Below are 68,902 nucleotides of genomic sequence, written 5' to 3' on the forward strand. Positions count from 1 at the left end.
TGCAACAGAGACTGCCTTGTTGCCTCAACTTATTTGGAGAAGAGTTTCACACGTAGAACTTCTATGGGCGACGGATGGATTTCATGAAAGCAACTTACTTGGCACTGGGGGTTTTGGCTCAGTATACAAAGGTACAATTTCAGATGGGATAGATGTTGCTGTAATGGTTTTCAATTTACAGATTGAAGGGGCTTTCGAGAGTTTTGATAGTGAATGTGATGTGCTGAGCAATATTGTCACCGAAATCTTATCAAAATCATCAGTTGTTGCAGTCAACCTGATTTCAAAGCCTTGGTACTACAATACATGCCTAATGGAAGCCTTGAGAAGTGGTTGTACTCTCAAAATCAAAACTCTCCATTGAATGTCCTTTAAAGGTTGAATATAATGACAGATGCATCCGCATTGGAATACCTTCATCATGGTCATGGTCCAAATCATGTTTTCCATTGTGATGTGAAGCCAATCAATATATTACTTGATGATGATATGGTTGCACATGTTGCTGATTTTGGCATTGCAGACTCTTAGGTGAAGGAGATTCGATGACCCAATTATGAACAAGGTGACCTTATGATTTCCTTTTAATCATATATAACTAAGTTCACATATATAATATTGCAGAGTTTGGAATGGAAGGGATCATTTCAACCAAAGTAGATGTGTATAGTTTCGGTATTGTACCAATGGAGACATTCACAAGAAGGAAGCCAACTGATGAAATGTTTGTTGGGAGATTTCGACTCTAGAAAGTTTAGTTCGTATTTGAAATTAAAATACTTGAGTGCTTGAAGGCTGTAGATATTATTAACTAATTATCATAAAACTAGTGAAAATTTGATAAGAGCTTCAAAAACCAGACTTATCGAAGAAGTTAAACTGTTAATAGTAGAAAAGAAAGTTTTACAATCATCTTGTTCGCATAAATAGAATCTTAGAATCTCTTTATACAAGTGTATCTGGATTAATCATCCTCTTTTATTCCGGTCTCGGATGAATCGTCCTCAATCATTCCTGCCTGGAACACAAACAAATTACTCAGCCATAATTCCAAGTCATACAACAGAAAACTATAAACTATGCATAAATGTGCCTTTGTCTTCTATTAACATGCTAGAGCAATTCAAGCGGATATGGACTATAGATTCACAAACATGCCCAAGACTCTGAATTTTAAGCATCCCTTTGGAAACTACTTAAACAAGTTGAACAGATAAAACATGAGTTATCCAAATATTTCAACATACCGATCCCAACAATTGCTACACCATCAAAATGTTTTCCTTTCTATTATTTTTTATTTTTGAAAATATTTCTTAATACACATTCAAGTAGACAATAAACTACAATTACAAAGATCTCGAGTCTCAACCTCTCAACTATGAGCCTCAGAACCCGCATAGTTTTTGGTTTTTCGCTTCTCAATTGATACACTATTTGGTCCACAAATAAGATCTAAAGACAAAAGCAAATATCAATTATGCAGTTATAAGGTATGTAACTGGGACTTTTTTATATTGGCTAAGCATCATCAACACCAATTGTTTAAGATACATACCCCCATGAAATGAAAATCCTACGATAGTTGGCGAAAACTTGAACGATAAAAAATCAATAGGCATCAACATAATGACCGTATTCATAAATACAAGGAAGCACACAGGTGAAATGCAACGTAGTAAAGAATTACTTGTAGAGTTTTCCAAAAGTGTCCCTCAGGCGTGCAACATCAGCACCAATAATTTCAGCTACCTTCTTCCCATCTTGAAAGAATTGGAATGTTGGCTGCAGCAAAATGCACACATGAGCAAAGTATCTAATTTTTAAAAGCTTCAGACCACGAACCAAATGGAACTTGTTTTAACACTATCCAAGATGAAACATAAAGAATGCACTAAGAAGCCACAGTAGTTATTATAACCCATTCAAAGTGCATGCTAAAACGAACAGCCCACGGATGCCAATAAAAGAAGCTATAGATGACCAACATTCTAAAAACCAAAGGTCATACACATGAGCAGTTAGATCCGTAAAGCTAAATAGGGGACAATTACATTCAAACAAAAGAGAAGGAGCAAATCGTTTACCACGGAGGAAATATTCAGCTTGCCCAGAGTGTTTGCAAGGCCTTCCTATAGTTAGAATAAACAATGTCAGGTTTAACAATAAAAACAATTGACAAGATACTAGGTTTCATTATCTTGCATAATTGACAACAATTGAGTTCTTTTGACCTTAAGATGGGATTCAAACAGGCTACAAAAGAACTAACTGGTTCCCAGCAAAATTATCTCAGTTAGCAGAAAACTAAATTCTAATGCGAACCTCGTCAATGTCAATCTTATATGTTGTCACATGTGGGTATTGCTCACTCAACTCTCCAATGACTGGAGATATGAACCTGCCTGCACAAGAAGAGCAATACCAAAGTACCAAACATAAGTTAAAAATGCATTAACAAGGTACTGTTTGCTGTAAATGACTTCATTAATGAAAGCAAAAGTCTTCAGAAACTTACAAGGCCCGCACCAGACTGCAGTGAAGTAGAAGAGTCCTGGCAAAGCTTTATCTATCTCATTGAAATTCAATAACTAAGTAAAAATTTATGAAAATGATGAGTTTTCTTAAAACTAAGCAACTACAGAGAAAACCCAAGTAAATATACCTTGAACTATGTTAACTGCGCTATCATATTCATTCTCTGACCTAATGGGGACAATTTTTGAGGGCCCTGAAATTCAATAATCAACTCAAGTTAATGAGCTATTACAAAACCCAAAAAATGAAAACTTTGTGAAAAGAAAACAATGGAAACACCAAAAACAAAAAAAATAAACAGAAATAGGAGTGCCTGAGGGTGAGGAGAGGGGTCGGTGTTGCAGAAAATGAGGGTTCGAGAAGTGATGAACGGACTTGGAGAAGGGTTTGGAATTGGAAGGGGTTGTGTGTGAAGAAGATGGGGTGGTCGAGATTGAAGCTAGAGTTTGGAAAGAATTAGAAGGAAGCTTGTGGTGATGATTGAGAAGAGCTGCGCAGAGCTTGCTGCGATTGCCAAGCAATTGTCGCGCTAGAACCCCAGAATTCCTCGCCATTTTTGTGTCTCGCTTCGTTACTTTGCGTGGGGGTTTAAGACAGAATCAAAACTGGTCTTCAAAGAGCACAAAAGATCAATAAGAGGTAGATGGGCTATGAGCCATCACAATTGGAGGCCCACAGCTAACAATGATTATTGTTCTGCGGACGATTGGGCTGGGATCTCCAGACCCAGGCAGGCTTGCTTTTGGGTCCATGGTCCAGATATATTTTGAGTCGAAATCTAAATCTTGAAACTTAATCGAAACTTGGACAATTATATATTCTAAATAATCAACCATGTCAATAAATGAGAATAAAGTTAAATAAAATTTGAGCAAAAAAGTAAGATTTCCTCTACACTTTCATTTTTCAAGAAATACCGGACATTATGTAGGGAGATTTTCTCGACACTGCATCTTTAAAAACTTGCACACTTTTTGTGTAAGTGCAATAGCTTTTTTTTTTTTTTTTGAAAAAAATAAAATTGTTGTAACCAAATTCAGCAACCACACTTGCATTCACAATGTGATATATGCCTAGTGAAGAAGTTAAGAAATAAGAGGACCAAATGAAATGTAAAATATTTCCCTTCCATGTTTAGTAAATCATAAATGAATTTTGAGTTAGTGTTGGGTCAATATCAATCCATCCATAACACAAGAAGCATTATCTAAACATATATAGTTATAGTATCTTATAGAATTCTTTAAAAATTGTGGCAAACCCTAACTTAGATTTGTTAATGGACCAATTAGTCTAAATCACAAGTCACAAGTTCATAACTAATTTTGGTCGTAGACGTTGCACCAACTTCTTGCTCTAGATCACCTGCCATTCACCAAGAACACCATACTTCAAATTAAAATTAAAACCCTTTTGATTGGGACATCCCATGGAGGGAGGGAGATGGCATAGACTTAAAGCAATTGGGTTGGGTTGGGTTGGGGTGGGGTGGATGGATTTTGATGGATTTAGTAGTTTATAAAGACTAGGTAGGAGATCACCTAATTATACTGGCTGAAATTACTATAATACCCTTGTCCATGGAGTACATGTGTTTGTTGGTATTCCAAACTTGCCACGTTGGATGGGCATGGGAGACTGAGGTGCCACCTCAGCCAGATTTGCCATTGGTTGACGTGGGTCGACAAGGATATGCGCTTTGGTGGAAGGATGAGGAGACCCATTGTTGTTTGCATTTGCATGAGCCATGAGCCATGAGCTGTCTTATCCTAGTGGTTAATTTCGTGCCTTAGTGGAATCTTGCTCACACTTTTGTTTCTCCATTCTGGTAAGTGGAAGCATGTCATCTTTCCAACAAACACTTTATCCCTCACAAAATGCTTTGAATGGCATGTCCTCCAAAATAAAACACTTACATTAGACGTGAGATGCGACGTAAGTTAGGTCAATTAGCTAGATCAATATATTTAGTCTTTTTTATTATAGTTCGAATCTTTCTCCTCGTACATTAGAAGTTCAGAATATTTGATTGTCGAAAAACCTAAAAATAAATAATTCACATAAGGACTTGGTATAATATACACCCCATCCTACATTTGTCGTGATAATTATGATTTTTGTTGTTGTTGGGGTTTTCACAACAATATAAAGAAAATTTCTCATCGGCAATTATGGCTTTTTTTTTTTGGGTCTGACATCAGCAATTAGGTGCGATGAGAAAGTCATCTGCGTAAGCACTAGCGTACCGTGGACATCAAGACTGGTCAAAGCATCAGACGGCTGCCGTAGCCGGTGCAAGGTACGCAAAACAAACGCCTCGCTCTTTCGTTATACGCAACACAGCCTCCCAAGAAATTCAGTCGTAGACTTGTAGTTCCAAAACTACCCTTCTACTAGTCCAACACTTCTTTTTCTTTTCCCTTTTGAAATTGAGAGGTCAGGCGAGCTTTACATTGGGACCAACTGGGCATTAAATTACACGTTTCTGATAACTCTTGACAAGGAAAACACGTTTTGTTTTTTATGACAAAATCAATTTTCATTTCCACATTTCTCACTCATTCTCAAGGAAAAAAAAAATCATATAAAAGAAGAAGAAGAAGAATAATAATTGATCTAAAAAAACAAAAACAAAATGAGATAAAAAAGCACATGGCACATGGCCAGCTGACCAAACTAATATTGTGGTACCCGATATTCTATTTTAATATATGAGTTTGATTTTCTTTTCTTAGTGATTTTTATTATTTTATTTTTAAGGTAAGAATGGCGATGGTATATTATTGAAATAGAATGAGTAATTAGTATAAAAATCAAACTATATTGTCGGGGATTAGTGATTCTATTTAAACCTTAAGAGATCTGTAAATCCCTATATTTAGCCTCGTGTGGAAAGATATTCAAAGCCAAACTTACTCAAAAAACTATTTGGTCCCCCACGACATTTTGATGTTGAAACTTGAAAGCAAGATATATGGCCAAATTAGAAATAGAAAGTTTGACAATGTGAGCTTTTAATTTAATATCTTATGTAAATATGCACACTTTAGAGGACAAAAATGATTTAACACATCTAATCTACCTTCAAATTGATAATGCACACAAATTAGTTCAAACACATTGTTTCATTGAAACAAATCAAATTTATAATATTCTTATTAGATTTATATAACACTTTTAGGAGTGCACGATGACTTTTGTAGAGTGCCAATAATAGGTCTCAAACAAAATTACGTTAGACTACCTAATCACCTGAGTTTATATGGAGCATAATTTTGTTATTAATGTAGCTTATTTGGGGGCATACTTGTCATGATCCAATGTGTTTGGAATTATGACTTCCCATCTGCTTATGCTTATGCTCTTGCTCTTGGGTTTGATAGTTTAGGCGTAGGGTGCACAGGATATATCCAAGTATTATAGGAAAGATAGATTGGATTGCAAAATAATATAAAATTGTCGTGAAAGTAATGAAAGTAAACTTTTTTTTTTCTTGAGAAGTTTAATATTTTTATCCATAAGTTAAATGATTACTGTTCTTTTTGGCTGATAAAGGTTGAATAATTACTAATAAAAGGGTTGAGAAAGCATAATTCATTATCACTAAAAAGGATATTTCATTATTAGCAAACAAAAGATATATAATGTTTGACTATTAAAAAACCAGAAGATATACAATCATGAAATTCCTTCAACTATATAATGTTTTGACTATCAATTTCAACCTTTAAGATACATACACAAGTAATATTAAAAGAAGGGAATTTAAACATAAGATCTCGGATGCAAGAATAATTACTCTTAATTACTTAATTTATAAATAATTTGTATTTAATATATTATCTTATCATATTAATAATTCATAATCTGATAACATAACAATGGTCTAACAACAACACAAGGTTACATGCACAACACATGCACGTAATCAACATTTAGCACCGAATTTAGGAGAGAATTTAGTTGCAATGGTCGTATAAATTGTCACGCGAACAGAAAGATAGAAACGACGGTTCTATAAAACCAGACGGAAAACTTTTTCTATGGGCTTCCGACACGTTTTCTAGTTTTTAGACTGCTTCATTGGTCTCCACCATTGCAATTTACACACGCCAAATTGCCGCGAAGCCATCTCCTTCGTGCTCGTGCAGTACAAAACCACCAAGGAGAAGTACAACTCCAGTAGGTCCAGTACCTAGCCCCATTAGTCATTACCAAAAATCTCCGTGGGCAAAATTGTAAAAACGCGACCCTTCTATCCCACCGGCTCCCAAAACTCTAGTTAAAAAATTGCTGTCTCACCATCTCCCTCGGAAAAGTCTCCTCCTCCCTTCTCTATCTACAAAAGCTCTCGTTTTCTCTCTCTAGAGAGGAAAGCAATTCGCTCCATTTTTGTATAAATTACTCTGCTTTTTTATCGGCTCGGTACCTTCCAATGGCGCCGAGTCCCAGGGGCCTCCAGCTGACACAAGTCTCCCCCCGAGCACGGAAGCTGCCGGAGATGGTTGCCGGCGGCGACTTCGGCGATTTGGAGGACGTGAGGCTCTTGGATTCTTATGATAATTCAGAGGGAGTTGAACAGGGAACGCAGAGGGTTCAAGTCAGAGTCTCTGGCATGACCTGTGCTGCTTGCTCTAATTCTGTTGAAGGTGCTCTCAAAAGCGTCAATGGGGTTCTCACGGCCTCCGTGGCCCTGCTTCAGAACAGGGCCGATGTTGTTTTTGATCCGAGATTGGTCAAGGTTGGTCAATTTTAGCTTTTGGGGTTTTGGTTGAGTTTGTTTATGTGGTGGGGTTGTGGTTTTGGTTTTTGATGTTTATCCCTGAATTGGACAATAAGTTTATGTTGGTTTTTGAAAATTTTGAGCTTTGTTAGTTGTTTCGGGTGTTTTGAAGTATGGTCTAGTCCTAGTTGCTTTTACTTTTAGTTGCTTTTATTTTTTGGGCGAACGAACTTAGGATTATTATGGCAAGCAATTTGGTTTCTGTTGTATTTGAGTGTTCATTTTAAGGTGGATTGGATCATGGGTCAGTGTTTGAGCTTTCATTAGTTTTGGTGTTTTAAAACTGCAAGTTACAAATAGTTGCTAAGTATTACTATGGCATACGTTTAATCCTAGGATCGTGTTTTGGTTGATCATGTTTGTTTTTAATTTATACTGTATATTGACCGCATTATGACAAGGATTAATCATTTGGTAATTCAGGTTTTGTGTGGTTTTATAAATTTGACAGTTTAATCATGTCTAAATTCTGCATTACAGTTTTGCTTTATATACTTGGAGAGCTGCAATCATGATAGGAATTAGGCTAAAGTGACAGATTAGTCCTCCCCACCTCTCTTTAATGATGGGGTAGTTGATTTGGATCTCTCTCTCTCTCTCTCTCTCTAATTTTCTTTTGGTTCGACCCAAAATGATACATCTGAGCATGTGCATTATGACCATAAATTGAGATAATCTAGGTGGTATTTTTTTTTCTTCCTCTTAGGCTACTTGGATCTAACATATTCCCAATTTGGGAAGCAGCCATACACAACTGGATCAGATAGCTTGAAGTAGGTGTGGGTAGTAATAGTTTTAGAAAATAAGAATAATGTAAGGGTGTTATTAATCCAGATAATGTAAGAAACCTGCATTTCAAACCGCTAGTATTGAAAGTAGTGAAGCTGCTGTATCATGCCATCAGTACTGTATAATGTGCGAACTTTCTCTTGGAAAATCTTCTTGATCTTATGTAACTTTTACTTAAATAATTCAGGTGCCTTTCATATTTCTACTTTTACTAATACATGCTTTGGCATGAATATTGGGTGTCTGGGGCACCAAAGGACAGATTTTGGCTTTTCTGATTTGATGAAAACACTTCTCTGCTCTAAGAAGTTGGAAATTATCCTTTGCTTGACATTTTCCTGCATGGTATCTGTACTTTTTGTTTGAATTGGTTATTTTCGACCATGTTCTCATCCATGAACTACACAGAAAAGGTCAAACTGCAGTTCTAAGGTTTCTGTTGCTTTGCCTGGAAATTTCTTGAGTAAAGTTATGTTCAACTTTCTTAATCCTTCATCTTCCTTCTGTGTTCTTCAATTGATTGCTTGAGGGTATAACCTTGAATGTAGAGTGGTAACATTGAGAAATAGGGTGCTTTTGTAGTTTCTGAGATAATTTTAGCTCTGTTAATTCAGGATGAAGACATCAAGAATGCAATTGAAGATGCCGGGTTTGAGGCAGAGGTTATACCTGAGCAGAGTACAAATGGAATAAAGCAACATGGAACTCTGTTGGGTCAGTTCTCAATAGGTGGTATGACATGTGCAGCCTGTGTGAACTCTGTGGAAGGTATTCTGAAAGGACTTCCTGGGGTCAAAAGAGCCGTAGTAGCCTTGGCTACTTCATTAGGGGAAGTGGAGTATGATCCTACTGTAATTAGCAAAGATGATATAGTCAATGCCATTGAAGATGCTGGTTTTGAAGCATCACTTGTACAGAGTAGTCAGCAGGATAAAATAATACTGGGAGTTGCTGGTGTATTCAGTGAGACAGATGCCCAGACTTTAGAATCCATAATTAGCAACTTGAAAGGGGTGAGACATTTTCGTTTCGACAGGATTTCAAGAGAACTCGAAATCCTATTTGATCCTGAAGTTGTCACTTCTAGATCCGTGGTTGATGGAATTGAGGGGGCAAGCAATGAGAAATTTAAACTACAAGTGGCCAACCCTTATATAAGAATGACTTCTAAAGATGTCGAAGAAGCCGCAAATATGTTTCGGCTTTTCATTTCCAGTCTGTTTCTCAGTGTGAGTACTTTTTCTTCTCAGCGTGAGTACTTTTTCTTCTCAGCATGCACATGGTTTTTTTCCATTAAAAACAAAAAATAATAATAAAGCACATGGATATGCAATATGTCATACCCTTAACCTTGGTTCTTGTTGTTTCTCTTCCCTTCATTTTTCTTTCTTATCTTTATTTCATATTTCGTGATAGCAGTACAAGATTGAACAAACATGATAATTGAACAGACAATTCCTGTTATAAGAGACAATGCAGCAATGCCCATAATGAGTTTATTAATTATAAAGTTCAAATTTTCAATAAAATACATATTGTTTCGTTTATAATTCGTTCAGAATGCATCTAGACACCCATAATTTGGAGCTTTTTAACAACCGAGTCGTAATATTTTCATATATATATATATATATATATTTTTTTTTTTCTCATGATTGTGTTTGTATATGTTACTTTTGAAATTTATTACTGACATCAGTGAATTGTCTCCAGATTCCTGTCTTTTTCATTCGAGTTGTTTGTCCTCACATTCCACTTCTGTATTCATTATTGCTCTGGAGATGCGGGCCCTTTGAAATGGGTGATTGGTTGAAGTGGGCATTGGTGAGTGTTGTTCAATTTGTTGTCGGGAAGCGCTTCTACATTGCAGCTGCCAGAGCTCTACGAAATGGTTCGACTAATATGGATGTTTTGGTTGCATTGGGTACTTCAGCCTCTTATTTCTATTCCGTATGTGCACTTCTATACGGTGCAGTTACTGGGTTCTGGTCTCCAACATACTTTGAAACAAGTGCCATGCTAATAACATTTGTACTGTTGGGTAAGTATCTGGAGTGTCTTGCAAAAGGAAAAACATCAGATGCCATCAAAAAGTTGATAGAACTTGCTCCAGCTACGGCATTGTTGCTTGTCAAAGATAAAGGTACTTTGTTCCGTTCTGTTAATTTTTTTCGTTTTTCTAAACCTTGTGAATCAAGATTTCCTTTTTGCATATTTTAATATTTTAATATCTTATATAGTAATCTTTTTTCTTTGTCCAAAATTAAAGTTGATGGTGGAATTGAAATATAAACTTTAGATAACTGGCTGATCTTGGTTATATTGTTTTATTAGATGGGAGATGTATTGGAGAAAGGGAAATTGACGCCTTGCTAATTCAGCCTGGAGATGTGTTAAAAGTTCTTCCTGGTACAAAAGTTCCTGCTGATGGTATGGTTTTGTGGGGTTCAAGTTATGTCAATGAGAGTATGGTGACTGGTGAAGCTATACCTGTTTCAAAGGAAGTCAATTCATTAGTTATCGGAGGAACGATAAATTTGCATGGTGCTCTTAATGTACAAGTTACAAAAGTTGGATCTGATACAGTTTTAAATCAGATAATAAATTTGGTCGAGACTGCTCAGATGTCCAAAGCACCTATTCAGAAATTTGCCGATTTTGTAAGTGCCAGAAATGTAGTTTTTCAATAAGTTTGTCTCTGTTCTGTTTCTATGCTATATATGAATATCATGAGTTCTGAGCATTATTCAACTCAGCAGACAGTATTATAGTATCTTAACCCTAAACCCGAAAATGTTGTCACTGCTTTCGTTCCTCAAATTTCGTAATTGTCTACCTAACTTATTGCTTTTGTTGTGGCATACTAGAATTCAAGTTATATTTTAATGGGTCTAATGAGTACACAATTTAAAACTTTTTCTTTCTGTAAGAACCTTTAGAAGTATATATGGGCTTTATATTGGAATAAGAAAAACTTGATTTTGTATCTAGTTTAGGCTGCCTATATTTGCTTGTTTATAATTGTTGGTTGCACTTAGTGGTATTTTATATCTGGGTTTTTGTTTGACTGTATTTAAGCAGATAATTTTAACTGGATAACAGGTTGTTTGGTGCATGCTGTTATGTTAACAAACTTGACTCAGAAGAAAGGAATACTGATCATCAATAAGTCAGTAGCTGTGTTTCTGTGAACATTGTCAAGCTCTCTTGTTATCCTTTGCCCTTCAGTTATGCTTATGTTATGGCAAACAACTCCAGCTTAAAGATGCTCTTAAAATTGGTAGATAAAAAGACAAATAGTATATTTTAACTTCAACTACTTAAAAAAGTTTTATACGGTCAGCTTCATGCTGTTGAGGTTAAAAATTCTGAAGGAAGAGCTAGGCAATTTCAGTGACGTTGACAAATTTCGAAGTCCCCCTATATATTTAGCCCCTCCTTATTTCCCCTCAAGCTAATTCAGTAGCAGTTCCTAAATTTATGAACTGCTAACTTCTGTAAAATTTAAAATTAAGTTCATCGAATATCTTACATTTCTTCATGACTGCAGGTTGCTAGCATTTTTGTCCCTACTGTAGTTGCAATGGCATTGTTGACATTATTGGGTTGGTAAGTTCATAGTATTTATTATCATTTTTTCTCATAATTATTGAATTTGTAAGTTGCTAGAATGCTTATGCTTGCTGTTGATTGCGTTATCTTTCATTGATTTGCTGTAGGTACATTGCTGGAGCCTTTGGAGCTTACCCAGAAAAGTGGCTCCCTGAAAATGGAAATCACTTTGTTTTTGCCCTTATGTTTTCCATATCAGTTGTGGTAATTGCATGTCCTTGTGCGCTGGGCTTGGCAACACCAACTGCTGTCATGGTTGCGACAGGGGTTGGGGCTAATAATGGTGTGCTGATAAAAGGAGGAGATGCTTTGGAAAGAGCTCAGAAGGTAAAGTATGTAATATTTGACAAAACGGGTACCCTAACCCAAGGAAAAGCTACAGTTACTACTGTAAAAGTTTTCACAGGAATGGATCGTGGAGAGTTTCTTAAATTGGTAGCTTCTGCAGAGGTAATTCTACTTACCGACTGGCTTCCACATTTTTCTTCCAGTCTTGTTTCTATGTTGCCTTGTCCTTGGATTTGAACTTTGGTGCTGAAAAAATGACATCTGTTTTTGTATTCCATTAATTTTTTGTTATGCTTGATTAATTATTAAGCTACAGAAACATTTGCATGTCTGCTACATAATTTTAAAATTTCCATGCTGCCCTTTGCATTTTCTCAGGCTAGCAGTGAACACCCACTGGCAAAAGCAATAGTACAATATGCACGCCATTTTCACTTCTTTGATGATCCCTCTGTAACTAACGATGCACCGAACAATAACAAAGAGACTACAATCTCTGGATGGCTTTTTGACGTCTCAGAGTTCTCTGCTTTGCCAGGAAGAGGTATCCAGTGCTTTATAGATGGAAAACTTATTCTGGTGAGTTCCAAATTTCCATATGGCTTCCATCCTGATATGCTTCACCTGTCTAAGTTTGCTTATTGGAGGTATTGTATCCTCAACAGGTTGGCAATAGGAAGTTGATGACTGAAAGTGGAATCGAGATTCCTACGCATGTAGAGAACTTTGTAGTAGAGCTGGAGGAAAGTGCAAAAACAGGCATACTTGTTGCATATGAAGGCAATTTAATTGGTGTGTTGGGGGTTGCGGACCCACTGAAAAGAGAAGCTGCCATAGTAATAGAGGGACTCTGTAAGATGGGTGTCATACCAATCATGGTTACCGGGGATAATTGGAGGACAGCACAGGCTGTTGCTAAGGAGGTTCGTATATTTCTGTTTATGAATTAGTCAACCTCAATGCTGGTAATCTTGACAGAGAAATGACATGCAACATTGACTTTCATTTTGAGTTAGTTTTTTATTCATTTGGTTTTGGCCTGAATAACATTTGACCTATATAAAATTTGGGGTCTTCATATAAATTGAAAATTGGAGAATACATTTTGACAGCATGTATGAATATCTTTTAATTTTTTTTTTAATAATGATTTGGTAACTTCAAGTCGTATATATGGTTTCTGGTCTCTTCTGCTACCTTTAGTGGCACCTTATGGTTCATCCACATATGATAATAGTATAATACGTTTTAGTTGCATACAAAATTGACATTCATTTGAAAAAATATTTTGCTGCGCAGGTTGGCATTCCAGATGTGAGGGCAGAGGTAATGCCCGCTGGAAAAGCTGATGTCATCCGATCATTCCAAAAGGATGGAAGTACAGTTGCAATGGTTGGTGATGGAATCAATGACTCTCCTGCTCTAGCTGCTGCTGATATTGGCATGGCAATTGGGGCGGGGACGGATATTGCAATTGAAGCAGCCGACTACGTGTTGATGAGAAATAACCTGGAAGATGTAATCACAGCCATTGATCTTTCAAGAAAGACCTTTTCTCGGATTCGATTGAATTATGTGTTTGCCATGGCGTACAATGTGATCGCAATACCTATTGCCGCAGGGGTTTTCTTTCCATCACTGGGGATATTGTTGCCGCCATGGGCAGCTGGGGCATGCATGGCTATGTCATCTGTTAGTGTTGTATGCTCTTCTTTGCTCCTTAGGAGATACAGAAAGCCCAGACTTACGGCCATACTGGAAATAGTTGTAGAGTAGAAAGAGAAAAAAGAAAAGGAAAATTCTAGTTTTCATCTGTGTAGGAAGGAAACTAAAGTAGGATAAGAGTTCGAATGGAACCTTATCCCAATTTTGTTAATTCTGTTTTCTCCTTGTTTTGCATTTTTTCCTGTCTTTGATGAGGTGAAATTTATCTCCTCATTCCTTGTAAATGTCACTTGTATAATAAATTTTCTCGTCCTTTCGTTTCTCTTTGTTTTGACTTTTATATTAAACGAAAAAGGATTAAATGGGATTGAGAATCATATTATGCACAAGGGAGAACTGGCTTCAGAAATTATTGGTTACACCATGACCTTGTTGGCAACAGATATATAGCTGAGAGAGAGAAAGGAAGCCAGAACACTGAAAAAATTGCACATGTTGGCTCAATTATTTGATGCATACAGGAGCTCAAATTTCCAAAGTTCTATTGTCTTTATGTCAGTTGGTAGGTATTTATATATCCTTTTTCCATTGATCACCAAGGAAAGTGGCAGGAATGTTTGAACTTTGACCCCCAAGATGGTTAAGGGTTTACACTTTGCACAGAAACTTTGGTTTTTAAGGCTTTAAAAGGGAGAAGGGGGGAGGTGGGGGAGAGAGGAGAGGAGGGAAGAGGGGAGCGGTGGGTGTGGTTGTTTATGTAGTCGGAGCAGAAATGCTTTTGCAAACATTCAGATCAGTCTTAGCTAAGAAAAAAAGCAGAAATGCTTTTGCAAACATTCAAATCAGTCTTAGCTGCTTCTTCTAGCAGGTTAATCTACAAAATTGCCAGCTCAGTGGTGACGCAAAGACCTGGTCAAAACCAAGAAAAAAAAAGATGTGGCTGGTCAAAAGATATCCTTGATCAGCAACGTATGGCTTTGAAAGTATACATAAAGATTATAATTATTTTCTTTAGGTTAATTATTGCTTGAATTCAAATTGTCCATCTTTGAGACTTTGACCCATTTTAATCAACCTTGTCATTATCACCCCCTTGTACATGTACATCTCAGTGAGCAGGTGATCATACTTGTATTTCTTTCACATACATCCAGTTTTGCAACATCAGAAAAAAGACAAAGCATACAAAAAAACATTTTAAATGAAACAAAGACTGGTACAGTTTCTATCCAGTTTATGTTACAAAATATATACATATAAAACCTTTTCTTCCAACTTATCCCATCCTTTTTATATATAGTGGCTCATATCACTGCAGCATATACACCGGAACAGTGTTTTTGATTCACTTGCTTAGCTTTAATTTATGTTCCTCAAAGACAGATAGCTTCATGAGTTTTCTACCACTAAGCCAAGGCCAAGACCTGCAATTGCTAGTTAGCTGTAACAGTTTAGCTTAATGGATTAATTACCTCTTCACCCAACAAAAAACCAAAAGAAAAATGCAGAAGAAATGGCCATTGGGTTAGCAGATTGTGAAAAAAACTTAAGGGCAAACACAAATGGTGGCCTCTTTTAACATCTTCTTAACAAGTGACAATGATGTATTTGTTTTCAACAAAAGAAAAGACATAAGACATGTTCAAAGGATCTGGTGTGTAATCTTGTTGGTCAAACACCACATGTCACAAAAAAAAAAATCTTGCTCTTCAAGCCAATCCTAGTGGAACAAGGGCCCACTTAGCGTTCCAGATAATGTATAATTTCCCTAAGTAACTGATTATATTAATCTGTGGATAAATATTTTTCTATCTTACCAAGAAAAAGAAAAAGTAATGCCCTATATGAGTGATATTAATTGGATTCCAGAAGCTAATTCATTTTGTGAAGGAAAACTTCAAATGCTTCATCAGCAAGAAAGAAAAATCAAAAGTGCGTTCACATTGGATTTACCCTTTTGGGAGCATCACCTTCCTGGCTGTTTCAGACAATAAACAATGTGGGGGAGCTCATGAGAGGGACTTTGTTGGTGAAATATACTTAAAGGTTGCAGCAAATAACCTCGTATAATTTATAGGTGACGTTTGCTTGTAGATCATTGTTTCTCAACTTTGAGAGTGATTGTATGTTACCATGTTCAATTAATTAATTAATTGCTTGCAAGGGCATAATCTCACTATTTTTTATTTTATTTTTTATCAATAGAAAATTTTATTAACCTTTAAAATGAAGGCACAAACAGCCAGTACAACGTTACGTAACATGAGGGTATAAAGAGTGGCTTTGTTAAAACCTTGCCATTAAAAACCCCCAAAAAGAAAAAAATCTGGTCAAGAAAATTAATTCAGCACATATATAAGTAGAAAATTACTGCTGACAAGATCAACGAGTTGTATTTATAAACATATCAATATGATGACTTGCAAGCTATGTGGAAATATTAGAGGTGGTCATGGATCCGTTGTTAATTCAAGTCTTAATGGTGAACTTCATCAGTCTCTTTCTTTCAATGAACACATACACACATGCATGCGATTCCCCACAGAATACTTTGAGCATATTAATATAATATCTCCTTATCTGAAGCTTTAATTAATTAGAACAAGGATTTGTTGTGTGGTGTGGAAAGCAGCTAGAGTATCAAACTAAGCAAGAAAATACTTCAATTAAATAAATTAGTCTTTTTTAACCAGGGTTGGTTTCTTTTTAACAATTTTCTGACCAAGGAAGCATAGACCATCTCAAATGGCTCCACAAAAACAATTAATGGCAGTCCCAAAGTGATGTGGATATGGTGACCTCATTGATACTAACAGATGTAATTTCCAGGAAGCCTCTGCATGCTTTGGCCAAAAGCATCCCCCTCTCTCTCTCTCTCTCTCAAACGAAAGGTCAATAGAAGACTTGTCTTCATTTTTGACCAAAAGTTACTATAAATACAATAGAGATATAAGCTTGCTTATAATTCCCTCACAAAAAAAGTGACATATCACCCACCACTGAAAAAAGCCATGTGAGTAGCAGTATTAGAAACTCTGTTACTATTTCTCTAAAAACTTACTTTCTTAATTATCGGAGGATTTTTGGTCTGTATTGTTCATTGTTTTGCTGGGTTTCGACGACATCTAATCACTCCAAGTAAGTAAAAATCTATGCAATTCCCGTTGTGAGCCGTTTGACTACTCTCGATCCAATTTCAGGAATCAACAAAGTAGAACTATGCCTGGTTCTACTGAGTGGGGGCAATACTACCAACAAGCCTTCATGGATAATGGGCAGGCAACACCCACTAATGGAGGATTTTCAGATGCAACTATTGTCACAACAAGTACCACTTTAGTGACAGAGAGCAACGGCAGCCCCAGCAGTTCACATACAGGAGGAGGAGGTCAGCTAACTCCAACAAGAAGTGTATCCAAACCAATCAGAAGGAGGTCTAGAGTTTCAAAGAAGACACCGATCACTCTCCTCAATGCCAACGCCAACAACTTTCGAGCTTTGGTGCAACAATTCACAGGATGTGCTACTTCTAGCTCACCCATTTCCTTTGGGAACCAAAGGGGTCCTATCAACTTGAGTTTTGGATCCAACAATAACGTGACTAGTTCTGTTATGGCACCTTTTGGTAATCACAACTACAGCTACCAATATCAACAACAATTGCAGCGGGTGGTGCAGCCGCCACCGCAAGTGCAACAACACCAACAACGACGACAGCCGCTGCTGCAATTGCAAGAAAATCAACAAGTTCATCAAGTGCAACCGATTGACAATAATATTAGTGGTAGTCATGAATTGTTTCAATATTCATTGGGTGGTGGTGGTTATAATCCTATACCAAATCTGGAGACTCTGGATGAATTTTCCATGGATCAAGAAGATATAGCTTTGCATGACTTTTCTATTGATCTCTAGTAAGTTTAGGAATATTATGATGCTCATGTTACTGCATATTGACTAGGAAAAAGAAGAAAAAAAAAAAAAAGGTATCTAGATTTTTCTTTAATTGTAATTTCATTAACCCGTATGCTGTAATATTAGAACAATAAATACTCGTGTGTGATAATTTTTTCACCGTAAATTATTATTCGGTAAAAGAATCTCATATAGCATCTTGTATACAAGTATTTATATGCTTTTTTTTCTTCTCTCTTAGTATGTTACATTCAATATTTACCATGAAATTATCAATACTAGTCCTGAAATCATGAGATAATAATATTATTAGTGCATAATTAGAAAAGGTGAGTTTTGATAGCTAGCCTTGGAAGTTTCACAGTTGAAGTTTCATAATAATAGTGTGCTAGTCATGAGTATTATTGACCAGTCTAGAGAGAGTAGAGAGTGAGAGAGCCATTTAATTTGCATCAGAAATGTTATCCCTCTTGGGGTTTATCTTTAAGTCGACTCTCACTTGGTTGACCGATGACTGAGTATCTCATCACCTTGCTTTTTGACTTGGTAGTCGGTGCGTACATATTCGTCACTAATATTCTGCTCCACCTTCTAAAAACATAATTAAGTAGCTGCTTAATAAGTTAATAATGTAACTTAGACTCGAAGTATATACGGTTGGCACGAGATAAAATACTATATCACTAAAGTTATAAGTCCTCGCAGTTTTAATAAGATGCTTTATCTCAGAAATTATTGTTATCAGAGATTTAGAGAATTCAAATAATCATGTAACTATATAATGCTATATTTCAAAAATTGCTAATAACCTTCTCATTATTGGCATCTTGAATTTCAAGTTCGTGTTGTACTCATATGAATGAATTGAATTTGTCTTTGTTTCTTCTTTTTGTTGGTTCAAACTTCGAATTTATACGTTTTCGTTATATGCAAGCACCAAGCAACCAACAATACCAATGACAACACAATAGTAAAACTATAAGAAAAGAAACAACCTCACAAGGCAACACAAGAGGCAACAACATGAGTGAATAATACTTCTTCTTACATGGGTGGCAAGAGAGTGCATGGGCTCAAACATATACTCTTATATAAATGAGCCAGCCCAACATTTCTCCGACTAGTGAGCTAGCTCAAGTGTTTGATTCAAATCCAATGTTTAAATCACATGCCAATATATTATAAGTTGTCTTTTCCATTTCAAATTTTGGAGGATTGTAGTGAGAAAGATGTTCCTTTTTTTTTTTGGGGGGGTCAACGAAAGAAAATTAAATCAGATATTGGGATTGAGAATCTGTTGGCTGATTTATCATTTATGTGGTTTAGGTTTTTTTATTCAAGTCCAACTTATAAAGTTGACTTTTCCATTGCAAAATCGTCCTGACGTAATTTAGGGCAAATGAATTTCACATTTGATTGAGAATTAGAGAAGAGATGACTGCCTCATTTTTTTGACCAGCCAAAGACTGCAGACTAAAATCATGATATTAATTATATGTGAAATATCTAACACGTGAGCTAGCCCGACATTTCTCAATATATATATATATATATATATATATATATATATATGAGCAGTGATGAGATGAGCAGAACGAACCCACATACCAAATTAGTATCTATAGCTAGACCTAGACCTAAAACGACCAACCTATAAACTTTCATCACCTCCCCAATTGAGGATGGAACCATGAATTTTTTTAAAGATTGATTCATATTTTTTATATAATGAGATATCTATTATAAGCTTATTTTTCTTAAAAAAATATATATATAAAAATAAACATCAAAATAAACACATATTGTCAAACATCCAACAAATATTACATTACAAAAAAAACAATAAACGAGCTGACCTAGTAGGTTCTTCCGGAATTGAAGTATCATTACCACTTTTTTTAAAGAATGAATCAATTGTGAAATTGGTACTTAAGAGAAAAGGGTGAATTTAAACTATAACCAAAGTGTCGAAGGATCGAATGAAATCAGTGTTCCTAAATAATGTATGACTAGTCAGTAACTAGTCACAGACCTGAGATTACAGTTCACAAACCATACACATACAACAAACGATTATCAAACCCCTGCATTGTCACACTGTTAATGTGGACAACACATTCAAACAAAACTTACCGAATCAATTGTATGGAATGTTAGTACATAACATACGAAAGACTTTCCCATATTTAAATATCCATAATACTTGTATCAGCCGATCGAGGATCTATCCCCTAATTGATTTCGAAGAGCTTGGGTGTCGTAACCGTCTTTATCATATTTAGTAGTATTACTGTTATTATTCTTTTCATTTCGGCATAAAAAAATTCTGCTTGTGTAAGAATGGGCTAAAAGTTTTTCTAGCATAGGTCGATTGGCTGATAAGATCGATGAGAATGCATATAAGATCGATCCTATGATTCTCCCATTCTATTCGTATATGTATGCTCCTGCCTTAAAGGCTTTGAGTCTTGTATTGTATGTGCAATTTTGTAGCATTTTCTTCTTCATCTTCCAAGGCTTTCACTGGTTTCTTTAAAACGCGACGTTTTTCGCCCACCAGCACCTGATAGAGGTAGATGAAAACCACTGCAAAGCCAGCAACTCAAAGTAAACACCACTTACAAGTAAATAGAACCCAAACCTTACGCTAAGTTGCCGACTTGCAGGACTTGAGTTAGCTCTCTATTTTGTGTTGGAGGCAATTTATATGCGCTTGAGCAGTGATCAAAATAGAACCCAAACCCTGGAAGATGACAATGCTACATTGCAAACAAGCCTCAAAGAAGAATAGTCTTTTCCTTTTTATTGTTGAGGGAGGATGATTCGAACTTGGAATAATATGAACATATAAGAAACCGGTTGAAATATTTTTTCTGATTTTATGTTTAGCTTCAATTTGGTTTGAGTTGAAAAGGTTCATTCTTTGAGTATGACTGGTTTTTTTTTTTTTTCCCGCATTTCTGTTCTCTGGTATTTTTATTTTATCTTGCTTTTTGTGATTGGAGTTGATCCAATTTTATTACTTGTAATTTTACAATAATTAAATTGTAGTAATTGTGAGTAATTTTGCGGCTATCTTGACGCCCTTGGGGGGTTGTGGCCAAAAGCATTTCCTCTCTCTCTCTCTCTCTCTCTCTCTCTCTCTCTCTCAAACTTCAGCTCCAAAACTTGAGATAATCTCAAACAAGTAAGGGTCTAGGGAGATATCAACCTAGCTACCATATAAGGAAATTCGTAAACTCACGACATATTCTAATATGGAAAATCTTCTCTCATAGTATCATTATATATATATTTTTTAAAGTCCTCCGTGAATAATACGATTTTCCAAAATAAATCACAACACCAGAAACTGCCTACCTAACCCTTGCTAAACAGAGTTGGGAACTTGTTCAATATAACATCTTACTTTTTTCTTTGGATAAGTGAACAAGTTTACTTTGTCGCTAATACAAGGTATAAGATGTAAGTTACAAAAATTGCTATATTAAAAGGACAAAATAGTAAAATAAGAGACTCATTGTCCATTTCTCCCTAGCTGACCCCACTACTCATTGTCCATTCCTCCACATTCCACCAAAATTTCATTAGAATTTGTGCTTCGAAACTTTATATCTTCATCATGCATATATATTTTTATATATAAAATCATATATATACATTCACAAAAAAGGAAAAACCACTAAACCACAACATCATTGCTTCTGTGCTTAGTTTAGCGAGTTGTAACCTCGATGAGTTTGGCTAACTAGTTGGGTTTCCTCTTGAAAAAGATGACAACACATATACTTAAGCAAGTAATCATTTGTTCTAAAAGTACCCATAATACCATATAAATCTGTTTATAAGATTATACACTGGTGTCCAATAACCACATCCAGTCTATAATACATTATACGCCCGCCAAATAATGACTAGAGATATCCATTTTAATTGAAAAAATCACATCCATTGGAACCCGCCAAACATGTCTTAAGTATATAATGGGCAAAGATTGGGCTAAAATCTCAAAGGTTAATATAATGGGCCATGTGGGGTGGGGGTTAAAAACCTTGAAGAAACCAAAACATTAAGGTCATTAACGGGGTCCTCCAGTGGTTCAGCTGTCAATGGATTGGATTTTGATCCGAATCAAATGTAATTAATAGGAGATGGATCTAGTGGCATAATCCGATAATCCGATTATGTTCCAAATCTGTTAACCCATTAAGTTAACAAGACAAATATGGATTTGACCTAATCCAATCCAATAATGATCCGATCCGATTGGTATACTATTTATTTTATTTTTACTTTATTATATATATATATACAGTGGTCCAAGAGAATGTGGTCACCCACCGTTGGATGTAACATCCAACGGTTCAAAAAAGTTTCTTGAAAGGAGTGCAAGAGTGAGTGAACCGTTGAATTTGAATCCAACGGTGAGTGACCACAAATCTCTTAGACCCCTGTAGTCCAAGAAATCGGGATTGTTTATATATATATATATATATGCACTTTTTATTGATACTAGTCTCTTTGCACACGCTTCTGCCCTTGCGAGAGGTTTTTTTTAAAAAACTTTAAATTTTATTTTAGAGTTAAAAAAGATAATGGGTAGTTGTGTTCCATAAAAATAGGATTCATGATTTGATTTTTCTTTTAATTTTAATTTTTTAATATAAAAAAGTGTGAATTTACCATATTGTCCTCATTAATTTAATAATTTCAATTCTTAATGTTTGCATTAATCAAGGGCATTTTTTGGTATTTTAAATGTTTCTCCATTCTCTGCCTTTTGCTTTATATATGTAGATAAATAATTTATTTATTTTTTATATTTTAAGCCCAATTATATTCAAATCCATTAAGCCCAATTTTACATCCAACTAACCCAACTTCACATCTAAGGCTAAAGCTAACTAATAACCCTACCTCTTTTTTTGGGCAAATTAATCCTACCTCTCTCCCACTCAAAACTAGGGGTAGGCATGGGTTGGGTTGGTTTTAGTCCCAACCCGATATATACCGGTTTATGATTCTTTGGACTTAAGACTCGCTTATTATTAGGCCAACTCAACCCAACTCAACCCAAACTTTTGTGATTGGGTTGAACGGTTTGGTCGGATTTACTCAAAATTAAATTTACTTTTAAGTTTTTGTTCCAAACCGTATCCCAACCCATACATAGTGGTTTATGATTTGTTGTTGAGTTTGTGAAGCTAAAATAGTAAAGTAGGGTATGCCTACACTAAAATTATGAAGAGCAAAATAGTTTGTGAAGATATATTTTCTATGAGAGACATTTTTAAGTAGTTCTTTCTCTTCAATAGTAAATATTAGTAAACATAATGAGGTAGGAATAAAATGATTTTTTTTACTATAAGCGACAATTTAAACTACTTTAAAATTTTCTAACTTACGGGTGAAGGGGATTGATATATGGTGTAAAAGGGACATACACCCTACAAAGCCTAATCCACATCTGCGAAATAGAATGAAAAATTTAGAGAAACATGAGTGAAAATGAATATGGAAAAAAAAAAAAAGAAGAAAAAAAACAAGAGGAAAGTTCCCTATAAAAATTTGAAAGAAGAGTGGGTCATTTTGACTCAGGCCCAATCCTCGATTTACGAAGACTTGATGGATCCACTAAGAAGCCTGGATCTGTCAATGGCCCACCAGTTCGGGTTGAGACCCATTCAGGAATGTGGGTCGCGGAGTTTTTGCTGCAAACTGAAAACGAAGCCGCGAAGAGATGAGAGGAGAGAACTTGTTTCTGCAGAAAACCAAAAGATTGAGAAGGCATGTGGGCGGCAGGAATCTCTCTCTCTTCCCCATTTTACGCATACCCGAAACCCATTAACAGTCTCCGTAGCTCTGTTTCAAACCGTACGGGCTCCAAGTCTTTGAAGCTCAGAGCTTCCTTCTTCGACTATCCACTGGCAAGCAAAATATTGGTGAAAAGTATGTATGCCTTTGATTCTAAAAGCTCAGAGCTTTCTTCTTCTTTCTATGTTTTTTTAATAAAGGGTTTTTGTATTCCTTTTATTTGTTCTTTCTATGTTTTTTTAAAGGTAATTTGACTGATTTATGGGTCTTGTTCAATTTGTGTAATTTATCAAGTGTTCTGGCTCTTGTTCTGGGTCTGCTGAAATTTTGTGGTTGTGATATAATTTATGAAGTTAATCAGTTCGTCTTTACTGAGCTTTGTTGGTTTATTATCTGGGTGTTCCTGCTAGTGAAAGTTTTGATATAGTTTATGCTGGAGTTTAGCTCTTGATTGTTTAATTTTGATTGATTTAAACATCTTACCTCATCTCAATTGTAACTTTCTGGACTCTTTTTGTTTCGTTCTCCTGTGAGTGTACAAGTACATTAGTTGGTAAACTTATTTTAACTACAAATAACTTGGATAAAGTGTTAACAAGTACCCCAGTTTTGCTTAGATGTTAAAAATTGAATCAGTATAGGGAAGTAGAGGAAGCAATTAATGAAATTTGGTACACGGGAGCAAGAGAAATGCAAGTGGGGGTTCAAAATATATGAAAATAAAAATAGATTTAGAAGAAGTTATTGATTACAAGATGAAGCGAAGAAATCAATTTCGCCTAGACCTGTACATGAGAAGTAGTTAAAGGGATCAATCTGATCTGTATCTGAGACCGATGATGACACTAGAGGGTAACAATGAAGGCAATGAAAGATGTATTAAGATATGGAGAAGAGATCCATTAGCTAGGCTGAATGCAATGAAAGATGATAACACCAGCTGGGCTGATAGTTGAATGCAACTGTTGAACTAGCCAGGAAGGGGTTGTTCTACCATGTTTTCACAAAGAGATGGTAGATGTCACAACAGCAAGTTCTCCACCATCGAACGGATCCTTAATTCTAATCATAGAAGTTCGTTTTAGAGCCTGTTCTGTGCCGTATGGTATAGGTTGGTAGCAGCTATAGCAACTGCACCATAATCACCAGTTACGAGTTCTAGGGTGTTTCTTTCTTTTTCTGTTTTGTTTTACAGATGTGCTAAGGTATGAATAATTGTTATTTGTTCATTGCATAGTCACATTCCTGATCCCCTAACTCATTCCTCTTACTAATCATCCCATCTACTCCGCCTCTCTGCAAAAAGTAAACTTTCAGAAACTATCATTGTCTCTAGTTATTCAAGTTCTAACTGTATTATTTGAGCTGCAGATATACCGTATTCCACCAGTGAGAATAGTTTGCAGGAGAAATTTTCGAATTTCGGCCAGATAGCTGAAGGTAAATATCTTGTGATCCAATACATTTGTTCAAAAGGCATTAGTTATGTCTTAGAGTCTGCTCCACAATTTGTTCCAATACATTTCTCCAAGTCATATAACTGTATTTACTTTGTCTGTCTGGCAGTTAAACTAGTCAAGGATGAAACCTCAAGGAGGTCCAAGGGGTATGCGTATATTCAATATACCAGTCAAGATGATGCTATGCTTGCCCTGGAAAATATGGATCACCAGGTTCTACCTTGTCATTTCTCTTCTGCATTTTTTTCTCAGGAAATATCACCGTCGACTCATTTGCTTTTATTTTTATTTTTTATCAGAATCTCGATGGCAGGATTATCTACGTTGAGGTTGCAAGACCTGGGAAAGATGCTTATGGAGAATACCCGAAAACCTCTGGTCCCCCAAAGAAGCTGAACTTGCAGCAGCAAGAGGAAGTTTCGGACTGCTGGTACTGAGATCTTGATTGGAAACAACAGTACACGCTCGATCTGTTAAAATTTGATGAGGAGGCGGGATGCAAAGGTAGATTTCACCCCTGCAACCCAATGGGGCACAAAGCATTAACATTGTGGAGCTATTAGCCCAAGGGCTGTGATTCTGCGAATGTCATAACTGTATAACTGTATATTTGGAACAACTTGGCTGTGGCTGTAAACTCCCATCCAACTTTGTCAAAAATACACCAATTAAGATCCAACATAGGATCTGAAACCAATTAACCGCTGTTAATCATAAGCGCACTCTCGTAAACGGTGGACACTAGTATTTCTTCTAAACTGCTGATTTTGGTTTAACCTAAGTCGAACGTAACTCATAACAGAAGAAAATGTTCTACTGACAGGGCTGGCAGGGCTTCTCTACGTATTTCATTGGATTGAAGAAGAATTTGAGTTTGCTTGCCGTTGATTTTCCTGTCAAATTTGGCTAGTTTGACTAACCCAAAGAATCAATTCAACGTTTGTCTGGTTATAAAATACATTTTCCCTAAGGTAGTAGGTGAAACACACAGGTGCCATTGATTTTTTGTAGCAAATATATGTAGAAGAATTTTAAATACTAATTATTAATTAAAAAGATGACAGAAAAATGAAAATTAAATTTGAAAAGTAAAAATAACTGTTCTTTTGGCTGTTGGGACATAAAACTAATAACCGTTTTTAATGAAATTAAAACAACAACGTTAACGAAGGAATAATCGAACTCTTGAAGAGAAATCTCTGAGTAGGAGGGTATTGTACTCAGAAGGGTATTGTACGTTGACGTACAAGACTGCAACACAAGTGGTCCTTGACAGAGAGGGAGCGAGAGGCTTTGATGCTCTGTGTTTTCTCTGAAACCCAAAACCAAACAATTTGCAATTGAGGGTGTGTGAATGATGGAGGATCAGAAGCAGAATAGTGAGGAGCGACCAGTGAGAGTATATGCAGATGGCATATATGATCTCTTTCACTTTGGGCATGCTGGTTCTCTCGAGCAAGCCAAGAAGCTGTACCGCATTCTTTCTTTCTTCTTTTTCTTTTTTTCAGTCAAATTCCTTGTTTATTTCTTGAAAGTCAAGCAATTTTCTTTCAAGACTTGAAATTGTTTATGGGTTTTGGTCATTGTAATTAGATGCGTAGTCTCTTGAAGATTGGTTTCGTGATGTTATTGAGTTCATGATGATCTTGCTTTCCTTCTTCGTGTATCCATGTATGTCTGTCTTGGAATTGGAATTTGAGTTCAAAAAGTTTATTCTTTGTTCTTGTTTCTGCTTTTAGTAGTAAACTTGATATGTGAACCCTTGCTTATGCTTATTTTGGTTTCTAGGGTAATATATACTTAATGCAGCTTGATTTAGTATTTAAGTATTCCATTTATGTCTCAATTATAGGTTCCCAAACACGTACCTGCTTGTTGGCTGCTGCAATGATGAAACTACCCACAATTATAAGGGCAAAACTGTTATGACCGAGAAGGAGCGCTATGAGTCACTCCGCCATTGCAGGTTGGTTATTGCATGAGCCTAAATTTTCAATCCAGTAGTTTTATTTTTCCTACTCTCTATTAGGTTGCAACTTGCAACAAACACACAGAAGGGACGGATAAAAAGTATTTGTTAATCTTATGCTTATTTCTAGTCTTGTGTGGACTTAGAATTCATTGTTATGAACACTTCTGTTGTTAGGCTTAAGCTTGCGTTGGATCTAATGAAAATTGTTTAATTTGTAGAAATTAGCTTTCCTTTTACAACATCCTGACGTTTCCCCCCTTTTGCTAATTTTTTCACGATCCACGGATAGTGGAATTAATTAGAAAAGCATCATCTTTTAGTCCGTGGGATGGTAAAATTATTGAATACTGTATTTTTGCATTATCACTCCCAGTTGGCTACTCTTACAATTTATTTTATTTTATATAAATATGTGTTCCTAAATCATTGTCTTGTAATATATTTGCTACAGATGGGTGGATGAAGTTATTCCCGATGCACCATGGGTGCTCTCGCAAGAGTTTCTTGACAAGCATCAGATTGACTATGTGGCACATGACTCTCTTCCGTAAAGTTAACCAACCCCAAATAAATTACTTTCATGTACTAGATCAAGTTTTGACATGCTTGAAATTGTTTTATGCTTGTTTTGCTTTCTCTTCACTGCATTATAAGGGGATAAAGGATTATCATGGACGTGGATAGAGAGGGGTATGTGCATTTTGATTTGGAGCAGATCGCGCTATAATGTTTTTGGGGAACTTGTGGTGTCCTAATTGTGTTTAGGTTGTTCATGATAAGACCTTGTCAGACGACTGAATTCATTTGCACATTTGTAATGTTTTTATTTGGTTCACGATTTTGTCTCCATAGAGTATGACTACTGGAGATAAAATCGTTTTCTTCCATGTGGTTTTCAATTCATCTTATTCTTTTCCATGGAAGTTTATCTTTTTATACCTGTTAAAGATAATCGTATATCCTTAATGTGCTAATTGCTTCTTCTTTGTCCTAAAATTGTAGTTATGCTGATGCAAGTGGGTCTGGAAAGGATGTCTATGACTTTGTAAGTGTTAGTGATAGCTGAACGTATATGACTGTTTTCCATTACGGATATTGTTAGGCCTCCTCTACTCCTTTGTGTCTGTCAAGGGTGTTTATTTTCTTTCTTCTTTTGTTCTTTGTAGACCATGAAATAAGTTATAACCACCCTTTTAATGTTGACTGCACTAGATTCTCGGTGGCAATAGAATATTTCTAACTTTTTTGGGCCAAATTTGCTTCTAAGTCTCTTGAGATTGGGTTTTTGTTATCCATTTTAACCTTCTTCTTTCCCACACTGAATCTTACTTTTCATCTTGCTCTGTTTCAACCAATTATTGAAGGGTTGTGTATCTGTGGCTGCTCTAGTGTGAATACTTCCAGCTTATTAACTTTTGTAGTGGTTCTTACTTTGTTGAATTTTTTCCCATCATTATTTGACTATAATGCAGGGCTTGTTTCATTTTTATGTACTTACATAAACTTCCAAACAGGTTAAGTCCGTTGGAAAGTTTAAGGAAACAAAACGGACTGATGGGATTTCTACATCAGATATCATAATGAGGATTGTTAAAGATTACAACCAGTATGTGATGCGTAATTTGGACCGTGGGTACACAAGAAAGGAGCTAGGTGTTAGCTATGTGAGGGTATGTTCTTGTTTATATGAATATCTTATGTTCAAGTGGTCATTTTCTTTTCTAGTGCAAGTAGTGATCTATATCATCCTCATTTCTTACTATTTAGGAAAAGCGACTGAGAGTGAACATGGGACTGAAAAGACTGCGTGAGAGGGTGAAGGAGCACCAAGAAAAAGTAGGAGAGAAGGTATGTATATCATGATGCTTAATCATTTTTGGTCTATGTATCATTGATTATGAGTATCTGAGACTTTAATCCAGGTGTGTTATTCTACTACATAAAATCTGTTCTTTGATATATTGAATAGATGGTTACAATCTCAAAATTGTGCATAAATAGGCGTGCACAATAAACATTTTGTACCCCTTTGGCTACGCATCATAAGATGTAACCTGGATTGTGTTTTGCTTGGGTTGTAGTGAAAAATGTGATAACTTTGCACAATGATGTTGAGATTAATCATGGAAGCAGAAGAAAATAATATTAATGAGCACAGAAGTGTCTACGGATAAGCGAAGGTATTTGAAAAATGGCCCAAGTTGATGTCTGTTATCGTGCCCATTTAATGGCTTATTTATTTATTTTATTTTTATAATTTCAAAGAAAGAAATACGAATAGTTTTTCCCAGGGTAAACATGGTATTTTAGCAGACATGGGCTTAGTCAAGTTAGTTAGTTGGAAGTTCCTTTCATAACCCATATAATTGGTGTTTAATATAATCTTAAACATCAATAGTTTTAAATGTATGCACTTCCTGGTGGAGCTTCACAATGAATAGATTAGTTGCATATATCTGAAAACAATGCATATTTATTATGACTGATGATAGTCCAAAAAGAACTGGAAATGTGTATTGCCTTTGGTCTACTCTTTCCAAGGGTATTATCCCTTCCCTCACGTTCATCTATTCAAAGGTCTCGTTCTGTTTGCAATATATTCTGCAATTAAAGCATATTTTTATCTTTCTAACAGACTATTGGACTTAGTATGTCCAAATGATATATGTGCTTTGGCATTTTGGTGTTTTTTTTTTCCTTCATAAATTTGTTTACAATGCAAAGTGCTTCTCACATATTACTGTTTGCTTGAGAATAGAAAGTGATTTGGACTCCGCTAGAGTGAACTTTCAGTATCAGAAAATATTTTGGCCTCAGTAAGACTGTCACAATATACTTGCTCACATTTAGTTCCCTGACAATGTGACAATCTTGTTGGTTTTGCTAAGCCCATGTTATTTCCTAACAGAAGATGACTAATAAGTAGTTGATTGGTTTTTTCCTCTGTTGTTACTGTGCAGATACAGATAGTAACAAAGACTGCTACAATGCGTCGTAATGAATGGGTGGAGAATGCTGATCGATTGGTTGCTGGATTTCTTGAGAGGTTTGAAGAAGGTTTCCACAAAATGGTTGGCTCTCTCTCAGTTTTGTTATATGACTTACGTTTGTATGCACAAGCTAATTTAAATATATTTAGGGAAGATATATTTCATTTGCCTTTACTTCTGTAAAACTTGTTGTGGTCTTCTAGGGAACAGCCATAAGGGACCAAATTCAAGAGCGAATAAGGAAGCGGCAGTTCGGAGGCCTTTTATATGAAGAAGATGATGATGATGAGTTCTATGACGACTCTGAAGACGAACGCAATGATGAAGACGAAAAATAAATTTATTCTTGTTGATGTCCATTGGTTAGGCTGAAATACTTATTTATGGTATTAATGTAGAAGTAATCTAATATGAATTCCAAAGGCTAAGTTTGTGTAACAGCCTAAAGTAAGGCTTGGATCTTCAAATACAATTATTAGTAATCTCTCCTCTTCAAATACAATTATTAGAAAAATCTCAAATTGTGCAAAAATCCTACAAGTCGTTTTTAGCGTTATCCATGGATGTATGCTAGAGATGTGATGTGGTGGGTGGTTTTTTTCTAAAGGAACTCATTCGAGTTTCCACAAATTATTGCTTTCTTGTTTCCGAATCTCTCACATCACATGAGGGTGATACCACCATCAGGAGATGTTATTGAGCATTTTGGATTATCCTACTTTGCTAGCATGTGTGCGTAGGTTTCCTTGCAAGTGTAACAAAACGAAACTCATCCCTACCTTTTTCTTTTTCTTTTCCATCATTTGACATAATGTGATCCCTCTCACACCTCTACACATAGTGAAGTGGCTTGTCCGAGAGAGGGAGAGAGAGAGAGAGAGAGAGAGAGAGAGCTGAGGACGTGTAGTGCTAGTGACTTCCATGACAGCATGTTATTGAGCATTTTGGATTATCCTACTTTGCTGCAAGAAGTTCAAGAGGGGTGTTTTAGCTTCGCCACCTTCTTCTTCAGTTGGTGAAAATTTAAATTCATCGATTAACAATTAATATGGTGGCAATCCTACGCCTGATGGACATAAACTTACACAACTTTTGTTCGGTTTTCTAATTTTTCGTCTACATAGATGTTCGATCTTCGGAATATTGGGATCCCTAAGGATTTCCTTTTTATTTGATAAAGGGGGAGGGGGAAAGAAATTCAGATTGATATCAGAGCACATCAAAGTAAATGACAAAAACAGAGACTACACATCTTTCACATTTTCAGAAATTACACTTGTTTTTCCTATATAGAGGATATTAGTTGTACAGTACTAAAGCTACCAGTATAAGTTGAAGCTAGAAATCTCAATTTTATAATAAATCTTGATGGCTGTATTGGCTGCAATATTATTAATATTCATCTACCTGGGAAACTTTAACTTTGTTGAACAAAGATTTAAAGGTCCCAAAAGTAGCTTTGGTTAAGTGTGAATATAATTTTAATTTCATGTCAAAGAAAAAGTATGGAAACAATAAGAGAGCTGCCATAGTTTCATTATTAAAGGTGAATTATTCTACCCAAACACATACAAAATTCTTTCATTCTGAACTCCGTAAGGAAAGAATGACTCACAAAATCTAAGAAGACAGGAAGAGAAAATAGTAAAACCAAATACTAATATGAAGCTCAAAACAAGTTCATGAGTTTCTGCAGAACAGATCCCATCTGTGATTTTGAATTAAGCTGAACATGAGCTCTTAGGTTGTGACAATTTCAGCAAGAGAGGGCATGGAGCCACTTGACTTGAGCCTATGCCTGCAAGTAGGGCAAGAAGAGTGGCGGAGCAACCATTTGTCAATGCATGCAACATGAAACCAATGGTTGCATTTGGGCAGGACCCTTATCTTGTCCCCATCAGAAAAGTCCACCAAACAAATAGCACAACCGGAAGAAGAAGAAGATGATGATGATGGAGAAGTGTTCAAATCGGCACTATAAGTTGAAGTGGGCAAAGCTACCATCTCCTCCTTCTTAAGCCCTGAATTAAGCCTGCGCGAAGCTACCCATTGGACAGGTTCGGTAAGGGCACGGTTGGCACACTGAAAAACACATTGTAACATGGAGTTGAGACCAAGAGCACATACAAAAGCACAGAAAATGGCTGCCAAGATGACCATAGAATTGAGATGGTTTGGGGGTTGGAGTTGATCATGATGAGGGTCTTGATCACAGAGTGTTCTGATTGATGTTGGACTAGGAATTGGAGGAATTGGAGGAATTGGAGGGGGTGTTTGAGCCATGGAGATAGAGATGAAGTGGTGGAGATAATTGGGAACTTTTGATAGTGTAGTGGCGGAGAAGATAGAGATGAGAATTAATTAGTGGAAAGGAGGGTTATGCAATGCACATAGTTGATTTTACATGCTGAAAGGGAGCTTGCATTTGAGGGAGACAAAAGCAAGTCGAGACTAAGGATGAGTTAATGGATGGAGGATGTGCAGAGTAAAATATATAGAGGAATATTTCGGAATTATGCCACGTGGTGTTACAATTCATTTGTGTTATATCATGTGCAATTTCATCAATTACACATATTACGACACTAGAAATAGTAACATCACATAAAGTTGTTATTATCACACCTTAATTATTTTTTCCATGATATATGGGAAGAATGGTCCTCAAGTAATGGAAGGTGTGGAGAGTAAAATGATAGATGAGGAAAATGGTGGCATGTTTGGATATGCTTACTTGGCAATCCACTGTCTTCTTTCTCTTTTGTTTATGCGCTTCAAAGATATGCCAAGGTATATCTATATATCTCCCTGTGATCTATCTAAAGAAACCTGACCAATTCTTATTGGTTCTTTCTTTCTTTCCATCAATCAACTTGCACTAGACATCAAGGTCTTTTGAAAAAGTAAACCAACTCTACTAAGACCTTTCCTGTTTGTGAATCTTTTATCCTATTTCTTGATTGGAATTTCAATATTTCAAATGGGCTTCACTTAAGGCTCTGGTCTCTTAGAAGGTTTATCTTTTCAGGGCCTGGCTAGTCCTGAAAATTCAATGGCAGTAGAGCATTAGGTTGAGTCTTAGGTTGAGTCGGACTTGAAATAGAATGCTAGGCCCTGCCCATTTTGTAATAAGTTGTGCTAGCAATGGTTAACCACCTGTGCGGGCCGCAATAACCACCAATAAGTTATGAGTCCGATTATTATCAACGGTTTACAGTTACTCACAATTCATCACAAGTAAACTCGTATTAGATACAAACATTATCCAAATAAGCTCCGGCATTATTAAAATAGCACTCGCGTGCAAAGAGTATCATCAACCGCATGTATGTAAAAGCATATGCTTCTGTTGTTTTCTGATTCATGCCTAATCTTTGTTTCTTTTAGATAGTTTTGGACCTCCCAAAGTCCTTTTCCCAACTCCGACAACCTTCTTCCAACGTAGAGTGCCTGTCTTTTATTTGGTAGTATTCTGATTGGAGTAGTTGCCTTGGGCAATTCAACCAAGCTTTGACAATTCACTGGTCAAGGCACTAAAATCCAAGAAAGGAACATCACAGTGACCACCAACATAAACTAATGCTAAAGAAATTAAAATAAAAACTTAACCACCTTAACGAGTATGAAATTTTATTACAACCGATCTCGGTGTTATTTGTTGTAAAATCATTTATTATACGCTGTATATTATTTTGTCAAGTTTTCGAACTTACATTCTTCAACCATCTTATTTGGATAGTAGAGAGAGTTTGGTATTTCATTTTTTTCTTATAATCACATTCTCAGGCCAGTATCATAACAAGCAATAAATAAATAAATGCATCCAACTTCTCATCTGTTACATACATTTTGGGAAATCTACCTCCAACAATATATATTAATTAGGTCTACTGGTGAACAACCAGAGAAACCACACCATTTACCACCTTCTCACTCTCCACAACCACCACATTGCTTGACACATTTGTCACAGCATGAGCTGTGAACTTGTCCTCCCCTTTTGTATAGAATGAGTACTGGAAATTATTAATCCTGTTGGGAAACACCAAAACAGATGAAAAATCAGCCACCCATTTGGTCCCATTGCCCTCCACATTCAATCTCCCCACCGTTGATTTCAACCCCATCCCAACCACATTGTTCTGATCAATCACCACTTGATCAATATCCCCAAACTGCCCCTCTAACTGGACTATTGGAACCTGTGAGCTCCCTGTAAACATGTTGTTCACAATATTTAGCCCAAAAACCTTGCCATTGACAGATTTTAAGACTATATTTGCATCACCTAAGAAGAACCCATTTGTCACATGAACTTGAACTGGGTCTTCCAAGACTATGGCATTGAAATCCAAGTAGCAATTATCCAATCTGGTTTGAGAGTTCCCTGCCAATTTTACCAAAATGCCTATGCCACCAAACCCTGTGGCCTTATTATAGCAATGTGCCCCAGTGACCACGTTTGCCTGGCCCCTCAGCATAATACCAATAGCAGCCGAGAATATTACAACGTCAGTAATGGCATTGTCATTGCTGGCAAGGTCAATGGCAGTGCCTGTAAAATCCCTCTCACCTTTGTCTCCTCCAACCGTTGAGTGCTGCCCCAAGAAGGTGTTTGATATGAAGGTCTCGTGGCCTTTTTGGACTAAAATGCCTTCTGTTGTAAAGTGGAGGAAGAAGCAGTTGGTTATTCGAATTCGGGCCGAATCCACGACGAAAATGCCTCCTCCTCTGAAGCTTGAATCGAAGAGAATGTCTCTGAATGTGATGTCCTCATAGTAGATGCCTACATTATTATTGTTTTGGGCTTTCTCAAAGAAGGCGGCATTGCTGGCGATGGTGGCTTTTTGCTTGAGTTTTTGGGAACTTGGTGACCATAGTTCAATGAGATGGCGGTCCCCTGGGAATGTGGATGAGCCTCGTAGAGATCCTCCTTGTACCTAAATAATAAAAAATTACAAGAATTTAATTAATTAAAAATTATTGGGAAAAAGGAAAAGGTTAATTTGTCTATGAAAAAGTAATAGTAAAAAGTATTATGTACCATAAAAAAAGAAGAAAAGAAATGACTTTCTGACTCTGACATGAAAAGAAAGCTCTAAAAGTCGGTGCACAAACTACAAAATGGCGACGTGGCACAAACCCATTTCGTCAAAAGCTTATATTTTTTTCTTTATTTAGGGGTTAATTTCTATATATTTTATTTCTCAAAAGACAATTGTAATTTCCATCAGTAATTATAAATATTTCATTTTTTGACCTTTCTCACGGTTTAGTTTTGACGGCCAAAGACTGTAAATATATATTATAATTTTTATATCTAAATTTATTGGCCGTATCCGAGAGAGAGTTGATTCTTGGACTTGTACTGTTGTCCAACAACACCACCATGACGCAGACACTGACAGAGAGAGGAAAGAAGAGACTGACCACAACATTGCCAGCACCTGATGGGAACCTAAGAGGTTGGCTGATTTTGTAATTTCCACCTTGAAGATCAATAACAACGCCTCCCAGGTCAGTGATTCCAGGCAGCAATTCAAGCCCGGATTTCAGTTGAAAAGCCTCCTCCACCGCTTTGAGTAGGGCATCTGTGCTGTCCTCTGCTCCAGTCGGATCTGCCCCGTACCCGATTGGGTAAAACACCCTCCCATTCTAATTAACAATACATAACACCACACATTAAGTAACTAATTAAACTTAATTTTAAAACCAAGTTAAATAAATAAATAAAACAAGTGAAATGAACAATATCTATATATATCTCATACCCTTGTGACATTTGAAGCTTGAGCCAGTGAAAAGGGCAGCTTGGAATGATTGAATGCTGACAGCATTTGTTGCCTGTAAGAAGAACATTTAGCTTCTTCTACCAAGAAGAAGAAGAAGAAGAAACACAATGCTGCTGATGGGATGGGCCTCATTCTCTTTCAACTGCACTTTGCTCTTTCAAAAACAGAGAGAGCTGCTGTATATGCTGCTCTCCCCTGTTTCTTTGGCCTCCTTTCACAGAGAGAGAGAGAGAGAGAGAGAGAGAGAGAGAGAGAGTATAAAATTTGGTTGGGGGTGTTTTGGGGTCTTGATATTTATATAGTTTTGAGCCTAACAAAAGAATTATAAAAAAAAATAAAAGGTATATTTTAGAAAAAAGAATAAGGGGAAAAGAAGAAAGGAAAGGAACAAAATTTCGGTCTCCCTTTCGGTTATTAGTTTTATGGTTGTTAATTATCTGTCGTCGAATTTATTTATTATATAATATTGTTGTTGTCGTTAAAATTTATGTTGTGTTATTATTACTATTATCACCATTTGTTTGGTTGGTTAAATTGCTAGCAACCTTTGAAAGCAAGGAATATGATGGAAATTTCATTAACCAAAAAATATCAATAAATGATACTTTATTATCAATGGATGAATGGAAGAAAGAAGAGAAGTTACGAGTTTAAAATGGAGAATTACCCAGTAAATAAAGGTCTAGCACATGGGTAGCACCACCGTGGAAAAGTGAATTCACATAGAAAACAATCTTAAGGCAACTCAATATATGAAAAGAGACAAACTAATAATCCTGCCCTGGAAAAGTGAATTCACATAGAAGACAATCTTAAGGCACATGGGTAGCACATAATCTAGCACATGGGTAGCACCACCGTGGAAAAGTGAATTCACATAGACGACAATCTTAAGGCAACTCAATATATGAAAAGAGACAAACTAATAACCCTGCCATGGAAAAGTGAATTCACATAGAAGACAATCTTAAGGCAACTCCTCTTTAACCTCCTTATAGAGAATGACAAAAAAAACTATAAATGTCTATTTTTCGAATGTAAAATCTGTATATTTCATCAGATTTAGTACTAGTAAAACAAAACATATTTCATCAAATCTAGAAAGTTTAATTGGAGTTTTATAATTGAGATTTCATAAATTTGAAGTGTCTTTTGATGAATTCTTCTATCCAAATGATACATTATAGTGTAATTAGAATGATTATTTGGCATTGCAACAACTCAAAATCCAACCAATCTAGTTACTGTTTCATACGGTGTTCGAAGGGAAGGTTAATTAAATTCTTTAATAATTTCTTCTTTGGGTTACATCGGAGGAAATCAAACCTTAAACCTATTACAATCCTAACATCCCACTCTCCCTCACAAATTTATTGTATATTATAATTTGAACATTTTCTAAATCGTTTGAAAATCTAAATCCTTTTATTTCTTAATCCTTATATTCCACAATCTTAAAGCACATATGTAGACAGCCATGCTTAGCTTTTTAGGAAAGTGATGATCAGAATCCTTTAGAAAACCTTTGGTTAAGTTTTGCCTTTCCCTTCTTTCTCGTTTTTTTTTTTCCTGCAAACGAAGCATGCACTAAAGAGACTTCTTTTACAGTTTTGTTTCACAGAAAAACATACAAAAAGTTAGATTGGATTTAATTACAACAATTATGGAGGTGGTTGAGACTTGAAATACGTCTATATCTTTGCTGCTACCTTTGCAGTCTATGGCATGGAGGAGCAGGTTGTGACGTACTAACTCACATTAATGGAATTATGACTTCCACGTCTCCTTCAAAACTTGTTATGATAAAAAGTTGTGTGTTAGAATGATCTCAATAAGTAATATTCTTAATCTTCTTATAACAAAATTCGACTTATTAATTTATGTCTGCTAAATTGACAAATATGACCATTGATTAGGTCTTTTAGTATATGTATATAAATTTTATGAAAATTCGATGGTACGAGAGTGGATTTATTAAAAGGTTAAAGAAGTACCCTCATTTTATTTAGTATATAATACTTTTTTTTTTTAATTTTTTTTATAAAAGGCAATTGAAGTTTATTAGATCAAGGATAAAAAGAGTACAAAGAAAAAACTGTAAATGGAGTCATTCCAATAGCAGTACGTACGGTGGACATGTGCAAAATTTTCCTCAGTGACATGAGTCAGCCAAAAAATTGAAATAATCTGAATCACTCGAATCAAATCATTACAGTCCAATTCGGTATTAAGTTGTTTGATCTTTTTTATTGATCAAAACTAAAAAAAACCGAGCATTATAATTAATTCATCACAACACAAACTATGTGCATCCGTTAATCCGGAGTCTTCCCTTTGAAAAATTAATTCATCACAACTATGAATTCGTTAATCCAGAGTCTTTGGAGTATTATATATGTAGAAACACCATATACTCTTCCTATATATTTATGTATGTATATTATGGATTGAGGATAGTTTAATGTTATAGCTTATACACATGCGATTTTCGTAGCAACAAACTATATATTCAATTTGTTGGCGGGCATCATATCATATCATGAAGATCACTGAAATCCTTAATTAGCATATATATATTTGGCATTATTGCAATTATCTGCTCTAATCATTTTTTCAAATTATATAATTAGCCTTAATTAGCTATATCACTATATATCATATTTGTGAAGTCAATTATACATGTGTGGGTAGCGCATGTGGGTATTTCCTTAGAATTAATTAATCACAACTCAATTATATATGTTTGTGTGGCGCAGGTGGCTATTCACTTAGAATTAATTAATCACAACACAAACTATGTGCACCCGTAAATCCATAGTCTGCCATTTGAAGAATTAATCATTAACTGGGTCCGCTAGTGGTTGAGGTGTCAATGAATCGGATTTTGATTCGAATTCGATCCGAATTAGATGTAATTAATAGGAGATAGATTTAGTGGCATAATTCAATAATTCAATTATGTTCCGAATAGGTTAACTCATTAAGTTAACAGGACAAATCTGAATTTGGTAATCCAATTAGATAATGATCCGATTTGATTGATATAATATGTATTTTATTTTTACTTACTAAATATGTATATGCACTTTTTATTAATATAAATAATTTATTTATTTTTTATATTTCATGCCTAATATTTTAGTAAATTTAGGTTTTACCCATAAAAAAACTTTCACTTTTGGAAAAAGACAAAGCTTTTTCAAAAAAGACAGAATAACCTCTCAACTTTCAAACAAAAGACATGCAAATGTAAATGATTTCTTAGGAAATCAAAAAATAAATAAGGGCAATTTTGTCCATTTTTGCTTCTTTTAAAAATTTTCTCTCTCCTTTGGGCTTTTCCAAAGTCTCCCTAATATTTTATACATTAAACATTAAGCCCAATTATATTCAAATCCATTAAGCACAATGTTACATCCAACTAACCTAACTTCACACTTAACCAAGGCTAAAGCTAACTAATAACCCTGCCTCTTTTTTTTTATTTTATTTAAAAAAATTTTTTAAAGGCAAATTAACCCTACTTATCTCCCACTTAAAACTAGGGGTGGGTATGGGTATGGGTTGGGTCGGTTTTAGTCCCAACCCGATATATATCGGTTTATGGTTTTTTTGGGCTGAAGACCCACTTATTATTAAGCCAACCCAATTCAACCCAACCCAAACTTTTGTGATCGGGGTTGAGCGGTTTGGTCAGGTACACTAAAAATTAAGTCTACTTTTAAGTTTTGGTTCCAACCCGTACATAGCGGTTTATGATTCTTTAAACCCAAGATCCGCTCATTTTTAGGCCAACCGAACTGAACCAAACCCACTATGATCGGGTTGGACGGATCGATCGAATTTGTGAAGCTAAAATAGTAAAGTAGGGTATGCCTACAACTAAAATTATCTAGTGGCAAAGAAAGACCAAGGTAAGTGGAGAGTCTGCGTGACTATACCGACCTCAATAAGGCATATGCCCAAAAGACAACTTTCCACCGCCAATAAATGATCAGCTTGTAGATTCCACTTCCGGCAATCAACTACTAAGGTTCATAGATGCTTACTCCGACTATAATCAAATCATGATGCATGAGGACGATAAATCAAAGATTTCTTTCATAATTGAAAGAGGCACATACTACTACAAAGTCATACCTTTTGGGCTGATGAATGCCAGATCAACCTACCAAAGGCTTGTGAACAATATTTTCTAGGAGCAGATAGGCAAAACTATAGAGGTTTAAGTAGATGACATGCTGGTCAAAGCTTCCCAACGAGCTGACCAAATCATAAACCTTTCCGAAGCCTTTGGCTTACTCAGAAAATACCACATGAAGTTGAATTCGAGCAAGAACATATTTGGAGTCTCATCCGACCGATTTCTAGGATACTTAGTCACCTAAAGAGGTATCGAAGCACATCCCAATCAAATCAAGGCCATCCTCAATATGAAGTCACCTGCTAGGACGAAGGAGATATAAAGTCTAATGGATAGAGTAGCAGCTCTCAACCGAATCCTCTTGAGATCTACCGACAAGTGCATACCATTTTTCAAAGCCTTGAAACAATGACAAAAAGACAAATGAGACCAAGAGTGTGAAGTAACTTTTCAAAATAATGCAAGAGATCCTAGGTCAGAAATTACTTGAATAATAATAATGTGAAATAGCTGAAGCCCTAAGTACAAAGTAGGAAGTTACCTCTGCTTTCATGGAAGGCCACAGAGAATGAACCAAATTTAGAAACATTTCTGCTATCCCAAGAAGGGGCAGACTTATCGTTGATTTCCATTTGATCGACCTTTGCATTGTCGTTGTCGTTCATCGGCTTCGACTTGTCTTCCTACTGCTCAATGACATCGTTCTCGTTCTTGTCCATGGTCTCTGTTGTTTTTGTTTTGAGTTTTGAAACCTTGGCTATGAAACCACACGGCAAAATCAGAAAACCGTTCCACGTACAGAATTGGCGCATAACGGTTCTTTTCCATTTTTGTTCTAGGGGTAAAATGGGCATTAAAAAAAGTCAAATTATCCACCGTTCGTTGAGCTCTTCCACCTTAATCCATGTGGATGGAGATTCAAAACCCCCAAACACCTTAAAAAAAAAGAAGTCAAAATATCTAGTAGGCTGACTCATTATCACCAAAATAATGAAATTTTTTTATGTGTAATAATAGGCATGAGCTTAAAATTGAGGAAAGAAGCACCTATGTTAAATTAATAGTACAGTAATACAATCACGTGATATAATTTGTACATGTATTATAATATAGGTGGACAATAAAGTTAATATATTTTTGACTTATATATTATTTTAATTTTGTTAAACTTTCGATTATGGTATTTTTATATTATTCCATATACAGATTATGCAGCATGGTGCATCCTTTTTATATTATCCATCCCTCCATGTATGTGCGTTGGTGCATCCTTTTTTACGTTGTTCAACCTATTATGAATAGAGGGGTCGTTTGGTACGCTGGACTGTCATGGATTAGACTAAATACTGGGATTGTCTTGGATTGGCTTGGCTTGGCATAAGCTGGATAAGCCTAGTACTGCGTTTGGTACACAATTGGATTAGGACTAAATTTTTAAAATTTTTAAATTTTAAAAAGAAAGCAAATGAATTTTTTTATTTTTGTATTTTTACTTTTCTTCTCTCTCCCTCTACTCTTTCTTCTTCATCTTCTCTCTGCGTCTTTTCTTTTCATCTCTTCTTCTCCCTGCTCTCTCTCCTTCTCTTATTTTCAATATGTATTCTCTCTTCTTCTAATTTCTACCCCACCGAAAAACATCATTCAGTTCAGATACTTTGGCTTTGGTGTGGAAAGTAATTTGCAGAAACAAATTTGAGGGAGAGGCAGGAGCTCACACCTAAATCATGGCAGAAATCCATAGCCCACACCAAAATCATCATCCACAAAAAAACTTGAGAGAGAGAGAGAGAGAGAGAGAGGTAGAAGCAGACTCAAATTGATGAAGACCCAAAGATAAATCGTGGAACAGCTTCAATTGCAGTGGTGGTTTGTCGTCGCTGACACCGACTGCTGTCGTCATCTGCCATCGTTGTTGCTGCCTGCCATCGCCGTCTGCAACCCATAGTCGGTAGTTGTGATTGCCGTTTGGGTGGTCAGTGGTTGCCGCTGGTGCTTGGGTGGAGTTGGTTGCAGAGTTTTGGTCGGGACTAATAGTCCCTCATTTTCACATGGGTTTAGCTAAGAACACCTAAGAATGTATTTTTGGTGGGCCTAGGATTACTAATCCCACTTAATATTAGGACCAGGTGACAACAAACATGGGATTAACTTTTAGCCAAGCCAATCCAAGCCAAGAAGGTGTAACAAACAAGCCCAGATAGAATTAAGGAGTTAGACTAGTTTGCAAAAGCTTAAATCTCAACCGAAATCAAACAATTGCAGTCCAATTCGGTATTAAACCATTTGATTTTTTTTTTTTAATAATTATTAATCGAAACCAGAAAAAAAGGGACCATTATGATTTGGATCGATCAATTTGATCGATTCCGCTGAATTGATGCCCAAATAGAATGGTCTTGAGTGTTGGTGAATCTTGAATACCCAATTATTTCCATTGGTGGATTCATCGAAGCATACATAATGTACAATCATTCAAATAAGACGTGACAAATCATACTTACTTCCATTCAATGTTCTTATAATCAAACATAAACTTCATTAGATGAGTACAATTAAAGACATCGAAAATATCAATTTCCACAATGCAACGTCACCATAGTACAGTTCTGTTTTGATAAGTACTATATATATAATAATTCAGAAACGCAAAGCCACAAGACCATCAATCACTGGATTCATCTTAAACTTCTTGAACTGAAATGCAGGATGAACTCTATGGACAATGCAGTCTGTCACAATCTTCCTGGCTAACCTCATTCCTTCGATCGGACCCGTAGCAGCAATAGAACAGCTCAGCTGGCAAACAGATTTCATAACCATGTCACAAACATAATGATGTATCTATCTATTCTGTTATTATTCTATTGAGTGCAAGATCAGTGAAACATGATTTAGATCACTTTATGCACCTCTAGAGGAGAGCCGATGAGATGTTTCCGCAGTTTTTCGTATTGCTCCTGCACACAATACTAGAGATTAGTTTAGTCGGGGAGATGAGGTTTTTGCATCTCTCCAACAAAATGCTCGGGCACAGGCACAGCACCCAGAGATGATAAAGGAGGAGGGGGAAGGAAATAGGATCGTTTCACCTTATTGATGCCAAATTTTGTGCAAAGCCCAATAGGTCCATGTCTAATATAAGAGAGTTGAAATTTTTTTGGCATTGAGCACGCTACCTTAATATCGGAAATTTTATAAACTTCGCAAAATAGTTTACTCATAATGGAAATTTTCATGTAAGGTGAAAAAAATTTGGCATTGAGCACGCACCTTTTTTTTTTTTTTTTAATAATGAAAATTGAGCATGCCTTTTTAGGTTGTCTTTATACTTTAACGAGGTAATTTTATTAGTGAAAACATGTAGAGACATGGCTGCTGCTGCCTTTGAATTCCCAACCACACTTGGATATTAGCTACAAATTGTAATGAATAGAGGTGGACGGAAAAAAATCAAGCTGGGGAGATAAAGTAGTTGAATTCAAAGAGACGGGCCAGTCGACCGATATTGTTCCCAACTCAATCACTTACAAAGCCTAGTAGGTGTGGGGTTTTATCACAAAATGTCTCGATACTATTAGGAGTGGAACCACTTTTTATAAGTTGTGATTTATTTGATCAAGTTTCCGATGTGGTACTTATATTCTTCAACAAAAGTTGGGTATGGAATACAATCATACCAAAATTGGAGAAAGCAAATGGCTAAACATTGTCAACCCTGCCATCAAATTTTAATTACATAATGCCATGTTCTTGAAAGGCTAGGTTAAGGTTAGTTTGGGAGAAGATCTGAGCTCCTGTAGACAATGTGGGCAATAAATATGGCACAAATATCAACTCTCATTTCAGAAACACAATGCCCCAAGACCATCTATCACTTGATTCATCCTTTTAATCTTCCTAATCTGAGTTGCAGGATGAACTCTATGGACAATGCAATCTGTCATAAACTTCTTGACTAACTTTATTCCTTCGTTCGAAGCATAGCAGCAATAAAGTAGTCTTCCTATTCATTTACAAGTTAAATTAAGAATCATTAAAAATTCACAATATTCTAACTTCACATGTAGAGTGTGAAGACCAGAAGAACAAATATGCCATCAAATCACAGAGGAATGAATAGTAACAACTACGTGGAGACAAAGATCACAGCCTGTCAATCGTGAAAGTTCCGGCATCTCAATTATAGTGTCAAAAATTAGATGAACAGGTAGCAACAGATTGCATAACCATGTTCCTAACATAATGATTTATCTCTTTATTATTCTGTTGTTATTCTTCTGAGTGGAAAGATCAGTGAAACAGGATTTAGATCACTTCATGCACCTGTAGAGGGGAGCCGAGGAGAAGTTTCCGCCGTTTTTCGTATTGCTCCTGCACGCAATACCAGATATTAGAGAAGGCCTGAAAGATGAGTGTTTGCATATCTCTAACCACTAATGCTCTTGCATAACACCCAGAGGCTCATGTATCAATCCACTAATGCTCTAACCACTAATTCTTGATCCCAAATTGTGAGCAAAGCCCATTAGCTCGATTCCCAATCATCAGGATCTGTGGACAAGCCTTCAGTGTTCTTATTGCCTGAATTCAAAATGATGTGCACCTCAAATACTAAAACAAATAGCTCACAAAAGAAAAGAAAAAAAAACAGTTCCATGGAAAAAGAAATACTTGGAGTTTTCAAGTAAAAGAGAAAATCAGCGCACATTTTTATATTATTAAAGGTAATAATGTCTGGACGTATGCATATGAGAAAATATATATATCTGTTATTCTCTCATCTAGGTGTCCTGGCTTTATTATTGTACACGACTAAAGCATTCCTATTTACAATGGCATACGCACGGAAATAACGTCCCAAATAAGAGAAAGCATGTGATTACCGTTCAACCTGCAACCATTACAATTGAGATGTTGTTGCCTTAAAAGAGAAAAGGAATTGAATTGTAAGAACAAAAGTGAATAAGTTGTTTAAGGAAAAAAAAACATACAAATTAATTAAAGGATCTGTAAGACCTTGTATGCAGGAGTTTTTCCTATTTTCGCAATTGCAGAGGAGGAAGTTACCTTTGTTTTCAGGGAAGGCCCTAGAGAAAGGGACTTCAAAGCTGTTTTTGCTGGACGAAGGAGAGGAGGGAGGGGATGTGAAAACCCCAAAAAGCAAAGAATAAAGTCTACATTATATTTATCAAGCGGGCTGTAGTAACCCCGATGAGTCATAGAGCAACAAAGGCCCCAGCCATTCAGGACTATCATCAAAGAACCAGTAATTCAAGTCCAGATTTGTGACTCCAATCAGCCAGACGACCAGCGACAGAGTTCCTCTCCCTATAAACATGATTAAGCCTAATCCTTCCAATTTGAGTCATTAGCCCCTTGCAGTTGCTAACCAAACCAGCTTGTCCATCTCAGTATTATGCATAAGCTTCACAACAGTTGCTTAGCTATTTTTTCATAGTAGGTAAAAGGTATGTTTGGTACACCGTATTAGACATTGGATAGGAGTAAATAGTCCATATCAATTGTTTGGTGTCAACTTGTATTATTTAATTATCTGACTATATTAAACGAATTGGGCTTTTAATACTCTTATTACCTGATTAACTAATACAACTCACATAACTCGGTTTAAATAATACATGGCGGAGCTAGAATTGTAAAGTTGGGGGGGCCGAAGTAGAAAATATAAGTATATAAAAAGTATTCAATAATTCCATGTTTAGAGCTAAATATTTCGAATTGAGTCATATCTAATTTGTTTTAGAGAAAATCTTAACTTAAATTTTAAGTTATTTATTACAAATTCTATATGTTATCTATAATATAATAGAGGAGAAATAAAAATATAGGGGGGGCCAAGGCCACTCCAGGCCTAGGAGTGCCTCCGCCATGTAGGGAAAAAGAAAACATGCTTTCTGAAAATCATATGCCCTTTTCATCTTCTTCTTCCTAAAGTTCTTCTTCACTCTCTTCTCCACAAGTCACTTTTCCGGTTATCCATCTCTCTCTCTCCCTCACTCTCTCATCTGTAATTTGTCGGAGCCCCTCTGTATTAGTGATACCAGTTAGAGTTTCAGTCTGATACCTGTCAGATTTTATGCCATTTTGTTCGTCATGCATTTTTTGTCATGCGTGTCTGTGTTTCTTTATCATGAGAGTGATCAGATGATTATTCAGTGAAATGGGTTATTAACAATTCTTGAATTTTCTCTTTTTCAATTGGGTTTTATTTATGTTTGTGTGCTGTTGTTCTTATTTGCCTGAATCGAAAATGTCAATTCTGCGGAACCAGCAGCCATTGGCTGGTCATACCGAGGAATTTATTTGGTGTTGAACGGAGGCCTCTGCAATTTAAAATCTAATTTCAGTTCCTCGTTGTGTATTTTACTCAAGAAAACTGACCATGAATCTAGTTGAGTTCTAATAATGGCATTGCAAAGTGCTTACTTAAAGTCAAACAAGGGTGGTTCCTACAGTAATTTTTTAAAAAATGACTATCTGGTTATAACTACTATAATTTTTATAATCTTGAAGTCCAATCCGTTGTTATCTGACGTAACTTAGTACTATTCGGGACAGATTAATGTTATCCAAAAGAAATTAGTCAATACAGTCCGACGTACCAAACGAGTCAATTTTTGTAGTGACATTATTCACACAAAAACACATGTACATTAAAGACATTTTTTTTGACCCTAGGGTTCGTTAGATTGATCGCCAGGGAACCGCATGCCAGAACCTTTTCACCCACAAAGAAATTGGTGGAACAGAGCATATATGTGTGGAATTGGGACTTTGAAATTGAGCTAAATTAATGAGCCTAGCTACTTTTATTTCTTGCCATGTTCTATAAGCCTACATTGACCCCTAAGGCTATATAATATGTTACTCAGTTGTATTAAATTTATAATCGAAAGCATTACATTTCTATGAAGTCAACAAAGAAGATAACTTGCTAACGGAGTCTAATTTAGTAAAAAATGGCCTTAATTTGCAGAGTAGTGGTTTTTACTTCAAACTCTATGACACGTTGCAGTGTGTGAAAGACCCCCTCTCATTTTAACTTTGCTATAAAAAAAACAAAGAAGATAACTTTTAAAAAAAAAAACAAATATTTTGTGCAATTTGACTGTGCTGTGGTGTTCAATTCTCTTATCTCTGCTTGCCATTACCAATTTGTCAGTCGATAAAACTAGAAAAGTAGTCCTTACAGTTCGACATGTTCTTTCTGTACAGACAGTCAATCATACAAAAACCATGCCTGCGCTTGACTGACTTTCGCTCTATGAGCATCAAAATAAAATTGAGATGGGAACATGCATCTCTATTAATTCTCGATGATCAGGTTAAATACATATTATTAATATTGTAATTTAATTAATTAAAACCAGCATCTTCCATCGCATGAGTAATTGGGAGATCATATATAATCATCCTTCTACATTTCCTGTTCTTGTTCACCTTGATTGTGTTGATCCTCCGCCCCTTCCATCCCTTGTTCACTCTCATTTTCATGATCATACTTCACCACTTATGCCTCTTCTTCACCATTGTCTCATGACAATATACGAAGAAGAGATCGAATTGGGGCGGGATTACCATGACAAAAGTGAACAAGAGATGGAAGTGGTGGATGATGATCAAGACATGAAGATAAACAAGGGCAGCATCCTCATGCCAATGATGATCATGATTGGCCTCTATATGATTGCATTAGCTCTGGAGTTGGGACTACAAGAACCGCTTGCACCACTTCGTCCCCACGTCTAGCAGTTCCTCTATCAATGTTTTTGATAAGAACAATGACTGAAAATGGAGTTGCTGGACTTGAGGACGAAGTGGCGGCAGCAGGGTAGTTCTAGCTGATGAACTGCATATAGAGGCCAATCATCATCATACTATCTCCAATCTCTAATATATTTGGCTTGCTTTGGATTTCTAATACTATAAACGATGATATTGGGTAGGTAGGATTTACCAACTCTAACCACAAGAATAACGACCGATGTTCATGTAGACAAAGAAATTTTGGTGCAATAAATTCCATTGACAAGAAAATAATTAGGGTTCGGTGGATTAAATCGTGGGCCCCATAATTCGCCCATGTGGCATGTGACTCATCAAAATCGGATTAGTTGTCAAAAATGACACATGGCGACATCCGACGGAGTGCATCGAACGGTTCAAGATGAAGACAAAATTAAAGGAAAGAATCTTCTGTGATTGACTTTGATTTAAATCAAATATTAATCAGGTCAATCAATTGAAGATAATCTGAATCGCCAGATTATGGGAATTGATTTAAATCAAATCAGAATCCCACAAATCAAGGTTTTAAATAGGGAAAGTTATTTAGGTCAAGCATCCGACAAAAGCCTATAAATAGGAGGCTTCAAGACGAAAGAAGGGGTCAGAGAAAAAACCTAGCACTCAGAAGAAACAGAAAACTCTCTGCATTCTTCACCCTACTTTGGAAGAGCCACCAAGCACAACAAACACGTGCCGGTTCCTTCACCATAGAAAACTCCCAAACACTAAACAAGCTTCGTGCTACCCGTTTGATCAAGATCAAGTCTCTACGACCCTTGTATCAAACACAAATTTTCTTTAAACACTTTGGAGATCGAATCAGAGGATTCAATACAGAGATTGTAACCCTAAATTTCATTAATACAATATTATTTTGTACACGTGTTCTTGTCTCATTTGTCGCAGGAAATTCGTGTTTACAAATTTGGCACGCCCAGTGGGACCATCTCTGCCTCTCATCTCTTTCTCCAGTTCCAAAATCAATCAACACACCAAAAACGATGGCTTCCAAGAAGATTCAATCCGTTCCCTCGACGAGAGGCAAAAGCGTGAGCGCCTCCTTCTCAAGCGGAGATTCTGCTGGGGTCGTCACCCGGAGCAAGGCCAAGGCGATACCCGCAACTCAACATGTTACTTCCATACCGACTCAAGCCAAGGCGAAAGATGTGAACCGAAGGCGTGAACCGGTCATCAATTTGGCAAGGAAGACTATCGTCAGAGCGGATGAGAGAAACTCTTCGAACGAAGAAAAAAGTTTTTCATGTTCGAAGAATTCAGGAGAATGCTTACTCTCGCCTGTTTCAGACGTTGACTCGAGCACAGATTCATACCATGGATCCCCACTTGACGACCAACAGAAGAAGATTGCCTCGGCGTCTGTAGGTGAGTCTTATTCTATGGCTATGTAGGTCATGGTGACGGGAGCAATGTCTATTGAAGAACAGCTGGCCTATATGAGTGAAGCGGTCACGAAACTGACGAAGATGGTCGAAGAGAAGGATGTGCAGATTGCTTCTCTCATTAACAAGTGGGAGACAAATCAAGATAAGGAACCTAGCCAAGACGTGCATAAGAAAGAATCACATCATGAAGCTGAATCCAGTGAGAAAGGATTGGGTCATGAAACAGAGTCGGGTGATAAGTCGCACGGAAAAGGCGACACAGCCTCGGTGGGTTCTTTATCTATCCAACAACTTCAGGACATGATCACGAACACCATCAGGGCTCAATATGGTGGACCTTCTCAAGATACATTTATCTATTCCAAGCCTTACACCAAAAGGTTAGACAACCTTCGAATGCCAACGGGCTATCAACCTCCAAAGTTCATGCAGTTTGATGGAAAAGGTAACCCTAAACAACATGTTGCCCACTTCATCGAGATGTGCAACAGCGCTGGCACTAACGACGATTATCTCGTGAAGCAATTTGTCCGATCACTCCGAGGCACTGCATTCAACTGGTACATTGACTTGGAACCTGAGTCAATTGACAGCTGGGAACAAATGGAGAGAGAATTCCTCAACCGCTTCTATAGCACTCGTCGCTCAGTTAGCATGCTAGAGCTCACTAGCACAAAGCAGCGAAAAGACGAACTTGTTATTGACTACATCAATCGTTGGCGTTCATTAAGCCTCGACTGCAAAGATCGAGTCTCAGAGTTATCGGCTGTAGAGATGTGCATTCAAGGTATGCATTGGGGTCTGCTCTACATTCTTCAAGGGATCAAACCCCGTAGCTTTGAAGAATTGACCACTCGTGCGCATGACATAGAGCTAAGTATCGCTAATCACGATGGAAGAAAGGAAATGATGAGTGATCATCGAAATGACAAGTCGTCGAGACATGGGGCAGACTCTTTGAGGACACGCATCTTGGAGTCAATGACGATCAGTGCTACTCCAATGAAGATTTCCACTCGAGGCAAGAAAGATGCGAGGAAGGCCGAGTCAACTCAAGATCAAGAACCACGACGACACACCCTAAAAGAAATGAAGGAGAAGAAGTATCCTTTTCCAGACTCTGACGTAGAAGGCATGCTGGAAGACTTACTTGAGAAGAAGGTGATTGAGTTACCTGAGTGCAAACGCCCTGAAGAGATGAATCATATTAACCACCCGAAATACTGTATGTACCATCGTGTCATCAATCATCCAGTGGAAAAGTGCTTCGTGTTGAAAGATCTCATCATGAAGTTGGCACAACAAGGAAGAATCGAAATGGATCTTGACAAGGTGGTAGAGTCTAACCATGCTACGATCTCATTTGTCTTATCTGGTTCGGCACATTCGCCCTCACTTCAATCACTGGGGGCATTCTCTGAAACCCATCAACTCAATCCGTATGAGTGTGTTGGGGTGAAAAGTCAAAGTAGTGTCAATTCATTCGATGACAATAATGAAGGATGGGCATTGGCTACTCGGAAGCAGTTACATAAGAGTGCACCTTTGCCAAGAACTCCTCGATCAAAAAGGTTTGTAAGCAAAAGAAGTTCTCCTCAATCACATAAAAGGCATAGAGGAAATGAATTATCAAATATGAACAAAATGGTTCCAAAAGATGAACTCTTGAAACAAAGGTCGCCTAGCCCCATCATGCTACATGACTTCTTCCCCAAGGGATTCTTCAAGAATAATGCGTCAAGCACCTCCCGAGGTGAAAAACATAAGGAGGATACTTCTCATTTCGCTTAACATAAATTCGACCAAACGCTCCTTCGCCAGCACGAGCCAAAACTGCATAAGGCACCAAACGCTCCTTTGCCTGCACGAGCCAAAACTGCACAAGGCACCAAACGCTCCTTCGCCTGCACGAGCCAAAACTGCACAAGGCACCAAACGCTCCTTCGCCAGCACGAGCCAAAATTGCATAAGGCACCAAACGCTCCTTTGCCTGCACGAGCCAAAACTGCACAAGGCACCAAACGCTCCTTCGCCTGCACGAGCCAAAACTGCACAAGGCACCAAATGCTCATTCGCCTGCACGAGCCAAAACTGCATAAGGCACCAAAATGCTCCTTTGCCTGCAAGAGCCTAAACTGCACAAGGCACTAATTGCTCATTTGCCTGCACAAGTCAAAAATGCACAAGGCACCAAACGCTCCTTCGCCTGCACGAGCCTAAACTGCACAAAGCACCAATTGCTCCTTCGTTCGCCTGCACGAGCCTAAACTGCACAAAGCACCAAATGCTCCTTCGTTCGCCTGCACGAGCCTAAACTGCACAAGGCACCAAATGCTCATTTGCCTGCACGAGCTGAAACTGCACGATGCACCAAGTGTTCATTCGCCTGCAAGAGCCAAAAATGCACAAGGCACCAAATGCTCACTCGCTTGCATGAGCCAAAACTGCAAACTAAAAAAAAAAAAAAAAAGAAGGTCTCTTTGGGAAAGTATCTGTGCTCGATCAAGTTGGGCGTCCTCCAATACGTAAAGCCTAAGCGCTTGAGTGGGTTATCACCAAGTCAGAGAGATGGATCAAACCCAAGCGGTATAGGACGTCTACGTTCTTTACTCGTCCTCCATTTACGTAAAGCCTAAGCGCTTGAGCGGGTTATCACCAAGTCGGAGAGATGGATCAAACCCAAGCGGTATAGGACGTCTACGTTCTTCACTCGTCCTCCACTTACGTAAAGCCTAAGCGCTTGAACGGGTTATCACCAAGTCGGAGAGATGGATCAAACCCAAGCGGTATAGGACGTCTACGTTCTTCACTCGTCCTCCATTTACGTAAAGCCTAAGCGCTTGAGCGGGTTATCACCAAGTAGGAGAGATGGATCAAACCCAAGCGGTATAGGACGTCTACGTTCTTCACTCGTCCTCCACTTACGTAAAGCCTAAGCGCTTGAACGGGTTATCACCAAGTCGGAGAGATGGATCAAACCCAAGCGGTATAGGACGTCTACGTTCTTCACTCATCCTCCACTTACGTAAAGCCTAAGCGCTTGAGCGGGTTATCACCAAGTCGGAGAGATGGATCAAACCCAAGCGGTATAGGACGTCTACGTTCTTCACTTGTCCTCCACTGACGTAAAGCCTAAGCGCTTGAATGGGTTATCACCAAGTCAGAGAGATGGATCAAACCCAAGCGGTATAGGACGTCTACGTTCTTCACTCATCCTCCACTTACGTAAAGCCTACGCGCTTGAGCGGGTTATCACCAAGTCGGAGAGATGGATCAAACCCAAGCGGTATAGGACGTCTACGTTCTTCACTTTCTTTTGAAGCACCTAAAAAAAAAAAAAGAGGACGACGCAAGCACAGCAATAGTATGCCAATATTGAGTTTGATGTTGCATGGTGGGAGTGCACCCAAAATAGAAGATAAAAAAAAAAGAAAAAAAAAAGAAAAAAAAAATAGATGAAGAAGGAGAAGAAGACGCCGGCACAAAGAAAGAATAACATGCCAAGGGTAGGTTCTTGTGGCTAGAAGAAAGAAGAAAAATAATAAAAAAAATTGACAAGAACATGATGAAACAAAGAATGGGTTCAAGCCTACCAACAAGCAACTCTCACCACTTTGGTTGTTGAGAATTCGGATGATGCAAACTTCAAAGTCGTAGACCTTCTTGCCAACAAGAGGAGTTTTTCTGCTGTTCTATTTGGTTGATCTCAATATTCATGAACACAGTGCAATTTAAAGAAACCAAAGACCATCAAAGCTCCTAGTAGGGTTTCTCATTCCTAGTTTAGGAAAGTATGAGATTTTGTATCTTGCTTCCCAAGATCTTACCAACATTGGATATTATTAAGCTTAATAATATCACAAAAAAAAAAAAAAAAAAAAAGGGGAAACCAACGTTGGAAATAGGTTAGATATTCTCAATGATATCTACCAAAAAAAAAAAAAAAGGGAAACCAACGTTGGAAATAGGTTAGATATTCTCAATGATATCTACCCAAAAAAAAAAAAAAAAAAAAAAGAACACTTTAAGCTGCACCTCCTACATGTGAAAAGGCACATGTCTACAATGCATCATGAAGTGGGGGCAATTTGTAGACAAAGAAATTTTGGTGCAATAAATTCCATTGACAAGAAAATAATTAGGGTTCGGTGGATTAAATCGTGGGCCCCGTAATTCGCCCATGTGGCATGTGACTCATCAAAATCGGATTAGTTGTCAAAAATGACACATGGCGACATCCGACGGAGTGCATCGAACGGTTCAAGATGAAGACAAAATTAAAGGAAAGAATCTTCTGTGATTGACTTTGATTTAAATCAAATATTAATCAGGTCAATCAATTGAAGATAATCTGAATCGCCAGATTATGGGAATTGATTTAAATCAAATCAGAATCCCACAAATCAAGGTTTTAAATAGGGAAAGTTATTTAGGTTAAGCATCCGACAAAAGCCTATAAATAGGAGGCTTCAAGACGAAAGAAGGGGTCAGAGAAAAAACCTAGCACTCAGAAGAAACAGAAAACTCTCTGCATTCTTCACCCTACTTTGGAAGAGCCACCAAGCACAACAAACACGTGCCGGTTCCTTCACCATAGAAAACTCCCAAACACTAAACAAGCTTCGTGCTACCCGTTTGATCAAGATCAAGTCTCTACGACCCTTGTATCAAACACAAATTTTCTTTAAACACTTTGGAGATCGAATCAGAGGATTCAATACAGAGATTGTAACCCTAAATTTCATTAATACAATATTATTTTGTACACGTGTTCTTGTCTCATTTGTCGCAGGAAATTCGTGTTTACAGTTCAACTACCATGTTTTTTTTTTTTGGTCGAAATGCTCAACTACCTTCAATAGCCAAGATTTAGCCACGCTTTCAAGTTTCAATTTCAAAACCTTGGACTTTTGATCATTGCTGTTCCTACTCCATGAAACCTCTGCCCAAATCTTGTCCTGATTCTATGTCATGTTTCTTAGACTACATACAAATATCAGACCCAGAGTGTTTTACTTCCTCACCTTCTTTTTTTTTTCTCAAGGCACCCAATGACCCTCTAGATCGTTTCTGAATGATGTTCAAACACGGCATAGTTCAGGTCAATTAACGTTGTTGACTTCTGTTAAAATGTGATTGTAAATTGAAATTGCAGTAATAGAGGAAGCCTCTCTTATAAGAATGTGCCCTTGAGACTGAGATTCCCAAAGTTGACCAACTGGTGATTTTCTAGTGCACAACTTTCAGCAAATCAACAAGACATTTGGGCTAAGTTTTGCAGATGTATTGTATTTGATTTATTGTACTTTCAACTACTATTACAAGTGTAAAACGTATTATGGTCCAAGTTTGTCTATAAAAATAATATTTTTGGCTAAAGTAGAGTGGTTGATCAAAAAGAAAATGTATCCATCTCCCGACCTATTCACAACTGTCCTGTCAATCTCGACACAAATTCAGGTCATGAGCTTCAGTTTGCCACTCCTTGATCCACTGTCACAAAAACAGAAGCAGGAACAGCCACATTCGACTCAATCACAACACGATTATTCGACACATTCCTCAGGGCATGGTTAGGGAACGCATTGCCGCCGGTGCTTAACGTGTACTGCACATGCTTAATAAAGTTAGGAAATAGAAGAACTGGGTTAAAGTCTATGGTCCAGGAGGTGCCATTGCCTTGCACAGACCTCCTTCCAACTGTGCTCTTTATGTTCATCCCCCTCGCATTGTTCCTGTCCACAACAATTTGTCCAATGTCCTTGAAAGGCCCCTTTGATTGGTCCAATTGAACAATTCCAACCCCTTTATTGGACCCACTAAACATATTGTTAACAATATTGACCCCATTAGCAACTCCCTTTATTGATTTTAGCACAATGTAAGCATCACCAAGGAAGAAAGTGTTTGAGATATCAAGCTGTACTGGATCTTCAGCAACTATACCAGTGTAGTCCAAGTAAGAATTCACAATTCGGGTTTGCGTCAACCCAGGAAGTCTCAAATAAATTCCGGTGCCCCCAAATCCAGTGGCCTTGTTGTAGCAATGTACTCCGGAAAGTATGTTGGCTGGACCCGAAATCATTATACCTACAGAAGCAGAAAAAATCACCACATCTGTCACAGCATTATCATTGCCCATTAGGTTGATTGCCGTGCCTGAAAAGTTCCTTTCACCATGATCACCACCGGCGGTGATGTGCTGGCCTAGGAAGGAATTTCGGATGTAGGTTTCATGTCCACTTTGGACTAAGATCCCATTGGTGGTGAAATGAGTTATGTAACAATTGTCTATGCTGGTCCTAAGTGAGTTTATGACTGAAATGCCCCCACCCCTGTAGTTAGAGTCTAACATGAGGTCCCTTAGGGTTATGTACTCATAGTTGTAGGATGAGGATGAAGAAAGCTGTGCAGAAATTGAGCTCTCATAAGTTTTTTCATTCTCGTTGGGTGATGATGAAGCAGATAAATCAATCAGGTACCCATTAGTTGGAAAATCATCCGAGGCTCGTAATGTTCCTCCATGAATCTGTTTCATCAAAATAAATAAATAAAACTCAAATGAAACATCAAATCACATAAACCTAATACAGAATGAAAATTGAAAGTCATCATGTTGCCATGTATTTGATTAACAATTTGAAAACACACGTTAGACTATATGATCAATGGTGACTCCTTTGTGCCAATGCCGAACCTGGTCCAGCCACGTGGGCGAGCCGTTGAATGACATGTGGCATAACCATGTGTACCAGAAACTATAGGATAGATTTTAATCAATAATATTCACGCCTACCAATTTCCTAATCTTTGCTAGCACACTCCCAAGATATTGGAAATTTTAAAATTTTATTGACTGAGGCATACCATAAGGTTTCCTACTCCAGCTGCAGGCAACCTGAGTGGTCTGCTGATGCGATAATAGCCACCTTCAAGACTGATCTGGGCACCACCAAGATTGGCAATTCCGTCAATCAAGAACCCTTCAGTTGGTCCTCTAAATGCATCTGCTATTGCCTCAGCAAGTGCATCAGTGCTGTCTCTTTCCCCCGTTGGATCAGCACCGTACGATGTCACGTGATACACACGTGCACTATTTCTCCCCTGCATCACCATCATAACAACCACCATCATTTTCCAACAAAATAGACTAATCAACCATAAATAATTTCAAGAACAAAATACACAAAGCCATTAATTACCGGTGGAGGATCAACATAGCTAGGAGAAGGAGAGGGCGAGACTGAAGGTGGTGGTGCAGCAGAAATTGAATCATGGCGGATAAGCGAGGCCTTGAACTCTTGCATTTTGCGCATATCGTCACGAAAACGACCTCCACCGGAGAATCGATGACCTCCACCGGAGTTTTCTGCATATGCATGAATTATGATGAAGCTGGCAAACCCCATGAGCATCGACCATGTTAGAGCCTTTCTTGGCATTGTTGCCTCCATATCTGTTTTCCCCTGTTTTCCTCTGTTTTGCTCTGTTTCTCTCTGTTCTAGCTCTGTTAGAACAAGTTGTTGGGGGCAAAGTGCTAATGTGATGAGTTTATATTTGTGTGGGAGAAAGAGAAAGAGAGAAAAAGGTAGAGTAAAGGGACATGGAAAGAGAAGGGTCTAACTAAGATTTGCTAAGAAAATGGGAAGAAATGTTTTGTTATGGATCATACACAAGACACCACCCTCCTCCATGCCTGTTTTTTTGGTCTATGTATTAATTGGTATTTATACTAATGATATGATGAGAGTTTAAATTAATTGCGTACTGTCTTTCTTCTTCTTCTTCTTTCTTTTTTTTTTTTTGGGTGAAATTGAATACGTTTGGTTGATTTAATCTAATTTCTGTTCTCTAACAGAAAAGTAAGCAGTTACCAACTTCTTACTTTAGGGACCCATCAAGTTTGACATTGTGATGAAAGGTATTTTTAAAGAGCAAGGCAACCTGCTACCTGCAGGCTAAGCTTGTGGAGGATGAGGTCCAATATTGAGGTGTGGTTTGGTTGATCAATTTATTGGTCTGATTCTCCATCAACATTTTTAATCAATTCAATTTATATTGGGTTGAGAAAGGTGCTTAAATTAACCAATTAGGGTTGCAGTGGTTACATTTTTTTGGGAAGAATCATGTTTCTTTGGTGCGTAGTTTTAAAAGTAAGACGACAAAGAGTGCCTGCCTATTGCTCTCTCTCTCTCTCTCTCTCTCTCTCTCTCTCTCTCTCTCTCTATACTTCTGGATGGAAAGAAAGCCTATGTAATCTGCCATCTGCTTACAGATTGGACACAAGCAAAAAGTAAGAAATTTGAGGGCAAACTTTACTCATGTTAGGGTAAATTTGGGTTAAATTTGTTTAGTTTTTTTTACACTAAATATGTTTTTTCTTTATGAAAATAAAAGGGTTTGGTCAAATTCTATTAGATTGATGTAAGCTGCTAAGATATTAAATGTTATGGGATCACCCTGCGTTAGAGCCCTATATTTCTTTTGGACACGTCTACTTCTAAAAAGTTGAATAGATTTGTAAGTTTAGGATGGACAAAACTAGACAGCCAAACTTTTTTCCGAACTTTTCATTTCCAACTTACTTGGCACGCTTGTACACGACTACTTTCTTAATTCATGCAATATGTAAGAGGAAAACAAAGGTTAGACTGTACAAACATTCTCCATTTTGGACATGGAAAAATTGCTTGTATCGTTTTTTCTTAGCAAAATCAAAGTAAACAAACAGATGAAGTTGGGTGGTAAATACCGAATATATCTATCTCGCTTCGTGTGATATCGCATGCTACAAAAAGAACCTATCGATGTGTATACAACTGTGACATGTAAGTTTTACGAATTCATATACTCAAAATTGAACCCTTCTATGGAAGCTATTGGGTGTTTTGTCCCCATTGCCTCAAATTATGATAGCTAGCATTTGGCCAAGCATAGAACAAACCCCAATTAAGACCAATTTCACTACACAACTTAATCTAATCAATGAAATATTTGACCACTCTGTGTCCCTCTGCAAAACCCACCAAAACAATATGATTGAAGGACAAAGCAGAAGGTCACGAGCATGCATGAGTACATATTCACTGTGTGGACGGACACCAAGATGTATCCAAAACAAAGAGTACTTTTACTCCATTTAGGTAAATATATGAATCTAATTCTTTGGTCCATGCTTTGTCGATTCCTAACGTCACCAAATATCAATTGCATCACGAAAATCAAAGTAGGGAGGCAATTAGGTGAATTTAGATGTCCTAACCCTCAAATTAATATTCTTATTTTCTTTTTCTTCCAACATTAATCTCTAGATCTTTTTCATGACACATTAATCTCTAGAAATTAATATAATCTCTTTTTGGGTTTTTTTGGGATGGAAAGTTTTCTACTGCTTGAAAATTAGGGCTATTCATATGATGAAATGATTGACTAATATTTATATGAGACGATGATGTGTGGAGTAATTGATTGAGGAAGGTGAGATGAGGATAGGAAAAGAATTCCATGGTGGTGGTGTCTGCTTTCATTGATGCTGTTGGGTGAGGTTACCTCAAATTCCTCCTTCATCTTGAAGAAATTAATTATAGGGAGAACAATAAAACCAGAAAAACTTTCTTTGCTTCTGGCTTACACCAACCCCACCTAATGAGTTCATAATAATATATACAGAGTAGCACCAACTGTATACTTTAAGCATTGGCATAGGGGATTTTGAGCATGTGTGATTCTTTTTCATCCAAACAGTGCACATGCAACTCCAGTTTGGTTGCAAACTTTGTGGGGGCATATTATAAGATGATTATGAGTGGTGTTAAATGATAGTTATCTCAAAGTTTCAATTGAAAAATAGTTATCAAATGACCCGTAGCTTTTAACTTCGACGACGTTCCGTTTTACACAGGAAAAGAAAATGTTTAAATGTATAATGCCCGAAAATATCATGATATTATAACAATTCTGCTAAGAAAATTGTAGAGGATACTAATTGGTAGATTTTTCGTCATATATATCATACAGTGGTTGAAGAAAAGTGACGAGGCTCCTTTACATTGTTGGCTGCTTGTTGTGGATAACAGTTGAATAAGTTGGCTTGGGTTTCACATTCCATACAATCTAGAGACAAATTTGACATGTTTGTTGGCGGGCCTCAAAGTTTCCTTCTTTATTATTATTTTTTTTCAAAATCTATGAGTCAAAACTTTTACTTGTTTTTTTTTTGTTTTTCAAAACATATATGTAAGTCCATGGACTATACAACTTAAAATGATTAACCCTTTGAACTCATAAATAAAGCCAGACAATGGGATTTATCATCAGGTAATTAAATCAATAACACAAGATCACTCGCATAAATTTTTCATGAGATAGGGGAAGTTCAAACTTAATTAGCACCTTTGAATTTTTTAGTGGCTGAAATTGTGGAGAAAATGACTGTATATTCCAACATCTCTTCCTTGCTTATGGCATGACTTTTTTCTGTTTGAAATATCGTGCGTGCAACAACCATCCTCATCGATTGTAAATTGTAATTTATTACCAATTAAGCTGCATAATCTTGACCTAGTTGGAAGCTCAGGGCAAGAATTTATCAAAAGTGGCCTTAAACTTCACTGAGGCCTTTTGAGATGCACACAACTTGTGTGAAATAATGTACTATTCTGCATAATTTAAAGAAAAAGGTTATAGAAGAGGTTAGCTAGCCATATAACGTGATAGTTGATATGTACTTATTACATCAATTATGGATACATACATGCAAAGTCCGTTCGACAAAAATCGAAGGCATGTTTTCAGGAACATGTGGGACATATATAGATATATCCCTTTACTGAAAATGAAATGCAGGCATCATCTCCCAGAGTGAACATTGAAGATTCTTTTCTTGGATAAGAAACAAGATAAACGAATGAGAGACTGCGCACCATGAAATAAAGAATAAGTAGTTGTTGGTTGTTGAGCCCATTACATGCCGGCTCCTACATTTCAAAGTGGGCTCACGGGTTGGCTAGCCCATGTGACCCTGACTCCAAGACCGAGTGCGAGAGCTATTTCAAAATGGGCCTTTCTTCCCCTAAGCCTAAAAGTTCATTGTTTAAGTTGATCGATCCCTTCTTTAAGCTTACGTTTGCCCTCAAAATATAATTTGTTTTTGACAGGACACATGCAGCTTTGCAGTCAAAATTTAATTTAATTAGTTTTCTTCCACTATCCTTCCCCACTTTCAATGGTGCATGCATTAAAGAATCTCAAGGAATATTTTGTGGGTCCACTACTCCAGGATCAGGTGGAATCTCTAGGAATGTTATTATGTTAGTGCAGGATATTTTAAACAAATTAATAAAAACAAATTATACATTATTGATAGAGGAATACTCGTCACAACGCACATAATTAAAAATACAACTGCTGCATGCATGCTCTTCAGGGAATCTACAGAAGAAACTGGGAGAAAAAGGCAAAACATAATATATATTTTTTTCGAGTCTTAGCAGTTACAATATTTGGTGGTTAGCGATAAACTCAGTTCTGTGAGTGAGAATTAGTCGAGATGCGCATAAGCTGGCTCGAATACCTCATGATATTTACCTTGAAAAAAAACAAACAAAAAGAAGTGGCGACGGAGAGAAAATGTTGGTGCTTCAACATATATAGTACCCATACAATTGTTGTGTAGGAGAATGAAACTGGATTTGTTTCATTCACAAATATTGTAGAATTGGAATTTTTCCTAATCAACCTCATTATTAAATTATTTGAAAATTGTTTTGAAAGACCCTTATCACGGTCATTTGGCATTTTATGATGGAAACATAGGTTATTTCAGAAATAGTAAGAGTGTAATCCATTGAAAGATGACATTGATTTGCAGTAATCGAACCCTAATGACAACTGTGTAGTTTAGACTATCATTTATACTAAAAATAATAATATAACAATTAAATGATGTGTAATTAAAAATCCCTTGTTAACACCCATATAGTTAGCAATATTTCGTGTACACTAAAATTAACAAAAATAGTTCTGTGGCGATATATAGTCAACAAAATTCAATAGAAAAAAGTTCTTAAAGGAACAAAAAAAGAAAAAGAAATGGATTTTGAAGCTTCCATATTGGTTCAAATTTGTAGCTCTCTCTTTCTTGGTTAAAACAAGACCTTGCTTGTGATGATAAACTAGTTAACTTGATTTTGGCTAATATGACAGATAGATCATGAGAACTTTGGTTTTACGTGATGACTATTTTATTTCCAAACTCAGGGAGAAGAAGCCGCTCACGTAACTTCAACCTGTCCATTATTTTGACAATAACATCTCTATTATTATTATAAATTCATAAAATATATGATTCTGTTTTCAAGGCAAACATGTGAATCATTGTGTCGTTGTGTCGATGTGATATTGATCGGAGATAGTAAAACAGTGTTATTCTTGTTAAATGTAATATATATATATATATATATATATATAACTTTGCGTGGCCTCTTAGCATAAATGAGCATATATTAAGATACAGATTAATCACGAATATTCATTATATTGCGTTCCTATCAAATAGAACTTTGAGAAAATATGCACCTCTAAATCATACTAGAGAAATTACATAGTTGTTACGACATCGCACTAAAATCATGCTAGGGTATAATGTGATGTGTGACAATGCAGCCACCCAACTCACTCCTGTTTCCTTTTTGTTAAGTAAAATTCAATATCAATCACTTCCACTTAATTCGTTTTCAACATGAAATTTGTTTATTCATCTGTATTCGTTTTGAAAGCGACGCAATGTCTCTTTCAATCCTCATAAAATAATTAGGGTTCTCTCATTCTCTTTTATTATAAAAACAAAGAAAGTAATGGTAATAACTCTCTTGTTAACTATTAACATGTGTAGTCATCTTTCGTATTTATAAGGTTTGTCTCTCATAAAGATTTTAACGAGGCTACTATTTCATATCGTTTTATGTACGCTACTTTGATTCTATAAATGAATTCTATTTCTTTAAATTTTTTTTATAAAAATAAAAATAAAAAAAACTTTATGAGTGTGTAAATTTATAAATGTTGGTACAAAAAATTATTGGTGTGATCATGTGAGTCTAAAACAGTTTAAATGAAAATTCATGAAAGAATCCTAATTGGATTGCAAAACTGTAACGCATCATAAAATCTTAATTTTTGACAGCGCCCGCCCAGTGAGACCCTGATCCGAATATTTATTACTTTACAATTTACTCGCATCTGCATCTTGCATGGCTGCTCTCCACATATTAAAACCAAGATCCTGCCACGTCACATGGGGCCCACATGAATAGTGGGTCCACATCAACCCCCACCAGTCATCACCGCCACCATCACCACAACAATCAATCAGACAGAGGAGAAATTAAGGGTGCTCAAATTGCAGAAAGCTAAGCATCAGTTGAGTTGCGTGGCTGCCTCTCTTGGTTAGATTGGTTTTGGTTCAGGTGGCAGCCATGGCAACTGTTACACGTGTCACCAAGATAATCCATCATTCAGCCATTGATCCCAGCTCCATTTTCACCAGCTGTTTCCGTAATTCATTGGTCTTCGTTTGCTATTTGGTGCTTGTGCTTTCTTCAAACATTTCTCCCTCTTTCGGGCTTTTTGGTAATTAATGGCATGTTCCTCTCAATATGAATATTATTACGTATATAGAATCTGATTAATATGTGAATTTGTCATTGATAATGATATTAATATGTGTTGGAGAAGAAGATGAAAACAGAGGGAGTGATTTGTACCCAGAAATTTTGAGGGATGAAGTTGTGGCAAGACTCCATCAGCTTGGAGGGGTATGCCATATTTGGACTTCATGCGCTTTTTTTAAAATAATTTATTATCTGCATCTTTTTATTAATGTCTATCAGGTGTACATTCAATCACAAGCAGAGCAGGGGTCTTGCAATTGTTACAATTTCTGCAACAGTATCAGGGCTCAAACTATAATTACCATGATTTTTACATTTTGTTTTAAATTAAGATAATTGAAAAACTGTTAATTTTTACAGAACCCAAAGTTGTTTTGCATTATTGTCACTCACTTGACTTGATTAATTTAAAATATTGCTATTATTGCCTAATTCAACAGGTAAGTGATGGTGATGGATATCTTGAGAGGACATTCATGAGCCCAGCGGCTGTGAGGGCAGGAAATCTTATCCGGGAATGGATGGAAGATGCGGGTTTGAGAACGTCAGCTTCTATCTTTCTTTGCATCCAAACAGTGTTTCAGGAATTCTGGTCTCATGTTTTATCTTGATTTCCAGGTGGGTTGATTCCTTGGGAAACGTACATGGTCGAGTTGAGGGAAGGAATGCTAGTGCTGAAGCTCTGTTAATGGGTTCCCATTTGGTAATGTTTTTTTCCTCATATTTCCTTATTGAATTTAGACTTTGAAAAACATAACATAAAACATGATGACAAGGAGTATAGTGTTCTTGGATGCCAATAATTAACAGTTCCATAGCCCCTTTTTTTCTTATAACAGGATACTGTTGTTGATGCTGGGAAATTTGATGGTTCATTAGGCATCATTTCTGTGTTAGCTGCATTAAAGGTTTTGAATATCAATGGGAAGTTGGGAGAACTAAGCCGGCCAGTTGAGGTCAGTGAATGATGGAGGCTTTAATGGAAAGATACCACTGCATTATTGAAACATTTTTTAGAAGTTTCTTGTGAAACTTTTTCTGCTATGTGATTATATTGCTTGAACAGAGGTTTCGTTGAAAATATGCCATTTCTCATTTGAGCAAATGTTAATACGATTGTGATTAGGAAAAAACATGTTTAAGACATCTTTGGATGGAATTTCAGTGGAAGGTCTATTATGAAGTTTTAGTTAACTTTCATCATTAACTCTGTTTTCCAATTTGTGGCCATTCTTTTCAAAATAAAGTAAAGAGAAACGTAATTGGTTCAATGAATTCCAAGGGTGGTGAAGTCTTACAATTATGTAAGGGAAAAGAGTAATTTTTCCCTTCGTGTTTTACGGTATGTAAGAGGAGTAGAAATTTCTTCCATTTGTGGTGGCTATGCCCTCTACTTATATGTTTCATGTTATTTCTGTTTTCCAACATTGCAGGTAATAGCATTTAGTGATGAAGAGGGAGTAAGGTTTCAGTCTACATTCTTAGGCAGCGCTGCTGTAGCCGGAATTTTGCCAGTTTCAGCACTTAAAATAACCGATAAAAGGTTTCCTTGGACAAATCCCATCATATATCTGTTTGCAATACTACTCATTAGCAATGTATTTATGTGTAATCCTTGTGCAGTGATTTAACAATTCAAGATGCTCTTAAGAAGAACTCCATAGAAATTACAGAGGAGAACTTGTTGCACCTCAAATATGACCCGAAGTCAGTCTGGGGTTATGTTGAGGTATGATGGCCTATAGACAAACCTGTATTAGAGTATCCTATCTGAAAACAACAATAAAACTCAGCACCATGAACTTGTAAGTTGTTTTAAATTTCTGACTTCATGCCTTGCAATTGGTTCATGTTGCAGATTCATATTGAACAAGGACCTGTACTAGAATGGGTTGGCTTTCCTCTAGCAGTGGTTAAAGGCATAGCTGGACAGACACGACTAAAGGTATATGAAGTGTTTCAGCTTGCATAGTTGCATGTCTAAATTATGGTTCATTTGATTCGCAAAAAGATGAAATTGTTTCATTGTTCAGAATTTTATTTTGCAGCTGCAGATTATTTTCTTCATTTGTAAAATATTCAAAATGGGGATAATAATAAGATAAATAGCATAAGTCTCATGAGCCACATGTGTTTCCATAACTCACATAAGGGTAAAATTTATAGCAGATCCCTGTCAGTACAAGATCTATACGATGGCTCTTTACATGTAATTTTTGGACTCTTTCATCATGGATACCTTACCGTCTGAGCTAGCACTTTAGCTTCTTATCTTGATTGAGCAATCCCCTGTGCATCAATATTGTAGGTTACAATGAGAGGCTCTCAGGGGCATGCTGGAACAGTGCCAATGTCTATGCGACATGACCCTATGGCCGCTGCCGCTGAAGCGATTGTGTTATTAGAAAGTTTATGTAAACATCCTCAAGATTTTCTGTCTTTTGATGGCCATTGTAAAAGTTTCTCAATGGAATCACTTTCTACTTCACTAGTTTGTACTGTTGGAGAGATATCAACTTGGCCGAGTGCAAGCAATGTCATTCCAGGCCAGGCAAGAAGTTCATCTCTTGACATTGCTAAATTCGCCAGCCTGCTCAAATGGGGTTAATTGTCATTCAATTGTCAAAATATGTAACGAAAATGAACTTCTTGATTTCAGGTAACGTTCACCGTAGATTTGCGCACTATAGATGATATGGGACGTGAAGCTGTTGTTTATGAATTTTCTAACCGAATGTATCAAATATGTGATAAACGTTCAGTTTCTTGTACAATTGATCGTAAGGTGAGGGACTTTCGTATCCTAGTCCCATCATTTTGCAGGCTGCTTAACCCGGTATGCCTTGTATTTTTTCAGCATGATGCAGATGCAGTCATTTGTGATTCTGAGTTGAGTTCAAAGCTAAAGTCTGCAACTTATATTGGACTCAAGAGAATGACAGGTGCTGCCATTCAGGATGAAATTCCTGTTGTGATGAGCGGAGCAGGACATGATGCAATGGCTCTGTCTCATTTAACCAAGGTTTGTTTTCACTTTCCAGATGAATCATAAACCATGTTATTGTTTGTGTTGATCACCGTGTGAAAAATTCTGGCCTGCAAAATTTGGAGCAGGTGGGAATGCTTTTTGTGCGCTGTCGAGGAGGCATAAGTCACTCCCCTGAAGAGCATGTATTGGATGATGATGTTTGGGCGTCTGGTTTGGCAATTTTGGCCTTCATAGAGACTCAGATGTGAAGTGGAAAATTTGTTGACATTAGTGTACAGTAGTAGAACATCTTAATAATGTAGTATATGATGATATTTGCCATTTTGTCTATAGTTTTTTTTCCTGCTATTATGGGATCATATGCTCTGCAATTTGAAGCCCCTGCAACCATGATTTTCACTTGCCACTTCACTATAGAAATGAGGATAAATATTTCCTTTCAAATATATTATATAAAAGTTGGATAATTAAACACTCTCAGATTTGGATAATTAAAAGCAACCAGAAATTGCAAAGAACGTGAAAGAGTAAGGACATACATAAAAGCTCCTCGTCTGATCTTAAAGCATTTCCAATTTTTGAAAATTCAAAACAAACAGACTTAATCATATCCACAATAAAATTACTCAATGCATTGTTCATATACGTTTAGAAACTGAAATACACATTTGACATGTCGATACTCATTAGAATACACTGTATCTGTAATTGTGGGGAGTTTTAAGTTGTCAGGGATAGCACCATACAACATATGAGTCTCTCAACTTTGTTATTACCATTAGGAGATGCATCAACGGCTCATAGTCATTGGGCGTACATGAGGGTCGAGTCAAGCATCAATAACTTACAGTCACCACGCACAAGCGCGAAAGTTGCGAAAGCTGAACCTAGAATGAGAACTACATTTGCTTTTTGAGCTGTGGGATTCTTAATTAAAAACCAAAAGAAAAAAATGTAGACCACAAATCAGCATTAGCTCTCACAAATCAGGAAAAAATCAGCATGTATCATGCGGCTTAAGCAAACTGTGAATGAGATGGGATAGAAATTAGGTGGTGAGAGACTCTTCAAAATTTGATGAGGTAAACGCACCAATAGTTTCATAAATAGAAGTATCTCTTTTTAACTTCATTTCTTATAAGATAGACAAGAGTGAAAAAGAGAAAAAACAAAAGAAACATACCATCCTAGTTCTTTTGATTTATTTTATCGACCACAAGTGCATATTACATTAGTTACGACAGAAAGAAGCACACATGCATGTTTTTTTTTATTTTCTTTGTTTTGACAATCTCGACGGCACAAGAGAAATTTATTGAAAAAATAAAAGAGTAACACCTAGAAGGGACAACAAGAACCAAAGCCCCATACTAATACAAAACACGCCAAACCAAATAAAAAACTAGCAAAAGCAACAATTTAAAAGCTAAGACAAGTTCCAAAAGTAAGCTTCAGCAGCAACAGGAGGACCAGTAGCCCACCAGAACATGCATGCACATTTTTATTTTCTCTTCGTATCACAATCTCCCTTGCCAACCAGCTACTTTCAATGCAATTGTTAATGCCACCTTCTCTTTGACGTTGTCAAAGAAATTAAAATAGGCATACCTCCATGACTTTTTAAGGACCAATGTTCCACAAACAACCCAAAAGCCTATGATGAAACCAAGTGCCATGCTGACGTAAAACCAAAACCTTTCCTTTTCATCTTTACTGTGATCTTCTATATGAAAAGTTTGTCCTGTTTTTGTGTCATCTGTAGGGCATACAGATGAAAGAGGAGCCCCACACAGTGACGGATTGTGTTCATAAATGGATGGATCATCGAGGGTTTGGAGTTGGTTTCCTGAAGGTATTTTTCCAATCAAGTTGTTGTAAGATAAGTTCAAGTGAGATAAGAAGGTTAAAGAAGAAAAGTTTTGAGGGATATGTCCTGAAAGCAGGTTGTGTGAGAGATCAAGAGTTTCAAGAAGACATAATTTTCCGATGCTTGAAGGAATCTCTCCAGTTAATCGATTCATTGACAAGTTCAACGTACTCAATTCAACCATACTGCCTATTTGTTCAGGGATTTCACCTTCAAAATTGTTTGACGAAAGATCAATCAAGTTTCCCCACGAGGCTAACTGGTCATCTCCATATTCGAGCTCTTTGCCTTTTGACGTTATTGTTGTTCTTCCTTGGATTGAGAAACCCACGCTTACAGCCTCAACTTCAACAAGAGCACGCATATTTTTCAAACACTTGGGAATGGTCCCTGAAAAGTTGTTGTGTGAAAGGTCTAGGACGCGAAGGCTGACAAGATTGCAGAAATGGTGAGGGATATGCCCACTTAAAAGGTTGGATCGCAGTTGTAACACTATCAATCCTGATAATTTTGATCCAAGCCATAAAGGTATGTTTCCAGTGAATTTGTTGTGTCCAAGATTAAGTATCATCAATTCAGTGCAATTTTGCAAGGAAAAAGGAATCTCACCACCAAAATTATTATTATTCACCTTAAAATGTTGAAGAGAACTTGAGATATCCATTAAACTCGGAATATTACCGAAAAGATTGTTGTGTGAGACATCAATACTGAATATATTCCACGAACTCCACTGTTGAGGGAACTCTCCAAATAGTTGATTGTTTCTTAGTGAAATGATTCTCATATCCTCCATGTTGCAAATAGAGAGTGGAATAGTACCATTCAAATAATTCTCAGAAACATCAAGATGAGTCAATTCGGGCATCAATTGATCTAAATTGGAGGGAATTGGCCCAGAAAATAAATTGCTTTGAAGATCTAAGAAGGAGGCATTAGTGGGCCAAATTGGAAGTGGGCCCTCCAATTGATTATGACCCAAATTGATACGAGATAGCTTTGGAAACTTCAATTGTAATGGAAGCCTTCCACTGAAGTTGTTGTAAGATAAATCCAAAAGTTTGACTTGAGAAGATATCTTTGACAACCATTCCTCTGATATGGAACCCGAGATGAAAGTATTACGAAGGCTGACATATACTAGTTCACTTTGAGATTGAAGCAATACCCAAAAACCACGACCTACTCTGCAGTCTCTAATGTTAAGTGCGTGGAGCTTGAAAGGAGGGACCCAATCATAAGTCACGTTTAAAACAAGGGACATGGGCATTTCTTCCAACTCACTGGATATTGAAATGGCTTTTAATCTGGTGAGATTTATGAAATGGGCTTCCGTTAGAATGCCTTCCCATGAATTCCAAGAAAGATCTAGTTTAACTAGCTCGGAAAGTTTTCCCAAACT

General features: G+C 36.8%; 11 protein-coding genes across 14 annotated transcripts in view; 5 read left to right on the top strand and 6 right to left on the bottom strand.

The window, feature by feature from the left end:
• Positions 806–3,203, bottom strand: LOC18780197 (thioredoxin O2, mitochondrial). Its single transcript, XM_007212041.2, has 7 exons — positions 2,852–3,203; positions 2,666–2,731; positions 2,519–2,569; positions 2,326–2,405; positions 2,088–2,132; positions 1,691–1,785; positions 806–1,018 (listed from the first exon to the last, which is right to left on the bottom strand). The coding sequence occupies exons 1-7, from the start codon at positions 3,090–3,092 to the stop codon at positions 1,009–1,011; spliced, it is 588 nt and encodes a 195-aa protein (XP_007212103.1). The 5' UTR covers positions 3,093–3,203; the 3' UTR covers positions 806–1,008.
• On the top strand, positions 6,781–13,999 carry LOC18778867 (copper-transporting ATPase RAN1). Its single transcript, XM_007213639.2, has 9 exons — positions 6,781–7,279; positions 8,725–9,339; positions 9,824–10,253; positions 10,445–10,770; positions 11,661–11,719; positions 11,830–12,172; positions 12,389–12,589; positions 12,676–12,933; positions 13,310–13,999. The coding sequence occupies exons 1-9, from the start codon at positions 6,974–6,976 to the stop codon at positions 13,784–13,786; spliced, it is 3,015 nt and encodes a 1,004-aa protein (XP_007213701.1). The 5' UTR covers positions 6,781–6,973; the 3' UTR covers positions 13,787–13,999.
• On the top strand, positions 16,625–17,823 carry LOC18780444 (VQ motif-containing protein 22). The gene has a single exon (XM_020561263.1). The coding sequence runs from the start codon at positions 16,895–16,897 to the stop codon at positions 17,588–17,590; it is 696 nt and encodes a 231-aa protein (XP_020416852.1). The 5' UTR covers positions 16,625–16,894; the 3' UTR covers positions 17,591–17,823.
• On the top strand, positions 23,301–25,596 carry LOC18779685 (glycine-rich RNA-binding protein 4, mitochondrial). The gene is made up of 4 exons (XM_007212122.2): positions 23,301–23,539; positions 24,776–24,844; positions 24,971–25,077; positions 25,164–25,596. The coding sequence occupies exons 1-4, from the start codon at positions 23,380–23,382 to the stop codon at positions 25,299–25,301; spliced, it is 474 nt and encodes a 157-aa protein (XP_007212184.1). The 5' UTR covers positions 23,301–23,379; the 3' UTR covers positions 25,302–25,596.
• Positions 25,909–30,358, top strand: LOC18778945 (choline-phosphate cytidylyltransferase 1). Of its 2 annotated transcripts, none has more exons than XM_007211707.2 (8): positions 25,909–26,334; positions 26,717–26,830; positions 27,288–27,383; positions 27,839–27,881; positions 28,351–28,506; positions 28,604–28,684; positions 29,797–29,907; positions 30,030–30,358. In XM_007211707.2, the coding sequence occupies exons 1-8, from the start codon at positions 26,219–26,221 to the stop codon at positions 30,162–30,164; spliced, it is 852 nt and encodes a 283-aa protein (XP_007211769.1). In that variant the 5' UTR covers positions 25,909–26,218; the 3' UTR covers positions 30,165–30,358. The 2 variants fall into 2 exon arrangements, with proteins under 2 accessions (XP_007211769.1, XP_020418745.1); XM_020563156.1 differs by having other exon boundaries at positions 26,005–26,334; positions 30,037–30,154.
• On the bottom strand, positions 31,333–32,331 carry LOC18778553 (RING-H2 finger protein ATL74). Its single transcript, XM_007212073.2, has one exon. It carries the CDS (start codon positions 32,107–32,109, stop codon positions 31,567–31,569), a length of 543 nt encoding a protein of 180 aa, XP_007212135.1. The 5' UTR covers positions 32,110–32,331; the 3' UTR covers positions 31,333–31,566.
• LOC18778898 (polygalacturonase QRT3) lies at positions 33,645–36,090 on the bottom strand. Its single transcript, XM_007212672.2, has 3 exons — positions 35,598–36,090; positions 35,257–35,481; positions 33,645–34,766 (listed from the first exon to the last, which is right to left on the bottom strand). Exons 1-3 carry the CDS (start codon positions 35,748–35,750, stop codon positions 33,714–33,716), a joined length of 1,431 nt encoding a protein of 476 aa, XP_007212734.1. The 5' UTR covers positions 35,751–36,090; the 3' UTR covers positions 33,645–33,713.
• Positions 54,237–57,154, bottom strand: LOC18779484 (polygalacturonase QRT3). Its single transcript, XM_007213864.2, has 3 exons — positions 56,177–57,154; positions 55,842–56,078; positions 54,237–55,503 (listed from the first exon to the last, which is right to left on the bottom strand). The coding sequence occupies exons 1-3, from the start codon at positions 56,426–56,428 to the stop codon at positions 54,445–54,447; spliced, it is 1,548 nt and encodes a 515-aa protein (XP_007213926.1). The 5' UTR covers positions 56,429–57,154; the 3' UTR covers positions 54,237–54,444.
• On the top strand, positions 62,339–66,010 carry LOC18780660 (allantoate deiminase). Of its 3 annotated transcripts, none has more exons than XM_007211965.2 (12): positions 62,340–62,603; positions 62,709–62,788; positions 63,085–63,188; positions 63,263–63,347; positions 63,484–63,600; positions 64,078–64,187; positions 64,268–64,373; positions 64,503–64,589; positions 64,953–65,195; positions 65,304–65,429; positions 65,502–65,666; positions 65,759–66,010. In XM_007211965.2, exons 1-12 carry the CDS (start codon positions 62,450–62,452, stop codon positions 65,879–65,881), a joined length of 1,500 nt encoding a protein of 499 aa, XP_007212027.2. In that variant the 5' UTR covers positions 62,340–62,449; the 3' UTR covers positions 65,882–66,010. The 3 variants fall into 3 exon arrangements, with proteins under 3 accessions (XP_020417620.1, XP_007212027.2, XP_020417619.1); XM_020562030.1 differs by having other exon boundaries at positions 62,712–62,788; XM_020562031.1 differs by lacking the exon at positions 65,304–65,429 and having other exon boundaries at positions 62,339–62,603.
• On the bottom strand, positions 66,760–68,148 carry LOC109948563 (DNA damage-repair/toleration protein DRT100-like). The gene has a single exon (XM_020562032.1). It carries the CDS (start codon positions 68,069–68,071, stop codon positions 67,151–67,153), a length of 921 nt encoding a protein of 306 aa, XP_020417621.1. The 5' UTR covers positions 68,072–68,148; the 3' UTR covers positions 66,760–67,150.
• LOC109948528 (probable LRR receptor-like serine/threonine-protein kinase At4g36180) overlaps positions 68,124–68,902 on the bottom strand; it is a 2,033-nt gene continuing 1,254 nt past the window's right edge. Inside the window, exons 1-2 of the mRNA XM_020561712.1 lie at positions 68,182–68,902; positions 68,124–68,131 (exon numbers count right to left, since the gene is read on the bottom strand). The exon at positions 68,182–68,902 is cut by the window's right edge and continues 1,254 nt beyond it. Coding sequence (XP_020417301.1) covers positions 68,124–68,131; positions 68,182–68,902 — 729 coding nt within the window. The remainder of the gene's footprint in view (positions 68,132–68,181) is intronic.

The sequence above is a fragment of the Prunus persica genome, chromosome G4 (assembly GCF_000346465.2).
Source record: "Prunus persica cultivar Lovell chromosome G4, Prunus_persica_NCBIv2, whole genome shotgun sequence".
Classification (NCBI taxonomy): Eukaryota; Viridiplantae; Streptophyta; class Magnoliopsida; order Rosales; family Rosaceae; genus Prunus; species Prunus persica.

Bases quoted from the DNA above. Each gene is read 5' to 3' on its own strand.
- LOC18780197 (XM_007212041.2), bottom strand. From the start codon at position 3,092: ATGGCGAGGAATTCTGGGGTTCTAGCGCGACAATTGCTTGGCAATCGC. The intron at 2,570-2,665 runs GTATATTTACTT...TCAATGAGATAG, and splicing joins CGCAGTTAACATAGTTCAAG to ATAAAGCTTTGCCAGGACTC. The intron at 2,406-2,518 runs GTAAGTTTCTGA...CTTCTTGTGCAG, and splicing joins TGCAGTCTGGTGCGGGCCTT to GCAGGTTCATATCTCCAGTC.
- LOC18779484 (XM_007213864.2), bottom strand. From the start codon at position 56,428: ATGGAGGCAACAATGCCAAGAAAGGCTCTAACATGGTCGATGCTCATG. The intron at 56,079-56,176 runs GTAATTAATGGC...ATGGTGATGCAG, and splicing joins GCTATGTTGATCCTCCACCG to GGGAGAAATAGTGCACGTGT. The intron at 55,504-55,841 runs GTATGCCTCAGT...TTGATGAAACAG, and splicing joins CTGGAGTAGGAAACCTTATG to ATTCATGGAGGAACATTACG.
- LOC18778945 (XM_007211707.2), top strand. From the start codon at position 26,219: ATGATGGAGGATCAGAAGCAGAATAGTGAGGAGCGACCAGTGAGAGTA. The intron at 26,335-26,716 runs GTACCGCATTCT...TCTCAATTATAG, and splicing joins CTCGAGCAAGCCAAGAAGCT to GTTCCCAAACACGTACCTGC. The intron at 28,507-28,603 runs GTATGTTCTTGT...CTTACTATTTAG, and splicing joins TAGGTGTTAGCTATGTGAGG to GAAAAGCGACTGAGAGTGAA.
- LOC18778898 (XM_007212672.2), bottom strand. From the start codon at position 35,750: ATGAGGCCCATCCCATCAGCAGCATTGTGTTTCTTCTTCTTCTTCTTC. The intron at 35,482-35,597 runs GTATGAGATATA...ATTGTTAATTAG, and splicing joins AAGCTTCAAATGTCACAAGG to AATGGGAGGGTGTTTTACCC. The intron at 34,767-35,256 runs GTCAGTCTCTTC...TTTATTATTTAG, and splicing joins CAGGTGCTGGCAATGTTGTG to GTACAAGGAGGATCTCTACG.
- LOC18780660 (XM_007211965.2), top strand. From the start codon at position 62,450: ATGGCAACTGTTACACGTGTCACCAAGATAATCCATCATTCAGCCATT. The intron at 64,590-64,952 runs GTATATGAAGTG...TCAATATTGTAG, and splicing joins CTGGACAGACACGACTAAAG to GTTACAATGAGAGGCTCTCA. The intron at 65,196-65,303 runs GCAAGAAGTTCA...TCTTGATTTCAG, and splicing joins GCAATGTCATTCCAGGCCAG to GTAACGTTCACCGTAGATTT.
- LOC18778867 (XM_007213639.2), top strand. From the start codon at position 6,974: ATGGCGCCGAGTCCCAGGGGCCTCCAGCTGACACAAGTCTCCCCCCGA. The intron at 12,173-12,388 runs GTAATTCTACTT...GCATTTTCTCAG, and splicing joins AATTGGTAGCTTCTGCAGAG to GCTAGCAGTGAACACCCACT. The intron at 12,590-12,675 runs GTGAGTTCCAAA...TATCCTCAACAG, and splicing joins TAGATGGAAAACTTATTCTG to GTTGGCAATAGGAAGTTGAT.
- LOC18780444 (XM_020561263.1), top strand. From the start codon at position 16,895: ATGCCTGGTTCTACTGAGTGGGGGCAATACTACCAACAAGCCTTCATG.
- LOC18779685 (XM_007212122.2), top strand. From the start codon at position 23,380: ATGTGGGCGGCAGGAATCTCTCTCTCTTCCCCATTTTACGCATACCCG. The intron at 24,845-24,970 runs GTAAATATCTTG...TCTGTCTGGCAG, and splicing joins TTTCGGCCAGATAGCTGAAG to TTAAACTAGTCAAGGATGAA. The intron at 25,078-25,163 runs GTTCTACCTTGT...ATTTTTTATCAG, and splicing joins TGGAAAATATGGATCACCAG to AATCTCGATGGCAGGATTAT.
- LOC109948563 (XM_020562032.1), bottom strand. From the start codon at position 68,071: ATGATACTTAATCTTGGACACAACAAATTCACTGGAAACATACCTTTA.
- LOC18778553 (XM_007212073.2), bottom strand. From the start codon at position 32,109: ATGGCTCAAACACCCCCTCCAATTCCTCCAATTCCTCCAATTCCTAGT.